This window comes from Lepisma saccharinum, chromosome 11 (genome assembly GCF_977018435.1).
Source record: "Lepisma saccharinum chromosome 11, izLepSacc3.1, whole genome shotgun sequence".
Lineage (NCBI taxonomy): Eukaryota > Metazoa > Arthropoda > Insecta > Zygentoma > Lepismatidae > Lepisma > Lepisma saccharinum.
This window is the reverse complement of record NC_139239.1, coordinates 77,779,308-77,851,396: the sequence shown is the minus strand read 5'-3', so window position 1 is coordinate 77,851,396 and position 72,089 is coordinate 77,779,308. Positions and strand designations below refer to the sequence as shown.

The following is a 72,089-nucleotide window of genomic DNA, read 5'->3' as shown; positions in this document are numbered from 1 at the left end:
AATCTACTGAGAAGTTGACTGATATGAAAGAAGAAATTCTAGCTGCTACACCTAGCATGTATCGTAGAAAAGCCGAACTGTTGTATGAACGTCTTTTACATAATAGTAATATTGATTGGGATAAATATGGGGCAGTTTTTATTAACAATAACAAAATTGAAGGCTCAAATATTGTCGATCTAGTATCGGATATAATTCGACCACGAAAAACAAGCAATCCTGTTGGGTGGCAACTATTCAATAGAGCTCTGGCGTTATCTAATATTCCTCAAGAATATATAGGTAACCCCCGGAGACAGGAGTTTATTCAACAGATTGTTTTTGGCAACCCCGGACGCCATGTTCCGCTGTCCGGAGCTAACCAAGAAGAGGCACAAGAATTAACAGAAGCAGAAGAAGAAGAAGAAGAAGAAAAGGAACCAATTTCTTTTGTATCATCATTTCCAGGGCACAAACGTAAACGTACTGTTCCAGCTTGGTCAAGATACAAACCATGAGCGAAAAAATATTAGAGAATATCTGGTACAATCCATCTCATCCAGCATCCTATTCTACAGCTTCAACACTATGGAAAGCTGTAAAGAAATCCATACCATTGTCAACAATCAAACATTGGTTGACAAAGCAAACTGCATACACTTTGCATAGACCTGTAAAGCGTCGATTTCCGAGAAACTTTTATTTTGTGCATAATATCGATGACCAATGGCAGGCTGACTTGAATGACATGCAGAGTTTGCGGAATCACAACAAAGGGTACATATATATACTCACAGTTATCGATATTTTTAGCAGGCATGCTTGGGCTGTCCCTGTAAAAAATAAAACTGGTGTATGTATAAAAAAGGCTTTCCAGCAAATTTTCAAACAAAGCAAAAGAAAACCTTTGAAATTACAAACTGACAAAGGCCGTGAGTTTACCAACAGTATTGTGCAGGAATATCTCAAAAAACAAAATGTAATTTATTTTACAACAAAGAATCCTGATATTAAAGCTAGTATTGTTGAAAGATTCAACAGAACTTTAAAGGAACGCATGTGGAAGTATTTTACTAAGCAAAGAACCAGCTGTTATGTTAATGTACTCCCAAAGCTTTTGAAAGCTTATAATCATAAAATTCACTCGAGTATTAAAATGGCACCAGCAGATGTTACTCCTGAGAAGGTTTTGAAAGTATGGCACAATATGTATGACAAAAAACTCAAATCTGATTCATCTCCACTATTGTCATTGAAGATGCCATTCAAAATAGGAGATACAGTGAGAATAACAAAAACCAAAAAACGCTTTGACAAAGGTTACATGGAAAATTGGACAAGAGCAATATTTGTGGTGGAACGTATTTTGAAAAGAAATCCTCAAGTGTATGAATTAAAAGATCTACAAGGACATAAAATCGATGGAACATTTTATACGGAAGAGTTGCAATTGGTCCGCTTACCGGATATGCATGAAATTGATAAAATCCTTGCGACCAAAGGTAAAGGAGCCAGTAAAAAGTTGTTAGTTCATTGGAAAGGTTACTCCAGATTATTTGACTGTTGGATTAGCGCATCGTTTTTGGAGTCAAAAAAAGAGAGAGAGAGGCATACATTTTTGTAGGTATTCTCATCAGTGGTACAAATAACCTTCATAACACATCATGAGAAAAGCAAACGCTTTCTACCTTACTTTGCCTAGTAACAGTTCCATGAAATATTTCCCAAGTAATACTCTAACTAATTACACCACAAAGCTTCAGAACCGTGTGGAGTTGGACACCAACAAATGGGAGATGGCATTGGTAGAAGTGCATTATCCTTATTCAATACTAAACATTACCAGATTTAACAACTATATTCAATATAAATCTATGGATGATGTCAAATGGAACGAACTTCGAATATCCGAAGGCTATTACGCATCTATAAACAGCATTGTTGCAGAAATCAATAAATATTCTGAAACATTAAATTTTAGTCTCCGAAATCATCCTGCGTACAAACATGTGACTGTTGATATATCTACCAAGCAGAGAAACATAAATGTACGATTGTCACCTCAACTGGCACGGATATTAGGTTTTAAACCGACCGATGATCTATCAGAAGTAAAAATTGGACGCTCGCCTCCAAATGTTGTGAGAGAAATTCCTCCCCAGATGTATATTTACACAGATATTGCGGAATCACATATGGTGGGAGATGCTGTCGCCCCTCTATTACGTATTATAAACATTAATCCTATGGAACATACTTTTGGAAGTGATGGTGTGCAAATTTTCGATTCACCACATTACATCCCAGTGCAGAAACATAATTTCGAACAAATAGAAATTGACTTAAGGGATAGCACTGGTGCACACATCCCATTCTCCTTCGGACTAGTGTGTTTGAAACTTCATTTTAGACGTTGTGGTGAAAAGCTCTGATTATGAATGACCCATATTTTCAATACTACCATCAACAAGCTGGATCTGGTGTAGGTAACATATATTACGGTGCTGCCTATCAAAAAGGACATGGCATTGGAAGTTTTCTTGGAGGACTTTTTCGGTCAGCTTTGCCTCTTATCAAAAAAGGAGCGAAAGCTGTAGGGAAAGAAATGTTAAAAACAAGGGTAAATGTGTTAGGTGATGTTGTAGACAAAACACCCCTAAAACAGTCACTACAATCCAGAATTACGGATGCCAGATCAAATCTTAAAAGAAAAGCTGAAACAAAGCTCAAGGAAATGATTGGTTCAGGTTATCAGGGGCATAAACATTTCAAAAGGAATCACTCTGCTTCGGGACAGCGAACTGGAAGGATCGCTCAGAGAAAGAAGAGATCCAGTGCCAATACAAACACCAAGAAAACAACCAAACGCAACCGTAAGAAAATTCAAATAACATCAGATATTTTTGATTAGATATGGCGCTAATTAGGGAGAAATCATGTGAGTGTTTTAAAAGTGAATTGGATATTTTCTCGGTAAAACCTACTCAGACAAGCATCTTAGAACACCACACCATCGGATACAAACCTGTTAGTTCTCTGGCAGATAATGCCCCCACCGAATTTGTAATACCTGGACATGGTGATGATTATATGGATTTAGCACACACAATGTTGAATATAGATGCCAGAATTGTAAAAGCGAATGGTCAGTTATTGTTACCCACAGATAAAACAATTGGACCTGTCAATTATTTTCTCAATGCAATGTTCAGCGAAGTACAAATCTACTTAAATAACAAACTCATCTCGTTTCCATCTCACATGCACCCATACAGGTCTTATTTTGAAAAAGCACTGAACTATGACATATCTGCAAAATCATCTCATCTCCAAAGTGCATTGTGGTACAAGGATACAGCAGGCGCTTTTGATAACGTTTCGGAAGACAACAAAGGCTTTACAAAACGTAACCAACTAACAAAACAGAGTAAAACATTTGATATGTTTGGTTACTTGCATTCTGATATTTTCAATCAAGAGAAATTTTTGATCAATGGAGTGGAAATGTGAATAAAACTGATTCCTTCGAAAAACACTTTCTGCTTGATGGGATTAGATGACAGTGAAGGCAAAGTGGAAATTCTGGATGCTACACTATATGTGAGAAAAGTATCGGTCAGTTCATCCATCAAACTTAGTCACAATCGCATATTGCAAGAACATACAGCAAAATACCCTCTAACAAGAGTACAACTTAAAGCTGTAACTATTCCAAAAGATATTGTTTCAAAAACAATTGACAATGTGATACTTGGACGTCTTCCGAAACGATTAGTTGTGGGGTTTGTTACCAACGATGCATTCAACGGCACACTGTCTACAAACCCATTCAATTTTCAACATTTCAATTACAACTTCTTTACTTTATATGTTGATGGAGTCCAAATTCCCGGCAAACCACTTCAACCAGACTTTGAAAACAACAAGTACATAACAGCATATCACACATTATTCTCTGGAACAGGGATACACTATATGGATGAAGGAAACAATATATCGCGTGAGGAATACCCCCAGGGATACGCATTACTTGTTTTCGATATAACACCAGACGCAGCTGCAAGTGCCATATCCCACTGCAGTCTTCAACGGCAAGGGGCTGTTAGCTTGGAAGTCCACTTCAAATCGGCTTTGGAATCTACTGTGACTTGTGTTATCTACTCTGAATTTGACGCTCTCATGGAAATTAATAATCAAAGAGATATTCATCTGGATTAATTGTATAACAAGGTGAGTTGCACAATATTACTATTTAGTGTCCAGCAATGCTGTCGACTTTAAATTTGCTTCACGGGTTAATATCAAATAGAGCCTTTGACAATCATCATGTTGGGGTTTTTGCAGCTAATGAATTACCTGTACATGTGGAACTACCAGCAGCGTTGATTGTAAATACAGATCCCAAAGATAGCCCCGGGAAGCACTGGGTAGCAATTTACATAGACAGTAACTCCCGGGGGGAATTTTTTGATAGTTACGGAAAACCTCCACATGTGCATAACCATTTGCGATTTTTGGAAAATAACTCTAAATTCTATACGTACAACACTCATCAGATACAAAGTTACGGGTCTGTGTACTGTGGGCATTACTGTTTTCTGTATTTATTCCATAGAGCCTCTGGTAAACCCATGCATAAATTTCAAATTTTATTCCCAGTACCGATAAAAAACGACAATATTATAACAACTTATTTGCTGACTCGTAAATTAAATTTATAATACTCGGTACGTATACTAGAAAATATTGACAGTAAATACTGTTTGAAATTTTATACAAGTTACATATAGTCCTAATAGTATATTAATAATTTTGTAGCGTTACAGTTTACAACAGCTTACTTATAATATTTATCTTGTTTTGTGTCTTTACAGAACAATGACGCAATATCCAGAGATGGGATCTTTCAATGCTAGATTGTCCTCTTTCAGAAACTGGCAATCAAAAGAATTCCCGTTTGTAGAAGCTCTGTCCGAAGCAGGATTATTTTACATTCAAAAAGAGGATAAAACAGTATGCTTCAAATGTGGTGGAGGATTATACCGATGGAAATACAGAAACAATCCAATACTAGAACATCGTCGATATTTTCCATTTTGCCCCCTGTCTATAAACCTAATTTCAGATCGACAATGCGGTTGATGCTTTAATTAAATTAATTAATATTTGTTATCCAATATTTCCTCAATATGACGTTTATGATATTCTGCTGATTTTTCTCTCACCATTGATCTTTGTAATGCCCCGCCCCCCTCCACCTTTTTTGTCCAGCACATGCTTGGTTTGCTACGCGCGCATGCGTCTCAAAAACACACCCACGCATTTCTTGAAATGTATACCTGCACGCTGCGACATGCAGTATCTCGCAGTTCTTAGTCATGGAATCCTCTATTTCGATGCCGCTGAAAAAAAGATTTCAACCGTACACTAATTTCAAGGGGGTTCTTCAGAAAGAGAGCGATCAGCATTTACCTGAAGAACAAAAACAAGTAACTAGTCTTATACGCCAGTCGATATTATTTGATCACGTCTACTATTTGAATGCTTCGAAAACAAAAGTTATCTCAATCGGACTTTCCTCTCATCTGGATTTCCAACCTGTGGTCAGGCTACACAGAAGCGGGGCGGCCGGTGTTGAACTACAGTTGCAGGAGTGGCACGCTCTTCAGGAATTGTTTCCAGTAATCGACAATTACATCGCTATTCCAGGTGAGCAGCCTCGTGTTTCCTACCCACTAAGTGAGCAACATGAATTGCTGATAACCACACTGTAAATCGCCGTCAGATCATTATAAGGAAGAAACCAGCTTACGGTTCCCTGGAGATAGTGTTCATCGCAGAAAGTTCGTGGCGGAACTTTATGAAGATATTTGTGTGCATCGAGCATGCGAAAGTTATGTGTGAAACAGTGTCGCCGTATCTGAAATCATATTTTGGAAACTGTGTGGAATCTTGTATTCTCGACCTTCGCGAACAATGTTTCGGTTGCACAGATATTTCCCCTGTCCATGCATGTAATAAGGAGACGTTTGTGCTTTCCCATCTACATGGATGTACAAAACCTGAGCCTTTGTCTATACAAAACATCGACGGAAAAAGACTTTCCAAAGAAGTGTTTGTTTTTTGCGAGAACATGCTTGTGGAAAAAATAGTGAAACATTTTAATTCAGTGGTTGCAGCAGAAAATGGATATGATAGTGACACAATTCCTTATGTGGGTGAGTGAACAAACTTGAAGAATAAAAACTTGTTAAATAACATGCTGATAAACTGGTGACACAATATAAACATTTTACATATGTATGTGTGTGTGTGTGTGTGTGTGTGTGCGGCTCTTTTGAATTTTGTAAATATTGGTAATAAACAGGGATAAAATATATGTCTTGGCTTTTTTTCACTTATCACCCCTTTAAAAATCCTCATGGTTTATATTTTTACTGGTAACAATCGTTAATAACAACATTAATAATTAACTATATAATGAAAAAGTGTGTATTGTGGACTTGTCGAAGATAAAGCATGAGAGCTTTTCTTCACACTGGTAAAACTCGGTGTTAATAACAACATTAATAATTAACTATATAATGAAAAAGTGTGTATTGTGGATTTGTCGGAGATAAAGCATGAGAGTTTTTCTTCACACTGGTAAGAATCTGTGTTAATAACAACATTAATAATTAACTATACAATAAAAAAAATGTGTATTGTGGACTTGTCGGAGATAAAGCATGAGAGCTTTTCTGCACAGCGCTGGACACGCAAAGGCAAGTATCTTTATTTTCATTCTATTTCTAACAATGATTCGCTATTTTTTCTTGTCACTATAAAAAACTAATTCAATTTTTCTTTTATCACATCTGTCGCCATTTTGCTTGTTTTTGTTTAATTCCTCTTTATGCATTGAGGTTAATCGAAACATAACTTTAGACTTTTACATGGAATTGAAACATAGAATCTTGCCTCCTTTGATTGAATCGAACCTGTGACTCCTCTTTGATCACAAAACAATAGTGACGGCCATCTTGGTTATTTTACCTACTCTTTATGCATTTAAGCTAATCGGTACTGGGGCCCCACACGGCAAAACAACAGATTCTAATTTATCTTTATACATTAGCGGTAAAGTCTTTGCGTTGTAATCAAAAGGCATTTTGTTTTGATTTTCAATATCTGTTCCTGCCTAAATACTAATGCGGACTCAACACACTTCTTTTTTTTTTTTAAAAAAAAAAAACAACATCATTATCAGCCAATTTGACATTGTGAATCGAACCCGGGACCTTTTCATTACAGCATAAACATCCTATTTCCAATTAGTTCATTTTCTCTTTGTGCACAAAAAGGTAATCGGAACTTTTAAACAAATACAATTGAATATCCAATTTTCACCATTGGGAATCGAACCCTCAACCACTTGGTTGAAACATCTCGCGGAATAAAAAACACCCACCGCGCCCGCGCCGCGCCGCGCCGCGCCGCGCCGCCGCCGCCGCTAAACACAAAACGCGGCCGCCATATTGATTTTATTCAAATACTATTTATGCACAGATGGACTAATCGGGACCTATAATGGCGGGACAAAACAATTGGCCTCATTTAACTACCTAGAGAATCGAACCCGCGACCTCTTCATTACCAGGCGACAACATTAACCACTACCCCCAAGGCCGCCATATTGATTTTATTCAATCACTATTTATGCACAGATGGACTAATCGCGACCTATAATGGCGGGACTAAACAATTGGTCTAATTTAACTACCTAGAGAATCGAACCCGCGACCTCTTCATTGCCAGGTGACAACATTAACCACTAACCCAACTCGATTTTCGAACTCAACCATTTTGTTGCCTTTATTTACACACTGGCTAATCGAGACCATTCAATATTGACATCGTCGCCTTGTAATCAAAGGGTCCCAGGTTCGATACTCGGTGGAGGCACATAGTGGTCCGAATCACCACTTTTCAACTGTAGCTCCAATCCTGATTAGTTTTACCGTGCATAAAACGGACTTAAAAAACTAACTCAATCTATCAATCAATCAATATTGACTCTACCAGGAATCGAACCCCCGACGCCTCTTGTTTTACAGAGCAATAACCTTAGCCGCTAAGCTTTCGAGGTAAAGCACCTTCGGCGCCATCTTTAAATCATTTCTTCATGTCTTTGAATCATACGCAATGGTTGCGCGCGCATTTCCTCCACACACACACAAATATCCGCACGTGTTAGGTTAGCATACATCAAGAAACAACGTGACAAATCCATTGACCCCCTCCCCCCACCGCTTCCGATGCCTTCAACGTGATCAGACACGTTCTGCTGACTCAACAATAAAATCGCTCGTACCCCGCTACACCGGATGTAACATAACACCAGGCGCATCAAATTTTTGCTGACGCGTAGGAACATAGTGCTGTCATTCTACTCTTACCTTTTGAATTTTGAGTTCTTCCATTTCTACTTTGTCATCTGTTCAGTGCGTCACAGACAACTACTGAGACAAAATTCGATATGACCACGTCCACTTGAATTCTATTTTCTTTCTACCATTTTTCGTATCGTTTGTTTACTTCCTGTTAAGTTACAGAATCTGTTTGTTCGTTTTGTTTTACGGTACATAATGTGGCTGATTGTAGCTATGTCATTTTTCACAGAATATGTGTGTGCCTGGCAACCCTGGAACGCATCGCTTCACTACGGGATATGACGTCACAAATGCAATCAAATGTTGTGTGTGGTTGCCAGCAGTCAGGCGGCAAAACGGGCTTTTTTAAACGTCTGTAGTGCCGAAATGATGCACCAACGAGAAAAATTTTACTGAGAAAAGTTGTTTGTTTTGATGTCCTCTATACGAATCTGTGGTCCGTGGGCGCCATTAAAATGACACTCTGTATATGCCTCATAATTTGACCCATAATTTTATGTCTTGAGAAAACTCCTTGCGATCTGCACATTTTAGATAACATACAGGTTGATCATAAAATCTTTGATTCCTCGAGTAGTTTTCTATAGAGAGTGGGGAACTATGTGACTGTCTTCTACATTCACAAATAACTTATATTTACTTTATTTCTATTGTGTACAAGTTTATAAAATTAACAGGGAACTATTGAGATTAAGAACGCTGTATCAATGTCGATATTTGTTTTAAGTGGTTGATTTCGATTCGTTTTTGTTATATGTAGGAAGACTGACTTAAAATGTCTTGTGTCAAAAATCGAAAATGAGTTTATATCAATTGTTTTAAAGTTAAATAATATTTTGAAAGTTGAGTTGTGTTGTTTAATTCTTGCAATGTAAGTATAATAACATTATGAAAACCAGTTCACTTGCAATTTAATTTTAAAATTGTGTTAAAGTCTGCTCATCCTTGGTGTACAATATATATTTAGTGTGAAGTATCGTTGCATAATCTAACTTGGGACTTACGTTTGAGGCGGAAGAGAATCGAAAAGTTGTTCATTCTCATTGAAATAACATCCAGAACTATTTTGCTAAATAACTGACACGTTTGAGAAATTAAAAAAACTACTGTTTTTTCGTTGTTCCTTACGTCGTAGGAGATTATCAAAAATATCCTTAACTTGTAAATTTTTAATTTTTAATAGCCTGAAAATTTGCGGGGCAATTTACCCCCTAACTCCTTGCCCTCGCCAAGTTACACCTGTGACTCTCAAATCTAAAACAAGCAACTTCACAGCGCAAGAGGGCTGGTGATCTCAAACAAGTTGGAAAAAGTTCAGCTGAAGAAAACATGCTTCAGACACATCTGTCAGTGGCCACGACCATTCTCTCCCTCACTGCCCCCTTCTCTTCCGTCCCTTCCCTTCTCTACCTACCAGATCGTAAAAGTGGCGGGGTTAAGTTACGGAGAGGGTATGGCTCATCGTACCATATTCGAACACCATCTTGGACACGCACCAAATTTCATCTTCTGACCAGTGACGTGCGGTGACGTCGACACTTGGGGTAGCAATGAGTGGCGTGCCCAACAGGTCATAACCCACCCCCCCTTTTAGTGCCCAGTATTCCTAAAAGAAGAACGTCAAATACAGGAAAAATTGCAAAGTTAGGAATGACTACAAAAAATTGTACACATAACTTCCACCCACTTTCGAAAATCAAAAACGATTTGATTTGACTACTGAGCCAGAGATGCCGGGTTTGAATCTCGGCTTGGCAAAGGGTGATCTTTGTGTGTCCCCTGCCCTTCATCAGTTTTATCATATCGTCTTCGCGATTAGTCAAATATGGCGGAAAGCGAAGTAAAATAAACCAAATCAAACAACCAATCAATGAATGATTTGATTTGATTCGCTTTTTATACATTTGATTAATCTCGAAGATGATACGACAAAATTAATGAAGGGACAAACACAAAGAACACCCATGTCCAGGTAGGGGTTCGAACTAGGAACTCCTGGTGTTGTAGCGAGCTGTGGTAACCACTCCCCCACGGTTGGTTGATCTGATGGTTGATTTGACGTTTTAAGTGCACTTTATATACAGAAAGGCTAATCGGGACTAGACCTATAGTTTAATGTGGGATCCGAACCACCATATTCCTCCATCGGGTACAGATCCGGGACCACTTCCACTCCCCCACGGAGGTCGGCCGACAACAAACATGTGAGGAAGGCGCTAACCATTCGGATACGTGGGTATCGGTAAAGCAAACTGCATTTCTCCTGAGTAGTAATTTTCAATTGAATTTTTTTTAAATACGATCTTTATATATGATTAACGTTTTTTCAAATTTTGCATTGCTTGATTTCCCTAATTTCCCCATCTCACGATCTCGTTACTGAAGGATCTGGGCTCGAGCCCCTGGCCTTTGCATGAGTGTTTCTTTGCAACCACTCTTCACCCGTTTAATTTAATCAACGTTCATCGTCATGGCAGAAATTAGGTAAAGCGATGGAAGAGAGAAGAAAATACAAATAATTTCCTCCCAGTGCATCTGAAGGGCACTGTGAAATCACGAGCCTAGAATTCTCTGTTTATGATTGTCCCTCACGACTTTCCAACTCTTAGCTACTTATTCCGATTAAATCTATACAGCTAGAAAAAGCGATGGGTAACAAAACACAACTTTAAACAAACCATTTTTCTACTTTCTTCAATGATATTCATTTGGCTTTTTGAGTTCTGGGATACATTTTTCATTTCTAATTTTCTCATTATTCACTGCAGGCAGAGTACAACACATAAGAACAAGAATGCACGCTCGTCACGAATCCCAGCCTGAATTGTTCTTTGCGAGGTCCCTTCATCAATTTCATTATATCATCACTCATCCTCATTTTCGCGATAACCAAACGTGGCAGAAAAGCGAAGTAAAATAAACCAAACCAACAACAAGAATTAGAACGCGCGTTCACTTGCCCAAATAAATACATCCGTATTTATGATTGTTTAGCTTATCCATTTTTTTATTGGAGGCCAAGAGATTAGTATATTTAAACAAAACACTACTAAAACGAGAGCAAGAGAGAGCGTGAGCAAATATTTGTTATTTAATCATTATATATTCCATATTTAAAAAAAAAGAATACAATTTTTGTCTGCACATAAGATGTTCCAATTGCATAAATAATAAAAGTACATCCCATATTATACATACATATTGTACAACGTGTGAAAAGTAGTGTAAATACAGAGGACAGAAGTACTGCAGAAAATTTCCCCCCGAGTTCTTTAGAGGATTTACAAAGGAAGCGAAGGGAATCCAATCCCCTATCTGTCCAATAGGAGATAAACTGAGGGACCTGAAAGCACGGGCTTTCAACCATTGGAGCGGGGGCGAGGGGGCAAGGAAGGTAGAGGCAGAAATCTTCCCTTTCCCTTCGAAAACCCGTTTTTACCTGGAACTGTGAGGCGGAGAAAGAGCGAGCTAGGCCGCTGAACGGACCGAGGGACGAGAAGCGCGTGAAAAAAAGTGTCGCATATGAACTGTGGCTTCAACAAAACAATAAATATTGTGATTTGAAAATAATTAGAGATTTGAGATTGATTGATCTATCTCTGCTAGACTAGCTACTCCTCAGTGCACGTCACTGCTTCTGACGTAAGCGCGGAATGCTTTCGTGGTTAGGAGGCTTGTTAGTTTAAATCTCTCGGCATAAGTACATTCTAACAACGCAAACATTTAACCTGACCTGGCCTCAGAAGACGAAATACGGAGGTAGACCAAGAAGGGTGTTGAATTTGGTGCGATAAGTGAGACCAGTTGCAGAAAGTCTGCAGCGAAGATGGGATGCGTCGGATAGGGACAGAGAAAAATTCGTAGACAGCGATGCAAACGCCTCCCTCGCACTTCTTCGTACTATTGTTAGGAGAGGAACTAACGACACTCTCGAAATCACGATTCCTTTCAACATCCATCCGAAGCTTAAGGAATGAGGTTGTGCTGATGCAGAGTGTTTGTCAATTGCTTTGTTGGTGCAATAACATGGTAATGGTCAATTTAACTGACAATATTGACTCATCAAACTCTACACAATATTTATTGAATGAGAGGTATTTCAGAGTTTGACCTTGGCAAAAATGTTTTATGGTACTGTACGTACAACTCTACAATAAATATTGAAATAATATTGTTCCAACAGATGAAATATATTAAAAGCTTATACTTACAAATGCTTCAATTTGCTTCCAAGTAATAGTGCAAAAATCACTCTCAATACAATACTGTTATGCATACATGTATAAATGACTTCATATTACTTCTAAAATCTTTGCTATTATCAATTCATTAGATACTAATACTATAATATTTACTGACATTTCTCAATTATAAACACAAATGAAATTGTTGGACACAATCACTGTACACTGTGAACTGCAGCTAATACTATATCAATTTACACAAACTTACAAAACTCATAAGAAAAAACACTACGAACAATTAATATAAAAAACGGAATATTATGAAATGCAGGACATTTCATCTAACAAAACAGAAAAAGTTCTATTTTTCCTATGCAGTCAATAGGCTAGTGTGCCAAGTAATGGATCCTCAAGAAAGTTGAATCAAGGGAGCTTCATTCAATTGTTCGTACGCTAGTGGCTGAGGAGGATAACCAGTCACAGTGTTCTTCAGGGGCTGTAGAACAGATTGTTCCTGACGTTTGGTCTCCTCATGGATGTGTTGGAACAAGCTCATGATGCAAATCCATAAATACAGCTTCAAACCTAAAAGGAAATTTACATTAATACACAAACACTATTTATTAACAAATTATGTATAATATGTGTAATATTAACAATAGCATTATTTATGCTAGGCCTACTTCACTATCTGAAGAATTACTACCATACAAATACATGTCCAAGGTAAGATTAAGGATTGGAACGTGGAATGTCAGAACCCTGTTACAGTGTGGAAAGCTAGAAAACTTAAAAGCAGAAATGAGAAGAAACAAAGTAGATGTTATGGGAATATCAGAAGTGAGGTGGGAACAAAATGGTGAAATAGTTAGTGATGAGTTCAAGATGTTTTATTCTGGAGGTGATCAACATGGAAACCGTGGTGTGGGAATAGTGCTAGGACCACGTGTGAGACATAAAGTTATAGCAGTGCGTTATGTGGATGACAGAATTATAATGGTGAAACTTCAAGGAAAGAAGAAAGACTTAGCGTTAATTCAAGTGTATATGCCACATAGTGGGTTGTCAGAAGAACAAGTGGAGGAAAACTATGAGAAGATAGAAGACTTGATGGAAAAAGAGAGAGAGGGATCATGCATTATCGTAATGGGTGATTGGAATGCTGTAGTAGGAGAAAGGCAGGATGGAAGTACAGTAGGAAGATATGGATTAGGTGAGAGAAATGAGAGAGGGGAAAGCCTTGTAAATTTCTGTAAAAAAAACTCCGTAATTGTTGTAAACACTCTGTTCCAGCAACATAAGAGAAGTAGATACACCTGGATATGTCCAGGAGATTGCAAAAGATACCAGATAGATTAGATACTGGTACAAGAAAGATTTCGAAATTGTTTGAAAAATGCGAAGACATTGCCAGGAGCTGACATTAATTCAGACCACATTTTGCTAATAGGAGAAATCAATCTTAGATTGAAGAAGATAACACAAAATCAGGTGAGCAAGAAACCCCACTTAGAGAAGCTAAGGGAAGAAGAAGAAAGACAAAAATTTGCAGAAAATTTCCAAGGAAAATATACTAATTGCAAAGCTAGTTGTAACAATAAGGATGAGATGTGGGATGGAATAAGAAGCTGCTTACAGAGGGCAGTGGATGAAACAATAGGCTACAGGGAAAGGAAAAGTGCAAAGAAACCATGGATTACTGGAAAAATGGAGGAACGGAGAAAATGGAAGAATGTAAATACAGAAGAGGGAAGAAATAATTACAGGATACCGAATAACCAGCTAAGAAGAGAAACTGACAGAGCAAAAGAACAATGGATGAAACAAAAATGTGAAGAAATTGAAGAACTTGAAAAAAGAGGAAGGTATGACTTGATGTATCGTGAAGTAAACTGCTTGGGCTTCGAAAAGAAGAAATGGAATACAATGTGGATGATAGAGGACGAGGGAGGATGTGAAATCACAGACAAAAAAGGAATATCGAATGTGTGGGGAAAGTACGTTGCAGAGCTCTACCAGAAAGAGAATCGCCCAGACAGTCTGAATGTAGAAAATGAATAGACGTGCCTGATGATGAGAAAGGATACTATATCCTGAATGAAGAATTTGAGCAAGCACTCAAAGAAATGAGAAATGGGGAAGCAACGGACACTGATGAAATCTCTGTTGAACTTATAAAATGTCTGGGAGATGGAAAAGGAGAAATACAGCACTTATGCAATGAAATCTATGAGAAAGGGGATTGGCCACAAGATTTCACGGAGACTGTTTTGGTATCTGCAGAAGAAAAGCAATGCCAGAAAATGTTCTGAGTACAGGACGATCAGCTTGATATCTCACTCGGAAAAAATTCTTCTAAGAATTCTGAATAGACGCCTATACTCGAAGGTCAGTGCCAAGTTAGAGGAAGAAGAATTTGGTTTCAGGAAAAGAAGAGATACAAGGGATGCAATTGGTTTACTGAGGACCATCGGGGAAAGATATTTAGAGAAAGGAATGGAGGTGTTTGTAGTATTTGTAGACCTGGAGAAAGCCTTTGATAGAGTGAATTGGGTTAAACTTTCAGAAATTCTGAAGAAAATTGGTGTAGATTGGAAAGAGAGAAAACTTCTAAGCAACTTATACATGAATCAACGAGTTAAAGTGAGAACAGGAGACGAAATGACAGAAGGCTGTGAAATTGGAGGAGGAGTACGACAAGGATGCTGCCTATCGCCTACTTTGTTTAATATCTATTTAGAAGATATAGTGAAAAATTGTTTCCAGGGCACAGGAGGAGTCAAATTGGGAGGAAGAAGAATAAACTGCATAAGATTTGCTGATGACATGGCATTATTCGCTGAGGATGAAATAACCATAAATAGTATATTAGAAGAGTTAAACAGCAGCTGTGAGCAGTATGGGATGAAGATTAATGTAAACAAGACAAAGGCAATGGTTATAGGACGGAAACCAAGGAATATTAATGTGAGATTAAACAGTAAAACAATCCAGCAAGTGGATAGCTTCAAGTACCTCGGATGCACTATAAACAGTGACATGAGCTGCAAACAAGAAGTGAAAATGAGAATCGCAATAGCAAAAGAAGCTTTCAATAGAAGAAAAAATGTTTTTTGTGGACCCATGGACATAGGTCTAAGCAAGAGATTAGTGAAATGTTTTGTTTGGAGTGTAGCACTGTATGGTGCAGAAACCTGGATGTTGAGAAGAAATGAAGAGAAACGACTTGAAGCTTTTGAAATGTGGACATGGCGAAAAATGGAGCGTGTAAAATGGACGGACAAGGTAAGAAACGAAGCCGTACTGAAAAGAGTTGGTGAAAAGAGATCTATACTGGAGACCATCAAGAAGAGAAAATGAAACTGGTTAGGACACTGTCCAAGAAGGAACTGCCTGCTAAGGGATGCCTTGGAGGGAATGGTTGAAGGAGGAAAAGTCCTTGGAAGAAAGAGATATCAGCTTATGGATGATATTAAATTAACTGGGTCGTATGCTATTACGAAGCGTAAGGCAGAGAATAGAGAAAGCTGGAGATTGCAGTGAAAAACCTGCCAATTAGGCAGAAAACAATGAATGAATGAATGTACGTAGCTTTAGACTTTAGTCTACTTAAATGCATAGCACTTGTGTCTTTAGTTTTATCTAACATGGTTTCATAGAGTAACAAAATTAATAGAGCATCTACGTCACCAAGTTTGACTTTGTTATACTACAAAGGCTTCCTGAAAGTAATGCCTTCTCCTTATTAAGTTATGAGAAATTCACTGATTTTAATAAAACTGCATTCATCGTACTATATGTTACCAATGTGCATATATATATATATTTCATATTCGCGAATACTCAACATGGTTGACAAAGGAAAGCAAAAAGCTTGATATAATTTCTGAAAATAGAGGAATTTCATGTTCCAAAGGTCCGCAGAAGACTACTGGCTGTGTACGGACCAAAGTAACGGAAACTGGTTGTCCGAACATTGGTCCAAGTGTACTAAAAGTAGTTGGCCAAATGTAAAAACATTCCTTTGGGCAACAGTGATTTTGGCCTGATTTCTACATACGGCCAACAGGTGGATTTTATGTTGGGTTAACGAACTGAAACCTAAAGAAGAGATAGTGTTGTCATATATACATAATTTATTATGAAGCCAAATATAAACCTTGGTACGTATAAATTATTTCTGTAAAAAAAAATAATTCCACAACACTTTCTCGTACATTTGGTATCACTTTTTTCATGGTACTGTACCTTCACGTGGGTAGCACAAAACATTTTCTAGAAATATTACTTAGTTTTACATTTTTCATGGACTTTAGTCTGCACTTTTTTTTACTTTTTACAGCTGCTAAACAATGCATATTAAAAAGTAGCAGAATGTAGTATCGGTACAACATATCATAGCCTTCTCGATAGCCTTACCATAAACTTATGCTTAGTTCTTTAAAAATCGTATAAGATAGATCTATATAGTTGAGAAAGTAGTACTTAGCAAGTAGGAAGCAATGTTATTTGTCACACACTAGAAACTTCGTGAGCAAGACGCTCAGCTTCCAGGTTATTAGTGGGTCCTAAAGATGACTCATCCTCATATCAACTTTCAATGTTGCCAACTCTCGTCTGGTAGGAATAAAATACAATTTGTCAACTGATCCCTATGGATAACTCACTCTGGTCTCCTACCAATAAGAAAGCCCTTGTATTGTTGCAGCTAAGCAGACAAACCATAAGCAATTCACAATAGATAAAAATATGTCATCAATGGCGGATGGCAAACAACTGGTGAGCGACTCCAAGTTACGAATAACTTCTATCTTCATTAAAGAAATATTATATTTTCATTATGTGCTGTGACTGCCATGTTTGGAAAGAAACACTACAACACGCTAGAATTTACAACATATTCTTGATCCTGGTCTTAACAGAAGAAAGTAGTTTTAGAAACTTACTTTGACTCACTTTTCCATGTTTGGGGAAACGTTGGCCACAGCAGTTGGCACAACGTAAGACCAACTTCAATTTGCCAACGAATATGAACCCAATTATTCTAAAAACTGTAGTTGGCCCAACGGTTCTGGTTAATGGTGAATATACACCCTGCAACAATCGACACTTTCGAGAGGTGAAGTTTTTTGTTGTCGGATAAGCTACGGAGTGGGATACCCGCAGCTACAGTGACCCATGTGATGTGAACAGAAAACAAGTGAATGATTTCATTACAGCTGATCATCGTATGACCTTCAAGGAGTTGTGTGATGCATTAATTATGGTCATAATGGTATGACAGCATTAATTTGTGTTCTCATTGGATTGGATTGATTTGGTGTTTTAAGTCCACTTTATGCACAGTAAGGCTAATCGGGATTGGACCTACAGTTTAAAGTGGGATCCGAACCACTTGTACCTCCACCGGGTATCGAACCCGGTACCCCTTGATTACAAGGCGACGACGCTACCACTGCGCCATCGGGGAGGCCAATTTGTGTTCTCAGCTACATAAAAATTGCTCAAACTGGATCCCAAGACACCTAACCCACGAAGAATATGAGCAAATGTCGGAGGTGATCAAGAACCTCCTGGTCTGTTATGAGATGGAGGAAGGTTAGGTGTTTTTTTGTAATGATGTAGCGAGGGTGAATGACCCAGAAAGAAACCACGCATTAACCGAATGGCATCGCGCTTTTTCACCTCAACAGAAAAAGTTGAAAGCAACTCGATCCTCATGAAAAGTGATGGTAACAGACGTGATGTCATTGTGACAGATTTCCTTGAACAGGGTGCAACAACATATAGTGCTCGTCCTTTGCAGACAATGAAGAAGCTAAAGGAAGCTATCAGAAAGCAAAAAATGCATTCAATTTGATACTGCACGTCCAGACATCTCAATGGAGACTCCAGAAACTATTGCCAAAATCGGGTGGTCTGTGATGTCCCAATCGCCCTACAGTCTGATATAGCTCCCTCAGATCTTGTCCTGTATGTCCTTTTGAAACACATTGTTCGCGGAGAATATTTTGAAAATGTTGAAAATATTACAGGCTAAGAAGTAGCGTGTGAAACAACAGGTACAGATATCCAAAATGGGCTTCATCAATGTGTTCAAAGATGGTGGAAATGTATACAAAATGATGGGAAATACTAGGATTATTCACATCACCTGTACGAATTTTAACACCATTTTTGCTGCTGCAATTAAAAATTTTATAAAAAAGAAGGCATTACTTTCAGGATTCCCTTTGAGCTACAAATCGAATGCAAAATAAAATGAAGTGTCTATAATCACCAGTATGCAACTTGACATACCAAGACATTAAAAGAGTGTCTTCTTTTCTTAGATTCTGGCATGGGCACCAATAATTATGGGAGCAAGACCATTTGCTTAACCTCAATGAATCATTTGGATTATCTTATTCCAACAGATGCATATTTTTGCCTAAATCTGAATAAAACTAAAATGCTAAGATTTCGAAGCTCCATGCATTTAACACATTTTTCTTTTACCATCTTCTTCTTATTTTATACAGTAAATTGAGCATAATGGTGCAGGTATCAGGTAAAGTAATTAACATATTGAAGAATTGAACATCTTTAGGAAAGTTACATTTTCATTCTTACCATTGGAGTAAATTAAAAAATTACTTACAAAGAAAAATTAGGGGTGGAACACCAAATCCTGGCTCTACACATAAAAAGACTACAACAACAGTAGCTGCAGAAAGAATGATGTCTATCGTATTCATTATCAGCCAAGGAAGAAGCATGAATCGATTTCCCTGGAAATACAATGAAATTGTTATCACTACATTTCATACATCACATACATACATACATAAGAGGGTTATCCAGAAAAAAGGAACGTTCTGCTGTAAAACACAAACGACAAATGATGTGTGCAAGAAAATTATGCTACAGAAACTACATGGCTTGGTCTACTTTACCACAAATTCGCCACACCAATTCAAACACTTATCATAGCGTGATACCTGTTTGTTGATATTTCATTGTATTGTATTGTATTGTCATTGTATTGTATTGTATTGTTATTTTTGTAACAATACACCGTGTTTAAAAAAGAATGATCCGATTGTAAAACGTTATAATGATGGATCGATGGACATCCCGTGAATGAAAGTTGTGTTGCTCGAATGGGCGTAGCCTACGATTTTAGGGAATCGCCGCTAGATGCCACTCGCATGTTGAACCTGTCCATAACTTCAATCTGTTTCAAGATGGCAACTGCTCAACAAATGGATTTTTGGTTCTGCAGTTTAGCAAGACTGAGTCAGTGATTACAGTCCAGAGTGCTTTTCGTCAGCGTTTTGGGATTGATCCGTCTTTGCCGAAGAACATTCATCGTTGGTATCGTCAGTTTGAAGAAACAGGATGTTTGTGCAAGGGTAAAAGTCCAGGTCGACCTCGCACTTCTGATGAAAGTGTGCAAAGAATTCAGCAAGCGTTTGAGCGAAGTCCACGAAAGTCTACTCGCCGTGCCAGCAGAGACCTTGCGATTTCTCAAACGACTGTCTGGCGTGTGTTAAAACAACGTTTGGTCTTTAAACTATACCGATTACAACTAGTGCAAGCTCTTCATGTTCGTGATAAAAAGAAACGTGCAGAGTTTAGCAACGCTCTCTTAGTGGACATGGAAGACGACACATTTTTACCGCTGCTGATTTTTAGTGATGAAGCTATATTTCATAAACGGTAAAGTTAACCGTCATAACGTGCGGATATGGGGGCTCCAGAATCCTCACGCAATCGTAGAGCATGAGCGAGATTCACCAAAAGTAAACGTTGTTTGCGCAATTTCTCACACCAAGATTTACGGCCCATTCTTTTTTTAGGAAAACACAGTGACGGGAGTGAGCTATCTTGAAATGCTGCAGACCTGGCTTTTTCCACAACTTCATGAGGACTCTGATGATGTCTTATTTCAACAGGACGGAGCCCCACCACACTGGCACAACAACGTACGACAATTCCTCAATGACACACTGTCTCAACGCTGGATAGGGCGCACGGGACCCCGAGACAATGCCCTACACTCTTGGCCTCCAAGATCTCCAGACATGACCCATGCGACTTCTTCTTGTGGGGATACGTGAAGGAACGTGTTTTTGTTCCACCGTTAGGTCGTGACCTAGACGAACTCAAACACAGGATATCAGCAGCAGTGACTACAGTAGAAGAAGTTACCTTGCAAAAAGTGTGGGATGAATTTAGCTATTGACTTAATGTTGTCCGTGCGGCTGATGGAGGACACATAGAGTACTTGTAATAACATTGCTAAAACTTTATCATTTTGTGAGTATTTTGCACTTTGCTCCATTTTTGTAATTTGTTTTCATCACTAAATATAACGTTTTAAAATCGGGTCATTCTCTTTGAAACACCTTGTATTTTATTTTTTTAATATTAATTTACACGTGTCAAATCTAGATGTTCCTATGACAGGATTAATTGAATAAAATACCACACATCTTTTCCTCTTTCATTGTTTATCGCCAACTAGTCAGAGATCTAGAATGCATATTGGGACCTGGTTAAAGGTAGAAATGATTACTCCTAAATGTAGGAGGAGGCAGCAAGCGGACCGACTAATGTTTAGCGATACTCCAACTTCAGAGAAACACATATTTGTACATATTCAGCAGTCACGCCTTGTAAGCAATGACTTTTGCACAATTACGTGCATTTTCAGTTGACAAATATTCGCAAATAATTGTGCTCATAAAAGTTAAACAGTAAACAATCATTTCGAAAGAAAAGAGTAGGATTGCATCACTATTTTTGAATGGGAAGAGAAACACTAGTGGACATCCAACTATGCATGAACATTTATTACCTTAATTGATCCTGTTATTAGAAGACCAGCTGAAATTAGATAAATCATGGAGAACATCAGCCCAGCGACACTTGTATACTTGATAACTAAAAGAAGAGAAACACATCATGATGTAAAGTTGCTTTAAGGATACTATTAACTCTAACTCTCTAACTAACTAACTCTCTAGCCTTCTTAAACCCGAAGGTTCATGGCTGCAGCAACACAGGCCTTCCATCTTTCCCTATCTTGAGCAAGATTTATATACTCTTTTCCATCCCTGCCGATTTCCCTTAGGTCCATCTCAACGTTGTCCCTCCATCTTCGTATTGGCCTTCCTACAGGTCTCTTACCATCAGGTTTCCCAACAAGAATCCTGTATACTCCTCTTTCCTCTCCCATTCGTGCCACATGGCCTGCCCACCTAAGTCTTCTTGATTTAATTATTCTAATAATATCTGGACATAAATACAAATTATGTAGTTCTAAATTATGTAACCTTCTCCACTCGCCTGTCTCCTCATCCCTTTTAGGTCCAAAGATTTTCCTAAGGATCTTATTTTCAAATACTCTCAATTTATGTTCCTCTTTCAATGTAAGGGACCAAGTTTCACATCCATATGATACTACAGGCAAAATTACTGTTTTGTATATTTTAACTTTTAGTTTCTTAGATATTAAACGAGAAGACAAAAGTTTAAGAAGAGAGAAGTAACATGCATTTCCTGAATTAAGCCTACTTTTTATTTCCTCTTTAATATAATTTTCATTTGTTAATATTACTCCTAAGTATTTGAATTTGGAAACTGGTTCAAACGAGTTGTTATCAATAATTAGATTTTGATTATTACCCAACACTTGGTTTCGGCCTGTAAGCATATATTTAGTTTTCTCTTTGTTAACTTCCAAACCTATCTCTTTAGCAGTTTTGAAAAATATTTTAGCATTATTCTTAATTGTATTCACATCATCCCCCAGTAGCCTAAGTCTACATCATCTGCATATGCTAACAACTGAGTCACACCATTTAATTTTAGTCCTTCTTTAGTTTCTTTTACCTTCCTAACAGCAAATTCTAAGGCAAAATTAAAGAGCAATGGAGATAATGCATCTCCTTGTTTTAACCCATCATGAATTGTAAATTTGTCAGACATGTTAATACCCACACGAATTTTACTTTCTGTTTCACTGGTGCATACTTTTATCATACTAACAAGCTTCTTAGGTATTCCAAACTCTACTAATATATTATATAATTTATCTCTTTTGACCGAATCATATGCTTTTTTGAAATCAATGAATAGTTGATGGACATTTTGATTATATTCCCACTTTTTTTCAAGTGTCTGTCTGATGTGAAAAATTTGATCTGTAGTTGATCTGTTACGTTTAAATCCACATTGATAATCACCTATAATTTCATTAGCGTATGGGGTTAGTCTTGTTAAAAGAATGTTAGATAATATTTTATATGTTGTTGAGAGTAGAGAAATTCCACGGTAATTATTGCAGTTCATTTTATCACCTTTTTTAAACACAGGAACAATTATGGATTCTTTCCACTGTTGAGGGATTTCTTCTTTATTCCATATTAAACAAATTAATTTATGAATTTGACATATTAATGAATTTCCACCATATTTAATTAACTCAGCTGGTATTAAATCAATGCCAGGTGCTTTGTTATTCTTTAGCCTTTTAATAGCATCTTTAACTTCAGTCAAGTAAGGTTCTGGAACTAAAGGTTCTGCTGTGTGTACTTCATTCACTTTTGATTTATCTCCTACATGGACATTTAAAAGGTCATTAAAGTAGTTCTTCCATCTATTTAGAATATCCCTTGGGTCAGCAAGAAAATCACCGTCTTTATCTTTTATCAAGTTTACTTTAGGTTGCCACCCCTTTCTAAACTCATTTACACCTTTATATAAATCTCTGATATTTTTATTTTTGCTGTTTGTTTCAATTTCGTTAATTTTGCTTTTCAAGTAATCTCTCTTTTTACTTCTAAACGTTCGGTTCACTTCTCGCTTTATTCTATTATAATTGTTTAGATTTGTATCATCAGAGTTATTTAACCACCTAAGTCTAGCCTGATTTCTTATTTCTATTAGATTATGACATTCATTATCAAACCATGGCTTACTTTTTCTCGGTTTATGGTATCCTATACTTTATTTAGCTGCTGATTCTATTGCATTACGTATGTGCTCCCAATTCTTATTTACGTCTGTTTCATTTATATTTTCATCATCATTTAAATCCTGCAAAATATCAAATCTATTTGACAGTTTAATTTGGTAATCTTTCTTAATTCTTTCATCAGTAAACTTTCCTGTATCAAATTTTATAACTTTTAGATTTTGTTGCTTATGATTTATCACTGAGAGTCTTTCTCTTAATTTAGCAATTACTAAATAATGGTCACTGGCACAGTCAGCACCTCTATGTGTACGAACGTCAATTATATTATTATGCCTTCTCTCATCAATGAGAATATGATCTATCTGATTATGAGTTTTACCATCTGGAGAAGACCAGGTATGTTTATGGATATCCTTATGTTTCAAAGTGGTACTTTTCACAATTAAATTCTTTGAGGTTGCAAAAGTAATCAATCTTATACCATTATCATTACTTAATTCATGAAGACTTTCTTTACCAATCATGGGTTTAAATGTCTCTTCTTTGCCAATCTGTGCATTACAGTCACCTAACAGAATTTTCATATCATACTGAGAAAATTTATCAAAGACCTGTTCTAACTCTGTATAAAAATCATGTTTAGTATTATCATCTTTACCTTCCGTTGTTGCATGTATGTTTATTAAAATAATTTTACACCACCTACCCTGTAAAACTGCATATGATATCCTCTCATTAATAAATTCTACTGTTTTAAGAGCCGAGATAATTCTATTATTTATGAAAAAGCCTGTTCCAAAATTATGATTTTCAGTACCACCATAGAAAAAAGTATAATTTTTAGTTTTACAATTCCCTTCTCCTGGCCACCTAACTTCCTGGACAGCTACTACATCTAATTTATACTTAACTATCTCATTAACTGTACACTGAAATGCCCCAGGCCGGTAAAGGCTCAGAACATTCCAGGTGCCTAATTTAATATCCTTATTCCTAACGTAGATCTTATCCTTAGTCCAGGGACCTCCCAAAGTAGTCCCCACCCGGAGATCCGAACGGGGGACTATTTTACCTCCGGAATATTTTACCTTGGGAACATCCATGGCCTTATATTGCTGATTCTTGACATGGCTTTTTACAGTGCAGAGTTGTCAGCTCTACGCCTAACCCCCAATGTGAATGGAGGAACTACTACACAATATAAACACAAACACCTTACAACTACTACACAATATAAACACAAACAAACTACACACCACAACTACTACACAAGACAAACACAAACAAATTAGACAACACAATACTATTAACTCTCTCGTTACAAATCATTGCCCTCAGTTTTGCATAAAGATCAAGAAGGAAAAGGCCATTGATAAACTTTGTCCTCAGAAGATTTTACAGATTTTCTAGATTAAGCAATAATTTCAAATACTTCCTTCTATCTTGTTTCATAACAAGTGACTTTCTTAGTGGGTGGGTAAATATTCCATAATCTTCGTGGCAATTAAAATTATACTGATACATTTTCATGTTGTATGTGTAAATATGTTAAACTATCCATAAATGTTTTGACATGCTTCGCATACATCTTCTCTAAGTATTTTTAATATCATTCAAGAAAATGTATTGAAATCTTAAAAGCATGTTAAAGAATGAGTACAGTGTGTACATTAGGTAGTTGTAATTTTCTTAACGTCTAGTACTCAAAGAGAATAGTTAAATTTCTTCCATAGATTGTGTGCAGCATTGGCTGGATACAAAAGTAGGTAGCTGTTGTTACAGTAAAATTACACCCATTATTACAATGATTGAAAATTCAAGGCATAAAAATTACATGGAAATATGCCTTCCATCATTATGTACAAACTACACTACATCATAAATATCAATAAATTACAAACATTAAGATAAAAGACAGGAAAACTCAAAATATGGCTCGATTTTAAATGTTGTGAGGAGATGACACCAAATATCTATAATTTCATATATGTAAAAACTATTTCCTTCAAATAGAAGATAAACAATTATTGAGTCTGTTACTTTATAAAAATATTAATTGCTCCCGCTAGGACTGGTAGTAATAGTACTACAGTATCAGTAAGAATTAAATACATGGGAAAATATATTTCAATATTTCCATACACTAATCTTTTCTTTATGTTCTACATCGTGTATTATTTATTGACCATAAACCATTCAAATGCAGCAAATGAATGCAAAATTTTCTAATAGTTACTTTTTCTGATGTATTCTCGATCCTTTTCATCTTCTGCATATCGTTTATCAAAGTCAGATGGATTAACCCGAGTTCCATCCACATAAGCTTCTGGTGTTGGCACAAACAAATGGGGGTCATCAATCATGATGCAGCACAATACTACACTCAGTAGACGAAGGAACTGTAAATTGATAAGATAATATTTTTTTAAAAATATTTACAATCATATATAATAAGGCTTTTAATTATTAGGAATCAATACAGCATGAATAATTTTTAGCTTCAGATTAATCTAAAGGATATAAGCATTCAAATAATTTCTTTCTTCAGTAGGCAATATGTAGGGTTTTCGGGAAAAAGCACATCAAGTCACGAACTGCGATTTTCTGATGTTTTTATTTGAGTAACACTGAATCAACGAAAGGAAATAATATAAGTATAAATTTATATTGGTATGTGTAAAGATTCTAAACAGTGATGTTCCAACATCCACAACATGTCTGTAATGCTTGCTGTAAAATTATTATTTTTTTTACTTGAGTGCTCTTGCCACGAACAGTCTAGGTATATAAATAAAGAAAAAGGAGTCACTGAAAAGTTTCGAGCTTCACCCTGAAATAGTAATTCGATGGGAATGAAATTTGTTATATATCATCTTTAATAGCTGATATGAATATACTATAAACAACATGTTCAATAGGTGACTTTTCTTGGTTTACAATTTATTGATTTTTTTCCAAGGTAAATAGGTTCTATTTTTTCTCTCTTTTTCTTTTTTTATAATTTAGGAAAGAGATATTATTCGAGAGAGTCATATCAGGTGATTCAAATATATTCTCAGTATTCTTGTCTCTTTTCTGTAATTGTCTTCTTTAGAAGAATTGTACTTCCGAGTGCTGCAGTCCCAGAATTTTCACAAGGTAACTTGAAACGTTAAATGGAGACCATGTTTTCCATTAACTTTGAAATGGGTCCCATTAAAAGTGTTGGTGAAAGCATTTTCTATCTTCTACAAAAATGTCATTCATGGTGAAATACTGATTATGATGCTAAATCCATAATTTTCATAAAAGAGGCATATTAGAATAGAGATTTCCTCCGAAATCCGGAGGCATTTTTAAAATAAAAATATATGAAACGCGCAGCATGTTATTATATTATATTCTTGTTAATATTTCTCATGTGTAAATTGCAAGTTTGTGTACTTTTAATAACTTTAATCATACTAGATAATTACACTAAAAATAAAAAACCGCAAAAATACCTAAATGAAAACTCTAAAATGAATAGAGAAAGCAATGATTGTTTCTTCTTCGTTCTCCCCATGCTTAAAATTCTAATACCAAAGACCTCAGTTCGGCAGTTTAACATTATAGCCATTACAGTCTCCTGCAAATTGTTGCGGAAAAGAGAAACAAGAACATTGTTGAAGTCCTTGCATGAGACTTTCATGTAAAGTCAATCTTCTACATAGTTTTTGATAACATAAGCCAGTTCTCAATAAACTCATTGGAGATATGGTCAAATTGTACAAGGGTCATTCAATCTCAAATCAGGCAAGAGTTTACCCTCGTAGTAACAGAATTTGACGATATTTGGTACACAGCTTTGCCTTGCTCCAAAACCAACACCTGTGAAAGGGTTTTTATGAGGGTTGTTCAAAGAGTCTTTTTTCAAAGAGTCATTTTTCACAAACATGGAAACGAATGAAGATACAGAAGCGTTCTTCAGCTTGTTGTAAAGAGAAAATACAGTACAGGGGTTCCCAAACTTATTTGTTTCGCTGTGCCCTTAGTGTTTGAAAATTATACCGCGGCGCCCAAGTCAGAATGCAGGCCTCTCTAACACTTGCATCACTCAGTGTGGTTAGGTTGCTTGCCTTAAGTGAAAAAATAAGCAGACATTTTAAATTCAGGAACATTTTATGTGTAAAAAGTACTAAGAAAGCACATGTTTGTAACAATCATATCATTTCAGTGGCGCCCCTGTAAGCCAGCCACAGCGTCCCAGGGCGCCGCGGCTCACACTTTGGGAACCACTGCAGTAGAATACTACGAGATGATCAGTAGTTGAAACTTAGTCCAATTTGAACACTCCGTTCAAATGTGTAAATTTCAAATTTGAACAGCACAACCCCCCCCCCCCCATTCGATTTTCTCATTTTTGGATATTTTCAGTCCCGATTAGCCTTTCTGTGCATAAAGTGGGCTTAAATCACCACCAACTCAATCATTTTTTGATATTTTTAACTACCATCATTCGACTTTCGACTGAAAAAGTCATATCCTTTTTTTTCCATATAAGAAAGAAAAATTAGATTAAAATTTGTCCTGCACCAGCAATGAACTGAGCCGCAGTGGGACTATGCTGAGACTTTTCATTTACTTCGCCATAAAGAATGTAAATACTTACTGTACAGGGACACGATGATATTCCACTTGGTTGTTGTCTTGTTTATAAGCTGTCATTTCAAATTTCTGCGTTTTGTTGCCATACTTTTAGCCACGCTCTTGGGAGACAAGATTAGGTATATTTAAATTCATTACTTAATGTGGTAAATAATAATATATTTTCTTAGTAATTCTTCTCTCTTTACCAATTGCAACATTATTTTTCTAAGAAGGATCATATTTCAGAAAATATTATAATATAATCCAGATTAAATTTACTCTTGATTATATTATAACTACAAATTTATCTTGGGTTCTGCTAGTGTGTATTTTTTTTGTTACGAACTGAACTCAATATAAAATGTATTCGATAATGCTCTTAGAAATTAACATTATTAATGTTTAAGAAGATTGTATATCTGTGTTACTTTCTCTAGCAAAGGATATTCTTTTCTTATACCAATAATCACGTCAAAGCACGTATACATATTAAAAAACAAAAAAAAAAAACACGTGAACAACAATGAAAATTACTTTATACGCCTTCAGCCCTGGTACTTCCCCATTATATAATTCAACCCTTAAAATTCATCTCCCAGAAAATGAATGCCATCACATTCTCAACTGATGCTACCGCCTTTACCTTCGTTGAAGTGGGGAAATTGGGGTATTTCCATTGGCTGCTTTGGTCTTTGCACCCAGGCTAAAATTAGTGGACTCATGTGATACACAGCCAGTGGCGTAAATAACACCCCCGCAACCACCGCTGTGCGGGGTACGCAGTAAGAATGATGAATTAAAAGTCTTTCTTTCGGCGTTAAAATATATTTTCAACCTAACATATTATATTTTTATCCCCCTTCAACTGCAAGGAGAAAATGTTAATCACTAGAAATAGAAAACTATAATGTGTTGCACGATAAAGCACCACCACACACGTCTCACACTGCCAGGGCTGCTGCAGATGAAAGGAAGTTCAGAATATTCTGCCACCTCCTGTATTCACCAGACCTGGCCCCCAGGGACTTTATCTGTTTCGACATTTGAAGTTTGAGTTAAAGGGGCAGCGGTTTGACGACGAAAAGAAGACCACGTGTGCTTTTTTGAGTCTCGGGATGAATCCCTCTACAACACTGGAATTATGAGCTTGCCATCCAAATGCGGAGAGTGTCTTAATAGAGGAGGAGACTACATTGAAAAATAAACTTTTTTATCACGTGCTACTTAATGTATTTTTTCTATATTCGGCTTGGTCACCCCTCGTATTTTTATATTTGTATGTAGCCTACTTAAAATAAATGTACGCGTGAATTAATATTTTAGAAAATAATGGTTTTGTTTTTTAAAAAAACGAGTAGGGTCGTACAACTGAAACTTGCGAGGGGTGCAGAGCGTGTTAGTTACGCTACTGTGCACAGACAACTGTATTTAACTGAAATATCTGTAAATTTTATTTGAGATTCCACTCTTTGTCGCTTTTGATCAACTTACACTTATGTGCAGATATAGAGTGATGAGACCTTACCCATGCCGAGGATGATATTGAGGATATGCTGATCGAATTCCTGAGATATCTTCAAAGCTTCAGCAATTGACCTGGTTACACAGCAATGATATTCCATTTAAATTTATCCACCATCTCATCCAATTTTGAGGTACAGGTCACCCAGTTAGAGGTTCATTTCCAAGCTTGTTTACACCACATTTAATTTAAATTGAGCCGTCCAGCACTTAACTATAACTTTAAAGCAACATCTGTCTTCTCGTGTCTCATTGTTGGTCATGCAGTTCTTTCTAATTTGATAAACACATTGTACTTGGCTCTATTCAATTATGTGCAAAACAAAGGAGATTCAACTGGTGGACATGTGATTATATGGTATATTCATATGAAGGATTAATAACGAGATAATGCAAAGTTTCACCCCTCTCCCATCTCTCCTTCATGGTCAAGAACAAAACTTTTAGTCACCCTTCGTAAACAAACTTAAAATCCTGAATTTTTTTGTTTTTAGCTATTATCATTTACAGTAATTGTGTATAACAGCAAGAAATTTGCAACCTGCGTCTCACAATATTTTGCTGACCTTTCCCGTCACAAATAAAATATTATGTATGTAATTATGGCGCTTCCATTTCTAAAATCAGACACAGAGTTGAGATGGGGAGGGATCACTTCACTTTCATCAATTTCTTTGATTATAATAATGTATATATTAGGGTGTGCAAAAAGCCAGTATGCATTAAATACAACAAATAAATTTTCAAATAGGAAAATAAACCTACCGTCAATTTTTTTAAAGTATGTACAAAATAATCCTTCATCATTGTCCATAAGAAGTGTTTAATCAAGAGTGGGCAATATTTTTGTCGTTTGATTTCTTTAGCATTGACCATTAAACTGACTCAATTCACTTACTTATGTGTCAGATTTAAAAGTTAACATTCTGTTTAGGCTACTAACCAAATTAATTATGAAATAATACTTGCAACGTCCTGCTAGAGAAAAGTGCCTACTACACCTACACGAGCACGTCAGCTGGATGCAAGTATACTAACTTGGTTACGACCAATCAGTAGCACCATACGCTCTGCAAAGTTTTACCCATTATGCTAACCTTTTCTCCAGCGGTGGTATGAGATTCTATTTCACTCATGGTTCGGGAATAAGTACACTGTCCAACGTTAGAGAAAGTTTAATGAATGTAGCTGGATACACTTATGCAACTATAAACGTTGTAAGTTTAGCACACGCCCGTGTAGGATATTATACTCACTTGGCGAATATATTGCCACACAATGGGGGGAGAATGGCTTCTGCAAACTGCCGTAAACTGGGAACAGATACACTGCTGCTGCTGCTGCCCTCTGGGGTCGTATCCTTAGCTCCAACAAACTTCAGGAAGTGCAGTCCTTTACTAGCGCCGACTTCTGTAACTGCAGGGAACTGTTGGCTTTCGGGGAACAAAGGGGCATTTATTAGGGTCACCCTCACGATAACCGTAGTATTTCCCCTGACCTGTAATTTTACCTTCTGAGCGGTTGCCTGGAAACACAACGCCACACTACCCTGGCGGGGTGCCGCAGGTTGATAGGGGGAGGAAACCTCTCGCAACAAGCGGAGCGGGTCCTCTCACCCTAAAATGGAGTTGTTCTCTTTCGCCAATAAGCGGAGTGGGTTCTCTTGCCAAAGGCAGAGTTCAACCTCTCTCGCTGGAAAGCGGAGTGCGACTTCTCTAGGGAGCTTTGTCTCTCGCTAGAGCGGAGTGCACCTTTCTTCCTTCCTTAAGAAGCTTGGCCTCTCGCAAGAGCGGAGTGCTCCTTTCTTCCGGGTCAGTTGGTAAGAGAGATCTTATCGTGAGCCGACCTGAAAGCCAACTGAAGAAAATCTGCTCCGCGGCTGGTTATATGGCCTCGGTTCAGGTAGCGCCTCTAGCGCCGTTCACGCGAACTACGTGGAACCGTGCTAGAGCAGGCAAGGCCATCTCTACGGCAGACGATTGAACTACGTGCTCAAGGTACAAACGATAAATACATATAATATTAAACGTGTGCTAAACGTTAATATACAATTATCAGATAAATAATACATATTCTTTGCGACAACGCAGGGCCTTATTAACAGAATAATAATAAATTACTACTGATGAACACAATTATCAAGCAGGTATTAACACATGTAACATTGAACAAATAAATAAAATAACTTTGAACATAATAACATGGTTACATATACACTGAGTAAGTAAACATTAGCGTTACTAATGAGAATGATCTCTCAGGATCATTACATACTTCATTTTATAACTATTGCATATGAAGCACATGCATTATTTTTACACAGCATAATGCATTTTATAATATCCAATAGTGCCAGATACCAACGTCAAAGTTTTGACCCAGGATAAATTCTATTCTCGACCTAGTCATATTTATTACTGGTGAGCTGCACTATGATCAAGATGATGGATGAAGCTATATTGTGGTTTTAAAATGGCTACAACTGCACTAAACTATTGAGGCTTTTTTCTTTATTATGCAAACTACGTAGTGTTATCTACTTTTAACGACACAGATTTTTTAAACCTCTTAGGCTATCTTGACCAGAATGTGTTAGTGATTAGAGTATGTGTATTTTTTAATATCAAGAAATATTTCATCTCTTGGAATGAGGACTATTTTATTCTCACCATTAACACCATAAAAAATTTCACAAAATTATTTATGTGAAAGATAATTTGAAGTGTGGGATTGCGTTTAATTTTTTTTTTCCCGAACACTTTAGTAACTAATTAACTAACAGCCAAAATAGGAACGGAATGAAACATTTTACTTGAATAAATTCTTCTCTGAAATATGTGGAAAATAAACTTAAAATAAAATTAAACGCAATCCCACACTTCAAATTATGTTCACTCGCTGGAAAGAAAAACAAAAGTCATTTATTTAGAACTGTAGCCGCAAGCTTTCAGAGAGAGAAATTTTTAAAAAAAACTGTTGACTGTAATATTACGTCACCATTCATGTCATGTTACAGAAACACACTGGTAGCGGAAAATAGAAATCACTTGACACAGCACCATTCACCTCTCGCTCAGCCGCTATCAGTATGTCAAGGTATCTCGAACTATCAACAAAAAACGCCCAACCGGACATGCCTACATTGGGCATCCAAAGCAATCCTCCGGCCAGCTGAGGGGGATGGAAGTTCGACAGATACCCTTTTAAAAAACAGACGCCTTATTATTCTTCAGTGGAAGACATGTTCGGAGGCGCGTTCGTGAAATTAAAAGTACAAATAATAATAATTTAGTAATATTACCAATGCTACACGTAAATTGTTTTAATATGCAAAAAGCAACATCACTCACACCATGGACTGTCGGACTCTACACCAGGACTACTGACGAAATTCTAGAATTTTTTTTTCGGAAAATTATTCCCGGAAGAGTGGCACGTTACCGGCTATACCCGGAAAAACCTATCCTAAGCATTTCCCAACTCCCGAGAGCACTATAAATGGGGTTAACAACCTGCTTCAGGAGAAGAAGCCAACGAGAACGCCAAGGATGGAGATCGGGTCGCGAGAGCGCGACAGTGACCGGACGTGGAATATCGTCTACAGGGCCAGAAGCCGTGGGGCCCAAGCTAGAGCCTGTCATGAGGCCAGCCTCAGGCCAGCCAGCGGGACCAGCGTCCAGACGATCCGGAGATAAGTATCTGCCCCTTTATGGTGCTCTTCCTTCTGCCCCTAACTTCTCCCTCTTAATAATCTATTGGAGTGATAACCAAATAAACTCAGTCACTTAGCTATTCAATTTGTATTTATTTAATTTAACTGCTCTACCTCTGACTCGTTTCCCGTTGGTCTACGGGTCCTACTCTCAATCACAGAGGGTGAAATCTGGTACGACTAATTTTTCAACGCCCCCAATTGTGTCTCCAGGGACCAGCCCTGAGACAGGAACCTTAACTCGTAACGTTACTTTTAACGACACAGAATTTTTAAACCTCTTAGGCTATCTTGACCAGAATGTGTTAGTGATTAGAGCATGTGCATTTTTTAATATCAAGAAATATTTCATCACTTGGAATGAGGACTATTTTATTCTCAAAAATTAACACCATAAATAATTTCACAATAAGTATTTATGTGAACAAATAAAACTAAGTCACCGTGAATAACATAATGCTAATCACTACGAACACAAAAAGATAAAATAACGAGACAAATTAAAAATGCAAAAACAAGAATTTGGAATTAGTGCACCCGACTATTTTCGTAACTACATTAGTAGCTATTAATTAAATATCAATACAAAACATTATATTTTTAAAGCAGCCCTATTATTTCATGGAAAGTCATTGTGAAATACTTACAGCTTCAATCCAACCCAAAATTACTCCTCCAGTCCTCAAATTGAAGCAGAAACAGAACTGCCTTAAGCATGCCATTTTCACTGTCTGAAATAAAACAGAAATGTAAGTGTTAAGTGTACTTCAGATATAACCAGTGCCGGACCTACAAATCTTGCCCCCCTCCCCCCCGCAAAATACACCTCTACCTACCTACCTTTACACACACACACACACACACACACACACACCCATACACTATATAATGCATAGGCGTGCGCAGACCCTCTGATTAGGGGGGGCAAAAGCCTTGATGAAAGTTCAGTCGGAAGGGAAAAACCTCATTTTATCTCACTGTTTAATTTCATTGCATTGGTTTGATTGATTGATTGATTTAGTTTATTTTACTTCGCGTTTTGTGCCTCTTGGCTAACTTGCGAAGATGGGGATGAGTGATGAAATGATGAAATTGGTGAATGGACATTCACAAACAACCAAGCCCGAGCGGGATGCGAACCCGGGGCCCTTGGCGTCGCAGCGCGATGTGCTAACCACTCGGCCACAGGGTCCGGCTCATTGCATTGGTGGGTGTATATGTACTATATACCTATAATGCAGCACCATAGAGGCACCATAAATTAAATGTGCCGCGCTCCTTTTCCTCCAACAATTGTGTTCATGCATTTAAGACAAAACAGTTTTAGCAACAAGAGTCTGAAGTACTAAGTAGTAATAAGTTCTCTGTCTGGCAATTTACAATGTATTACAGAAAACAAGAAAATTGCGAGCTAAGCGAGCAAGAAATTTTTTATATCCAATTTTTTGTACACTGAAAACAATATTGATTTAATATGGTGCAAAAAATTTCAGGGGCGCCATGGCATTCTGTTTTACATTTTTTTTTCATTTAGATCATTCGGCACCCAGGGCCAACTCCCGCCGCCTCCTAGCTATGGCTCTGAACTTGACAAGACTAAGAACACAAATATTGCGAGCGAAGCTAGCAAGAACATTTTAAGAAATGTATTTTTATTTGTATAAAATTAGAGGGGGTAAATTGCCCCTTTGTGCCCCCTGCAGGTGCTCCTGGCCGCCTGGAAGAAATAATGCAAGAAAGGCGTGAAAACTAATTCCATCTTCAGTAATCCTCTTGTCCTGTTACTCTTAGATTCTACTAGTCTTGCATTCTCTTACCTCAATGTTTGCCCCTCTAGAATTGATTTCCGTCCAAGGTTGGGGAGGGTCAATGCACATTGACTCTCCCCTATGGTTGCCCCACTGCACCCCCTTCCCTCGTAGTTGCTTTGAACTTTAATCGCTTGAAAATACTTGCTTATCCTTAAGGGTATAATATCGTTTAATAACGGCGATAATATTCCTCTACACTAAATTTATAGATGAAAATATAATAATGTACGGACATGGACGTCTGGAAGGGGGAGGGAGCAAGGATGGTCACACCACACCCTTAGAAATAGAATGTCATCGAAAAAGTATATATTTAACATGTATAAATTGATTTCAGTAATAGTAATTTAAAGTAATGCAATAATTTCACATTCAAGTGGTGTTTTTTTGAAGGAGCAACACTATTATCGGGGTAATATACCTCATGAAAAAATACCTTGCTTGTCCCTCCGTGGAAAAAATCTGCAGACGTCCATGATTAGGGGGGCAATTGCCCCCCTTGCCCCCCGTGCGCACGCCTATGATATAATGTGTATATGTGTGTGTGTGATTCTTGATCTCATGTTGACAAAGTCACATACAAGGGCCTACAGGAAGATTCAAGATTAGAGTTAGGCTGGGTACAAATGGTCATGATAGAAACAGGTTAGGCTTAGGGGGGACCACATTGGTGTGTTCCAAGCGACATCCATATTGCTGACCGCCATAATGAATTCAACTCAATTTTTTTTAAATGGGAAGGGGGTGTGATGTATATATGACACTGTTTTCTCACACCTTGGAAAATGAAACATTTGTTACAATCATGCAGTCATAACTTTTTCCTGATTAAAGATAGGTTGGAGAAACCCTCACCACTGCATTTCTCGTGAAATTCTAGCTTAACTGTAATGCGAGAAACCCGGAATTTTTTCAGCTTTGTCCCGGCATAAAGCTACTGTAGGGCCCACCCAGCCTCAAATGCAATGGTACCCGGGGAAGAGTAAAGGCGGCCGCAGCGTGGTGCTGATCACATTACCTCCAAGATGGCAGACATCGAAAATATGTGGTGTCCTACCTCCACATACCCTAAATGTGTCTTCATGGCATGATGCTATATGCACAGGGAACTTTAACTTTACCTGTGTATATTGTATTCGTTTCTGTACCAATGAGTAATATGTTTATTTTTTACATATACACATATACGAATCCTCTTCTATGTTAATGGCTGAGGGCTCCCTAAAAGCTTACTTGTCCACCCGCCCTCCCCAAAAACGCACTTTGGAGTTTTGCGGTTTGTAGATCCGGCACTGGATATAACTAAGGTAAAATCCCCGCTCTCTTTTTTTTCTTTTTTGCTATAAAGAAATATATGGGAACTGTGAAGGTAGGGTCGAACACATTCACGATCTCGGTACATGTGCAAGTGAAGTAATCCAGAAGAATATATTTACAAAATGGAACACAGGATTGGACTGATAATTTTTTTATTATTATTCTTCATTAATGCAACCTTAAATAAATACGAAACAATCATTTACCCCCAGTAAATAAGTACCTGCGAGTTATGGTGGCTGGAGCATGGTGATAATCACATCACCTAAAAAAAGGCATGGTGAAATAAACACAGGGTGACTTAGTTTTAATGAGACGAAACAATTCCTTAGAGTAAAAAATTAATAATATCATGCATTTTGATAAAAATAAGCAAAGTGTATTCTTGAACCTTGAGGGTAAATGTAAAGGAATTTATAGCTCATTGAGTGGAAATTCTAGCTCCAGTTTGTTCCTGGCTTCTGATAGTTTTGACCACTGACGTCATCACACTCTGGGCTCCAGGATCGTCCTTGGCATCTGCTGGCAGCAATAATCAAGATTCAGTTGAGTACTGGTCCCACGTCCCAGACAGCATCAATCTCCGAGATCCATTTGAATGACTAATGACGCCTGAACTTCCGACTTCGAGCCTCACCTATCGAGATCCAGTTGTCTTGGCCTCGGAGATTGGCATAGAACATAGTTCGTGGCCCAGACTTAACATGAAAGTCTACACCATAGTCATCTAAGTCGCCAGGTGTCCCGGCTTCGAATCCTGGTCTAGACATGGATGTTTGTGAGTGTCATTTACAAACAATTGTTTTTTTAGCAATAAAATAATAATGAACACAATATTTTGAAAATGTTCTTCGTAACAGGTGCAATTTCTTTAGTGGTGCTAGAGTCCTCCTTTACAGCAAATAAGGTCCAAGGTAGACTCTTAAGATCTATGTTTTAGCGAATTACAAAGAAACAATCTACCATACGTAAGCAATATGTTAAGATGATATTATTGTTATTTTATTAATTAATTTTTCTTTCATATCAATGGTGTTGTTGAATTTTCTTTAAAGTTTTCGTGTGTAAAATCTATCGTACTTGAAACTACAGGGAAAGTTGTGAACCTCAATTGGGACCCCCTTATTCGATTCTGCAAGGGCGGGGGGGTAGTGCTTCTGATGGTGTGTATTAGCGTTATTCGAATATTAACATTATCGGCCTGTAATCAAGAGGTCTCGGCTTTAGTTTTCAGTGGTGACAAATCTCAATGTTAGATAGATTCCTCTTCATTCAATTCTTTGGTAGTTTTGAAATTTGTATTTGGAATATTATTGATTGAATTTATTTTACGCTGTTCGGACATATTTTGTTCGTTTGGACTTAACAATGCCATCCATATTCATCATACGTAAACATGGCTTTTGGGGAAGGGCTAAATCCGCCAATGACCGTAGTGTATTTAGGTATGGAAAATACAAAAATAACATCAGTTGTGGCAGTGTAAGTATTCTGACAAAATCACCAGATGGATGTGCCAAATAGGTGTTTTCCTTGTTTGCGCTTCAGTACACTTATCAATGACGATAAGAAAATTTGTTAAATGGAAGATAGGATGCTTCCCAAACATTCTTCTCCCTTTGATACTATTTGCGCAGCAAGTTTTCGTTACTTTCCTCTATCTTAACAGTCGTACTGTCTATGTATTAATGAATGAGGTAAAAATAAAAAAAAAGTTCCGAGAAAAAAGCTAGGATCCAGCTGCAATTAGTAATGCAATAGGAATTTGTAAAACGTTAATTACTGAAAAACCTTAATTTTGTCTCTTATCTTTCGAATATTTTCCTTGAATATTCTATGGACGGAAATTATATCAATGAGGTCTTCCTTTGTTTATACTGCCGACTTCAGAAGAAAGTAAGAAAGAAATGTTTATTTCGAATTACAACAAATATCAATCTGTAGATTACAAAGGAGATCTTGAATACTTCCGTTTCTTCAAATCGTAGCGTTCCACCATGAACGCGGGGATCTTAAATAGGGATGTAACTTGCCCCTCCCGATTATTACTATTGATGGTAGAGACAGCCCTGAACGGGCCAGGTACAAATATCTAACTTAACATTAATATAGACTCATACTGAACTGAGCAATGCGAATGGCAGATAAAGGGTGTAGGATAGCTTACCATGTTCGGTTTAGAAAACAGACCAATAGCTCCTGCTTCTCCGATGATTCCAAGTAAAAAGCTCTCGTGTCGCTCTCATGCGCACTTATTTAAACCCTCACTTGGTCTTTCGTCACCTCTAGCCAAAGGCCAGTGTTCTTACCATTTCCTGTAAAAGGCTTATCCTACACATTTCTGAGCAGGTGCTGGCAAGGTCTGCCAGGATCAATATTTCTGAAATCGAACGGATATGCCACGAAATTATGAACTTCTTTTTTCTTCTTGCCATATTCTAAAAAGTGACCATTATTGTGAGACATTTCAGTTAACGATAGAACTTTGATGTAATAAATATTCATCTTACAAAATCATTTTATTGTCTATGTAACGAATGATTGATTGATTGATTGCTTTATTTTACTTCTCTTTTTGTGCCACTTTTGGCTAATTTGCGAAGGTGGGGATGAGCAATGATATGATGAAATTAATGAATGGACACTCACAAACATCCATGCCCACGCTGGGATTCGAACCCGAGACCTCTGGCGTCGTAGCGCGATATGCTAATCATTCCGCCACGGCAAAAGAATGAAAGAATTATTTGATTAAATTAATGAGTATTATGTCGAATCCGGAATTATTCAATTATGTTGGTTACCATGAAGGCGGTGGTATTACATTATTTTAAATGACATTTGTGCTCAAATATTTAAGTTAACCGATACTGTTGTCGTGAGCAGTGTCATAACAAACATTCGTATCTAATGAGAGTTGGAACTCACGATCGTATTTTATATTAATGTTCTGAAGTTTAGTGTCGCTACTTTTTAATGTTAATGATTCAAGGAAGATGAAGGATTAGGTGAACTGATGAAGTGATAAACACGAAGAATCAGCTATGCCCTCGTCAGGATTCGAGAACAACTCTTTTCGTGGAGGAGCGTTTTTATCAAGCAGGTTATGCCAAATTTACAATTATGATCCCCTTCCTAAAGCACAAACTTAAATTCATAGGGTTACTCACATTTTATTGTCAAGTACCATATATACTCTATATTGTTAGTCCAAAAATAATCTTGCTAATGAATAATTATACTAAAAGGTCGAAACAAATACCTCTGAATGTTTCTTTGAAGAAAGAGTTGCAAAATTCACTTGCAGCTACTCTCCAGAGTCTAATCCGTGTGCAGAGTTGGGTGGAGAAAAGTGGACTCGCGAATTAGTTCGCCTGTAGAAATTATCAGCATCCCTTATCACTTTCTAAACAAGCGATTAAAATTCAACATTTCAAATCTTGTTATAGTGGGTCCACAGGGAAGAAAAGGGCCTGCGCAGAACCGCGTGTCCTGCACATCTTACTAAGCTAAGTGATCTTACACACGATTTAAATTTGGGAAAGAAAGAAGCAGAGATTCTTGGTTCAAGGCTTCAGCAGTGGAAACTCCTTGCCAAAGTCACAAAAATTTCCATTTATCGAAACCGTCAAGAACAGTTTTCCAAGTATTTCACAATGATAGAAAATATGTGCTTCTGTGTAGACATTGTTTCCTTAATGGATGAGTTCGGTGTTCGACATTCAGTACCCGATTGGAGACTGTTCATCGACTCCTCAAAGTTAAGTATGAAAACTGTATTGCTGCATACTGGCAATGTTTTGCCATCAATTCCTTTATTCCCTGCTGTAAATACGAAGGAAACATGCGAAACAATGTCTGCTTTGTTAGCAGCTGTAAATTATAATAAATGAGAATGGGAGATCTGTGCTGATCTCAAGGTTATTGCCTTGCTCACAGGATTACAGGAAGGTTTTTACGAAACATTGCTGCTTTTTGTGCCTGTGGGACAGTCGCGACACAAGTCGTCATTTTGTTGTTAAATATTGGGGAATGAGGGATGAATACCAAATTGGAGGGGAAAAAATGTGAAATATATGGCACTTGTTGATCCAAAGAAGATTCTTCTCCCACCACTACATATTAAATTAGGACACCATTAAGCCTTGTTTCCATTATTATGAAAAAATATAAATATGCTGACCAAGGCAGTAATTTATTTTATTAAAAACATAAACTAAACGTAACGTTTCAACCTTCTAGCAAGGTCTTCATCAGACTCTGTATCAAGTACAAAAGTAACAAGATACCAAAAACAGGGCATTATATACACAAAACATTACTCCCTCCAGACTAATAGAAAGTTGTTTTGGAACTTTCTCGCAGGTGGCTTTCACTATACTTTCACCTAAAAGGCGAAAAATATATACTTTCATATAGAATGTGGATTGGGCTTTATATATCACGCTCTTTTTCCTTCATTTTCTTCCTTCTCCTCTCCTCTTTTTCTCTTGTCCTTTCCACTCTTTCTAACACTTTCTTCCATTCTTTGTTTAACTTCAGTCCCCCCTTCCAGTTCATTGTGTCTTCTTCACCTTTCTTCTCTATTTCCTTGGCTTCCTTCCATTTTCTCACTAGCATTTAAATATCACACGAGAGAAACAGGACATGACATAGAGTGGGATGAGGCTAAGCAGATAGGAAGGGAGAAGAGAATCATTGATTTTGACCGCATACACCATGGCTTTGAGGTGGCCCCATAGGTAAAAGTTCAGGGGAGTGAGATCGGGGGAACTTGTAGGCCACTCCACTGGACCTCGACGGCCAATCCAGCGCTGTGGAAACTGTTCGTTGAGTAATCCACGTACCTGCAGACCGTAGTGAGGTGGTGTCCCGTCGTGCTGAAACCATAAGGGGAAGTCACCATCCTCCGTCGCTACGGATGGGAACACCAGCTCCTCCAACATCTCTTTGTAGCTGTCGGCATTCAAATTGTTGTGGGTGAACACAGGACCAATGACCCGTGTTCCCCAGATCCCGCACCACACCATGACTTTGGTATGTCCAACCATCTTGGATGGATCAGTCCAATGTGGGTTACTGTCTGACCAATAACCCAGGTTTTGCTTGTTAACCTCCCCGTTAACGTAAAAGTTAGCTTCGTCCGTAAAGAGCACATTCTGGGCGAACTGTGGGTTATCTGCAAGCTGTGCTGTTGCCCATTCCGCAAACTGAAGCAGGCGGTCAGGATCGTCTTCAGAAAGGTGGTGTAATAACTGCAGCTTGAATGGATGAAAATGATGTGTCTTCAAGATCCGGCGTATGGAGCATCTGCCAACACCAGTCACATGAGACATGCTACGCACACTCCTTGTGGGACTGAGGGCGAAGCTACCTAACACGGCGATGGTTGTCGCCTCATCTGTTGATGAACGTGGCCTCCCAGACCGTGGCGTATCTTTCACACTGGCAGTGAACCGGGACAGCAGTGATGCAACTGTGGCGTCGGAAATTGGATGTCGGTCTGGATGGCGAGCGTTGAAATCGGCTGCAATGGTGCGAGAACTTCTTTCCCCTGATATTAGGATGATCTCAACCCGTTCAGCGTCGCTTAGTTTCATGTTGTCCTGTCAACCTGCAACGAAGAGAAAACCTTTGTAACTCCTACACGAATAAAGATACGTCAAAATGGACAACAACATTTAATTCCTGACAAAATTCTAGCCTAAAATTATGTTTCACACGACCCCCTTCCCATTTAAAAAAAATGACGTTGAATCCAAGATGGCGGACTTTAAAATGGCGGCCCTCAAGATCAACCTCATCATAAAGTTTTCCCTCACCCCCAACACGCATATCCAACACTCACTGACACCTACCCCCACAGTGGCTTCTTTTATTTAGGTGTATTGCGACTTTTGACCCACCCTGTAGACTTACAGAAACTCAAATTCAAGATACTCAAACGACCAGCATAGGGTTGACGGCGCTTGGTGCTGTGAGAGAGCCCCCTTTGCCAAATCAAAATTAGGAAACAAAAGCTCATCTTCAGGTGTTCCCCACTTTTTCGCCCTTAGATGCTGTTCTGCATCGTGACCGTACGGTCTAAGGCTTCATGCTTTGGGCTCCAGCTGCGGGACGCGCGCAGGTTCGAGTCTCCTGGGAGAAGCGTAACAACTTTTCTCCTGATATTTCGGCCAGTAAAACACGCGGGCCGCATGTGGGCCCCAGCATCCGTTAATGCGGCCCGCCTTAGCCCCACTTAACACTTCATGCTTGAAATTATCTATAGATTTGTAGTTATCCCGTTTTCTCGTGATGCAAGACCAGACTCATCCAAACTTCAACACATTGACCAATTTTCCCTACACAGGTATACATTCTATTATAGACTAGGTGTTGTGTCAACTAAGCAAGCTGATTGACAGGTTACTTCTGAAGTACGAAAATATCTTGCTAGCTGGGGGTGGTCAGCGTGCATACTTTCTGTCGCCTATGAGTCTGTTTCTTGATTTTCAAGGATTTTCCTGGAAGAAAAGTCAATTTCTGTAAAAGTTTCAGAGAACCATATCGCTGCCCAAACTTCGTGGGAGTAACAAAAGGACTATAGAAGAGGCATGTAGATTTTTCAAGTGAAATGCTTACTTTTGTTGTGAAGTGAATACTGAAAAGCGTAGAAATTTTGTACCCTGATAAAGTAAATTCATTCAGAAGTATTTCCTTATCACGAAATAAATTTGCCATAATCTGTGGCGGAGTGGTTAGCACAACCCGTTGCGACACCAGAGGTTGCGGGTTCGAATCCTGGCCTGAGCATGGGTTTTCTTAGTATGTGTCCCTTCATCAATTTCATCATATCATTACTCATCCTCATCGTCGCCATTAGCCAAACGTGTCAGAAAAGCAATGCTAATAAAAAAAATCAGAAATACAGTTGAGGAGAGGATTTATGACTGAGTCAACGAACAATTGAAAGCGAACATTTTTCGTGTTGTTGCCTTTTCGCTCACAATATGCGAAATTACGGACGTCTGTGAGCTAGCTCGGTTAGCTCCCTTCATTGCTGATATTTTGAAGGAAGTGGAGGCCATTTTGCAAAGTTACAGTTTTCCCTTATATTAAAACTTTTTAATAAAGTTATGATTTGTCCTTCCCAACTTCTCAGGAATACCAGAAATGACAGGAATATTTGTCCACAGTAAAACTACTACGTGATGAAGTTGGAAACAGGTTTCAAGACTTCAGAGGGTGCGAAGGGCAATAATGTTGTTCTGCTCTGCTCCCTTTTCTTTTGATGCTGCGTGTGCAAGTCTTGACTTCGAATGGAACTTATTTAATTGCAGTGCAACTCGTATTGAAAAATAAATATCGCGAGGTGGGCTATCCTTGATTTTTCTTATATCTCCCATAGCAGTATCCTCGAATAAGCTATTTTGCTGTAGAAATTTTATTAATTTTGGTTGCACTTGCCTTGGTGAAAAGTTGTTTTCCATAATGAAGATTAATGAAACAGCCGAATGATCAAGAATGACTGACAAAACATTTGTTGTCTGCATTAAGAGTTTCATGCTAACAAAAAACTTATTGCAGACTTTCGAGAAGCTTGTTAAAAAAAACAGTGACATCTGTGCGAAACGAAACTATAATTGCACACAAACTGTTACAATTGTAACCAATTTATACTCGAAACTAACATGTAAAATACTATAACCATGAAAAAATATGGGGGAGGTCTATATAATTTACATATCGATGCTGCAATAATAATCACTGGAATCCCCCCCCCCCCCATTGGGTCGAACCATTTAGTTCTGGATTTTAAGGTGTTGTGGTTCTAGATGTGTGGCCCGGATAGTTTTGACATTATCGTTATGCGGCCCTACTCACGAATTGAGTTTGACATTGCTGGTCTATAGGACCTGTTGAGGAGATATGTGTGTGTGTGGGGGGGGGGGGATGAGTGTGTGTGTGTGTCATAGAACATCACTACTTCCAAACAAACTTGATGTGGCTCTTACAGAAACATCTGTTTTTGGAGTGGAACGATCACGAAAATGTTTACACTGGTCTCCCCGATAGTGCAGTGGTAGCGTCGTCGCCTTGTAATCAAGGGGTTCCTGGTTCGATACCCGGTGGAGGCACATAGTGGTTCGGATTCGGATTTAAACTGTAGGTCCAGTCCCGCTTAGCCTTACTGTGCATAAAGTGGACTTGAAACACTAAATCAATCAACCAACAAAAAGGTTTACTGTTTCTTTGCAAATCTTCAATTAATGTAAAATTTAGTATAAAAACATAATTTTTGCTGACTTTCTAACTTGAGATTTAAAGACAAATTATTATTTAGAATTCTTCATTAACAATAACAAAAGTGATATAAAACATTGGATAAAATTCTTGCCTTCGCTGAGAATCAAATTAGAGATGTACAGGTTAGGAAAGTGGATGGAGAATTTCCTGGAGTCTTCCCCTTCAATGTGAACGGTGCCTCCTACATTCTACATTCCATTCAAAATGTCTTCTTAGTTTCAGATATATTTTGCATCCCCTATAGCATAATGGTAAAGGTGACACTTGTAATTTAAAATGTACCGAGTTTGGTATCCGGTGGACGCCTAATAGTTAGTTCAATCCCACTATAAATATAGATCCAGTCCCGATTAGTCTATCTGTATATAAAGTAGACTTAAAATAGAAACTCAAGATACTCAAACGATTATCATAGGGTTGGCGGCGGTTCTTGCAGTGAGAGAGCCCCCTGTGCTCAATCAAAATTATGAAACATAAACTTTTCAGTCAGTAAAACCATCGTGGTACGAACATTAAAATTTTTGTTTCAATTACATATTCGACGTCGATCTTGTTCACCAGATTACCAATTGTGATAACTTTTATCTTCTTTAAAAACTACCCAAGGAAGCAAGTTGAAAACGTGAATTGGACAAGGTTTATTCTCTAGAACTGATTTTTAAACGCCAATCACAATAAGTGATCAGCACTTATGTATATTTTCTCCCGCAGGCACGTGACCGGGGTGAGGCTGAAGACCGTTCCGAAATCGTACAAATATGTAAATAAAATAGGGTATAGCGGTGATTAATTTTACTTACATTAAACATCTTGTACAATAACTTGTAATATACTGAGAAATTCATCTTCAGGGGTTCTATTACCCACTTTTTTGCTCTTAGATGGCAGCTGCTGATAAGGGATGAGCCTTCCCCCCGAAATAAAATTCTGGCTACGGGCCTGCTGTTCTCCATCGTGACTGTATGGTCCGATGCATCATGCTTTGAGCTCCGTCTACGGGACGCGCGCAGGTTCGAGTCTCTTAGGGGAAACGTTTCAACTTTTCTCCTGCGGCCTGTGTATAGGACCGGTTGCCACCCACCATCGTGAGGAGATTGGGAAGCTATGAATGAGTCACGGACACTAAGACCACTTTGTTATGTAAACGTGTCTTTCAAGATGTTGTGTACACTAACGAACTCTAGGGTTAAATATAAGAAGTAGAGATGACGTCAGGCGTGATCTGATTGGTGCTGCACAAGACGAGCTCGAGTGTTCAAGAGCTACCAGGAAGGCTGAAGCACTCGAGTTCTGGGTAGCACGCCGATCTGATACACTGCACGTACACTAGCGTTATTCATGTAAGGTAGAGTTCGTTAAGTCTAATTGGTATTTGGTATGTGTCTTTAATTTAACTTAGATGAAATAATGGAACGATAGAATGGTTCCAAAAGATTTTGTTAACCTTATTATATTTTTCAATTTGGTTTCAATACGTGCAATAAAACTCATGTTAATATATAACTTTATCTGGTTTCTTTGAAACATGCTGGTTTTAATTGTAACATCTGTATTTTTCAATGAACATTCTCGAGACGCATAGGACTATCTATAGCATGCTCCACTGCGCGGTCACATCAGCCTCGTTTCCTCACGGGCGTTTGGTTCTCGAAGGAACCGAGGGTGGTGATAAGAGAGAGCGTGGTTGATCGTGTGTTTTCAGAGGCATGTTCATTTGACCTTACATACCAGCTGTCGGTTTGCTCGGCTCGTTACATTGAAAAATACCAGTATTCAATCTGTTCATCGCAAAGAAAAGGAAAATTTAATTGGTTATGGAACAGAAGGGGGGAGATATGAACATTAGAATTTAGTATTAACGTAAGTAGGGATAAAAAGACAGTTCTGGGTCAGAAAATGATGCATTTTTTGCAACCTTAACGGAAAATATCGTAAGGCAAACGCGAAAGTGATGCGCTCGCAGTGTTGCCAGCCCACCCCAAGAAAATTTCACCATGTGATCTTTTACAGGCGAAGCTAACCTACAAATAGGAGTTGGCAACACTGACTACTAGGGATAAAAAGACAGTTCTGGGTCAGAAAGTGATGCGTTTCTTGCAACCTTAACGGAAAACATCATAAGGCAAACGCGAAAGTGATGCGCTCGTGTACTTTTCTTAGTCTAACTTAACCTAAAGCAAAAAGCTGGCAACCATGCTTTAGGCTTGCCTTATGTAGTTAGAGTGCATAAAGCAATGTTGCCAACCTACTGGGCTCTTGCCATAGCCTTTTACGATGGGGGTTTCTGTAAAAAAAAAATTGGGAGTTGGCCCACCCACTTAGGACCACCAACATTTTGGTACATCGAGAAGGGTGGCATCTGGCAATATCTTTTACTATTTTTTTTATTTATCTCTAACCGTTCTCGAGATATGGTCCACTGACGAAATTTGCTCTATCTCTTACCGTTTTCGAGATATTTAGCATTTTAAGTTTCTTTATTGAAAATTTTCGGAGGAGGACAGTGGGCGCCATCTGTTAATAAACAAGGGAACTATCTCGAGCTGGGTGGCGCTGTCAGCACCATCTATGAGGAAACAAAAAACTAGGTGTTTTGGTGGGTATAAAAGGACAAATAGGATCTTGCCTGGTATGTTGATTGTGTGTTAGGGAATATTGTAAGTAGTGTAATTGGCTATACTACTGGCACGAGAAATGATGAACCCCCCTCAGGCAGATTTGGCTACACTTAAAACTTGCTCAACATGCCCATATGAGCTTTTTGCTCAAGTGTGGTACTCCGTCTAATCCAAGATTTTTGTAAAAATGCCCTCGGGAAGTTTCTGTGAAATGATGAGCCCCCTCAGATTGATTTGTCCACACTTACAAAAGGCACTTCTGTCAGATTGTTGTCCATAAATTTGTTAAAAATATGCCCCTCTTGATATTTTTTTTGCCCACACCTAAAACTAAGCCAAGATACACACACACACACACACACACACACACATACGTGTAAACGTGGTCTTATAAGGCCCGAGTGAGTGTACATATGTTGTTGGAACCACTATAATTTGATAAATTAGCATAATCAAATTCATTTTAAAATGTCGAGACCATGCATGTGATTACAAATACCACCGTGGTTTTTGCAAATTATCATTTATGCAGTTTTCCTGACGAAAAAATGGTTACTATTCTTGTTGGAACCTGGTACCAATATCACCTGTCTAATTTACGTGTTGTAATTTTAATACAATTGCATCCGTTGTGGGTACCAATCAATATTGCAAAACCCGTCCAACCAATCAGAATTCTTGTAGGTCACATGATTTCTTCCTGTGTGTAAGCAGCTACGTGCCATACCGAATTGGGCAATAGTTGTGAAACGCGCTTTACGGCGTCAATTGAGAGCGCGTAGCTTGCATGTATCTGTCTCGTCGGCGCAGAGCATTCGGAAGGGGAGGGGGGAAAAAAAGAAGAGTTCCTCTCGCGGCGGAGTAAGGAAGGGATTAACTGCGGCGCAGTCAGTGGCGTACTTAAGGAGTTTTTGCCCCACTGTGGAATTGAGAAAGTAATTACATTTACCCTAATCGCTGAATCTAATTTTTACTTTGCATACTTTTTTGTGTTGTTTGAAGATTTCAGAAATCAAAGCAGGCTTGTGCGGCCTATCATGGCAACTGTGTGAAACGAAGCTCTTTATTGGAACGCTACCAAGCGAAACGCAATATGTAACAAGCGACAAGAGATACGTACCGCTTGGAATTGAACCCTCAGTAATCAATTCGACCTTTCGCATTGATGCGACAGGGCAAGCTGCACATGTCGCTTGCGGGTCGATGCATTAGGTTTTTCGAGCATGAGCGGTGAATTTCTTGCTTTAGATTGAAGTCGCCAGTGTTCGTGGGTGTCCGGAAGGGGGGCAAGGGGGGGCCGTGCCCCCCCTGGAAAAGTCAAACAAATAATATATTTCACACATATAATTTCATTTCAGCCACAATAATAAGTGTTTTTTAATGCACGAACATGATAAATTCAAATGGAAACAATGTTTTTTGAGGGAACGTTGAGGAAAATGTGGCTTATTTGCCCCCCTGGAAAAATACCATCCTTGCCCCTCCCTGGAAAAAAAAAACTGCTGACGTCCATGCCAGTGTTGCCTGTCGGTTGTCGCCTGCCACTTGTCGCTTCGATCTGAAGTCTCCTTGAAGGGGTCAGGGGAAGAATTCTGACGCAGGCGACAAGCGACAGTGTGCTTCCACATCGATAAGAGACACGGGTCCCTTTTGGCTTGTAGACTAAAACATTCACCGCCCGTGCACGACAACAAGTGGAGGCGTCACGATGCACAACATTGATAAAAAAGCGACATGCAATATTTGCAGCTTACAGTGCTGTATCAGTTCGAAACGTAGCATTGATTACCGAGGCTTGTCGCTTGTCGCGTTACGCTTCGGTATGGAATCTGCTTAAACGGCAGGAGACTGGCGACATGGAGATTTTATACCAAAGCAACAAGCGAGATTAGAAAATTCAATATAAGGCAAAACATTCACCGCGCATACGAGAACAAAAGTACGAAGCGACATGATGCACAGTATTAACAAAACTGGCAAATCAAAGCGACACGCAAGCTACAAGCGACACCTGCATCTTGTCGTGTCGCTTCTGTTCGAAAGGTTCAATTCATTACTGCTGGTTCACTTCCAAGGGACAGGTGTTGGTTGTCGCTTTCGTGTGAAATCTCCCTTACAAAGCAAAAAAGCTGCAAACGACAGACGACAAGTGACAGGCGACAAGCGACACGGAGAATTCACACAGAAGCTACAAGCGGAAAGCGATACTAGCACAGTTAGTTTAAATTCAAACATTCACCGCGCATGAGCTAACAAGAGCACGGTATTGAGAAAATTGCCTAATCAGAGTGACACATGCAACTTGTCCTGTCGCTTTCTGAATGCTGGTTTGCAAGTTAAGCGTGTCACGTGCCGCTCGCCTCTGAAAGCTACACCAAGCCATTGTTTTATTCAATTCTCCTCAGGGAAGGAAGAGAATGCTTATACAAATACAGTCTCCGCAGATCATTTGCGAAGCCACTCATTATATTTGAAACTCTACTTTATGTGCACACTCAGCGTGCACTATAATCAACTGAAGCGGCCCTAACAAATTATTCGCTGGAACTAGGATCTCACTTTCCTCATCGTTGTGAAGGGTCACTCGCAATAGAATTGTTACGATTTTGTCTCTCTGCGTGAGAACAGAATTTGGAGACTATAGTCGACAAAAAATTACTTCTGTTGGAGTTATTAAGTTTGTGGAGGAGAGTGGTGCTTCAGATGGCTGTTCCATGTAGACTGTACATTTGAACAAAACGAGCAAAGGAAAAAGTCACTTATTTCATTTCTTTGTAAAATGAATTAAGTGTTAATTTACCAGAAGTCCAGTACAGTAAAACTATCCAAGTATATAATGGTGTGAGTCTTAATCGACATTTTAATTAAACCTTTCTTCACAAACTGATTCAAAATTGAATAGGGCAGTGATTCCCAAAGTGTGCTCCGCGGCGCCCAGGGGTGCGATATTTTCACTGAAATGTCACTTACTTGTTAGTCTACAGATGGTTTTAGATATGATTGTTCCAAACATTAGCTTATTTAGTCCTTTTTACATAAACAATGTTTCTGAATTTGAAATATGTGCTTATTTTTTAACTTAAGCAACCTAACAACACTAACTTAGCGTTGCAAGTTTTAGATAGGCATATGCCTACATTCTGACTTGGGCGCCGCGGAAAAATTTTAAAATTACAAAGTTTGGGATCCTCTGAGATAGGGCATAATTGTAATACTCGTAATGAATGATTGACGTATAAACTTGATGTGAAGCGTACAGAAATATTTGTTTCGCGAATGGAGCGAACAATAAAACGTTTTATAAATCTCATTCCTTGCAACCACCCAATCACAGTAACTGTTGATCACCTGACCTCTACTTCCACGTCACCCATGAAGTTTGCTGGTGTATCTTTGCGTCCTAGCACAAGCATTTCGTTTTCGCGCCTTTTTTACCGGACGCCCGGTCCTTTCTTACTTCGGTAGTTCTTCTCGCAGTCAAGTAGGAGGGGTACGAGTTCCACCTAAGGCCTCCCCGATGGCCATGTCGACCTCCGTGGCGGACTGGTTAGCACGGCGCGCTACGACGCCAGGGGTTCCGGGTTCGAGTCCCGGGTAAGGCACGGGTATTTGTGTTTGTCCAAATGAGAAAAACTTAAAATTGAGAATAACCGAGAAATGAAAATCTTGAGAATATACTGAAAAACGTTGGATACTTCTGGTTAGGGGTATTCCTTAAAAAATGACGTAAAGGTTGCTTCGTCGCCTTGTAATCAAGGGGTCCCGGGTTCGATACTCGGTGGAGGAATTTCGTGGTTTGGATTCCACTTTAAACTGTAGGTCCAGTCCCGATTATCCTTACTGCGAATAAAGCGGACTTAAAGCACCAACTCAAACAAACTAGTTCCACTTGCACCAAAAGCAAGCATACAGTCAAGAAGTTTAAATATCGTATGTCTTCATGTCGTTACCCAGTCTCAAACGCAGGATAAAAAAAACACGATTAAGAAAAAGAAATGAACCAATGTTCTCGAGGCCGAGTTGGGAGAAGTATATTATGGTAAATAATCATATTGTAGTCACGCACACTTCTGTGTTGTAGCAACACTATTGACTTTCAATGGAATCATTACTACCCAGAAGTGTCCGTGACTGTACAACCCTAAACTGATGTTGCGTCACATTTTGTTGGTATGTCGACTAAGAAACTCTCATAACATGTCGCAATAAAACAAGTGGCTTCACCAAACTGAGGTGGAGGCGAACAAACCATTATTCTGCACTGTTATCTCAAGAGTCCGATATTAGCAAGAGAGGGAGACATTTCTTAGTCACAAGAAATGTTTTCAATTCACTACTTATAAAAAGTATATGGTGTCGTCTTGGCAGAACGAACTGACCTGACTACAAAAGCACAAGAAGCTAACTGTCTCGATTATTGCGATCATACGGTCTAGTTTTATTATTGTGTGTAGTTTTACCAACTAACCTTGTAAGAAACAGTTTGGTTCGACGTATACACGGAACATTTCCAACCAATGGCAGCACAAAACATGTCGCTACTAATACACAGCGACGAAGTGCAATAAGCCTACGATCACAAAATGAACAATCTCTATTTTATGGTGGTATTTTAAGACTTTGGATTTCAATGTCATTGGAAAGGTGTAGAGTGCTTAACACAAAAAATACTAATAAATAATATGAATGTGAAACATGCAAGGGTAAAGTAAAGTGCATTACAGCGTTGCATGGATGTAGTTGTAAGAAGCCACATATTATATCTCACTTAATGTCCCACTATTTTGGAACATTTCTTGATTTAAGGCAGTTATTTGGAAAATATTGTCCGTCGACGAAGCTGCTATGCCTGCAGTCATCTGTAGAAGACAGAAAATCTCAGTCCGGATACGAGTGCATCAGCTCAATCTATGGCGTAAACTCGTTCCGACTTTTGTAATTGTTAATCGGCCCAGATTTGAAAGCACCACTGATGCAAGGCCTGTTGTTGAGTGAGCGTGTCATCCGTTTCTTTTCCTACCTACTAATTTATGATGGCGGGCCATCAGCAAAAGTGCATAATTTTAAAGAGTGGGAAGTTGCATGAACGTTTACTATACAGGGTGTCGCAAAACTCTTTCAACAACGCTTGGGAGCTGGTAGATATCATAAAAACAAGTAACTTTTCCCTATAATGTTTACCTCGAAAGCGCTTATCCTGTACGTATGCAACCCAACACAGCAAACGCTTGCTCTGACATAACTAGCAGGGGCGTGGCAGGGTTGCCACTAGCGTTCCTCGTTAAGAGATTGATTGATTGATTGATTTAGTTTATTTTACTTCGCGTTTTGTGCCTCTTGGCTAATTTGCGAAGATGGGGATGAGTGATGAAATGATGAATTTGATGAATGGACATTCACAAACAACCAAGCCCGACCGGGATTCGAACCCGGGACCCTTGGCATCGCAGCGCGATCTGCTAACCACTCGGCCACAGGGTCGGGCCCTCGTTAAGAGAGACGACTTAAAAACAACAACTTGGGAGTCTTGCTTGAGCAAAATCCAAATCATTAATGATACTTGCGATGTTGTAAGAAGGATTCACAGTATTTATAAACTGACCAAAACAAATAATGGCCAGACTGAAATTCAAGATTACTCATTCTAAAATATCCCCATAATTGATTGATTGATTTGGTTTATTTTAATTCCATTTTCTGCCACCTTTGGCTAATCGCGAAGATGAGGATGATATGAAATAACAAATGACACCAATGTCTAGACCAGGATTTAAACCCGAGACACCTGGCGCCGTAGCTAGCTGTGCTAACCACATCACCACGGAGTGTTACGTACATCATGCAATATCAACAATTGCAAGGGACACGTGTTATAGGGGAAATCCACGAACGAACAAATGTATAGGGGTTAGAGCTGGCGCTCTCCCATTGTGGAAAGACCACAAGGTGAATGCAACGCGGTCCTGAAAACTCGCCCTTCTGGCGTATGACGTCATCTGAGATACACAGGTGGGAAAGAAGTAAAGTTTGTTTAACAAAACAACAGTATTTCATGAACTTTAGAATATTTTGAGGGAATATTTAAGAAAGTATACATCTTCTGAAGTAAAAAATACACAAACTAAAATATTTTTTGTATAGTATGATTTCTATCAGTTAGTCGTTAAACTTCCACCTTGCAGTGAAAAGTATTCTTTAATAATTAGGCTATCTGATTTCCATCAACCTAGCGTGCAGCATTCTTCTGTGCTTTTTATTGGGTCATATGTACAGGTAGATAGCTCGGTGGTCGAGCATGTTGAGTGGTATACTGGTAACCTACGTAGCGAGGGATCCGGGTTCGATTCCCTGTGGCTGGTGTAAGGTGTGACTTTCGTGAAGGGTAGAAATTCCACGTGCCAAAGGCCTGGGCCGCATTCTGCAGAATTACGAGGATCTGGAGCCCAGACACACAGGCAGCATAATCCTTTGCTTTGTGTTGACATGTTTGCCCTGCGGACCACAGCAGTTCTAGTATTTGTCTCGATTGTAATCACTGGCGTAGGCAGAAGAGGGGGAGGCTTGAAGGGACTAGAACCACTCCGAAATTTTGAGAAAAATCAACATTTTCAAATAAAGCAGTGAGAACTCGGTTGGAAACCCAAGTGAGTTCTAAATGCAATGGCCAATGTGCTGACGTGTCCATAATTTAAATAAATCAATCAAGTATGTTCAAGTTCTGGCCTGGGTATGAGTGTACCTTTGTAACTGTAACTCATAATTCACCTTTGTCGTCACCAATAGTGGCTGAAAACATATGTAAATTAAAGAATACAAACACGCTGTTGCAATTCTGACCACCTCTCTTACATTGAAGCAATTTTTTAATCTTTTCTCCAGGCCAGTGCTGTTATGTACTACCTGGTTAGTAGAGGTAGAATGAGAATGAAATACCGGCAGTTTCATTTTTAGTGTTTAGAAGAAAGTTACAAAATTCAGAACTAAATTATAATATTTAGAACTAATTTGTAATATTTGAAACTATATCAACTCTTTTGGTTTATGAATAATTTGTGTCTTATAAATATATGAATATTAATTTATGAATAATGAATAAAATACGCAAATAAAAAGGTTGATTTAGTTCTAAATATTATAATTTAGTTCTAAATATTGTAACTTAGTTCTAAACACTAAGAAAAAATCTGTCGGTACCTCACTCTACGTCTTCTCTGGTTTTCTGGGGTAACACATAGAAACACATACATAAGGAGGGAGGAAAACCCGTTTGTGCCTTATTTACTAAAGTTGCCTCTACGTTCAATAGGCTCCAGGTTTAACCCCCCACCTCAAATGAAACCACAGGCATGCTGCTGTACCACTTTTTTCAAATTCGTAAGGCAAAAGTATTAGGAATTATCACTGCTTTCTGTAGCTTCAAATTATTTGGGGGGTGGAATCAAATTATTAAATTGGAATGCACTAGAGGGGTTGAAAGTGAAAAATAATTTTGCATGTGAAACAGTGTGAGTTGCGCAAGAAATTACAAGATATATAGCCTAGTCATTAATAATGTAAAACATTTTAAACGCTGATTTATAAAATTAGCAGGTAGATCTGCACATAAACATTTTTAATATATCAAATAAGCAATATTTGATCAAAATAAGAGTTATGAGACTGGAAACGGAATGAAGAAACAATCATTGAATTCAATATTTTGGAAAATTTTACCTTCTGTCTTTTAAACGTTCTACGAAATTTTCTTTCGTAGTAGCAATTTTCTTCTGAGTACAGGTTATCATGAGCAAGATATTTTGAATGAACTAACAATAACATCCAAAAAGTTTAAAATATAAAATACTTTCTCCTCAGTCGATTTTATTATTGAGACAACTATTATTTTCCGAGGTAAAATTAGTTTAAGTTTTCCATGAACTTTAAATTTTCAATCGAATTTTTCCAGTTTCTGAAATCTCTAACACCATATTTGAGGCTGGTTTAGGACTCCTATTTACATACTCCCACACAGAGTGAGAGAGGGAGCTGATATGCACTGCATGGTGCCTTCAGGTCGGCAGTTACGGCGAGATTTTCAACATATCAAGCAACAACTGTCACCATTGAATCTAGACTTGCAACTAATTATTTTGCTCACACTTTTTCATTTGTTTTCTTGTTTAATGAAATCAATAAATACTGTTCAATATTTGCTTATGCATAGCAAGCGAAAGTTCATGTCATCTTACACAATGTTATGATTCTTAATTTAGAGCCAATATATTTTCCTAAGTTTCTATATTCTTTCCGTAAAGTGAAACGGAAGTTTTCAGTACAGAAAGAAATATATTGTGCGTCGTTGCCTTGTAAATTAGGGGTCCCAGGTTCGACGGGTTCGATACCAGGTGGAGGCACATAGTTGTTGGGATACCACTTTGAACTGTAGGTCGAGTCTCGATTGGCTTTACTGTGCATAAAACAGACTTTAAAACACCAAATCAATCAATATACTGTAAAATCAATAAATGTAAATCATATTCTTAGTTCTTAAATTCTTATTTACATTATATTGCTCGAACAAATTAACATTGCTCAAACAATTACATTACATTTACATGTAAATGTAACGTAATCGTCTATTTCGGGTGTTATTGTCGATTTGTAGTACCTGAAAAGTTTCAAAAGATGAACAGAATAGTGTGTTAACTAACTGCTACGATCCTAGCTGTAGTTCAATACCAATTCAGGATAACAAAACTGTTGGAAAACAAACTTTGTATCGAAACTTTCCAGGATTTATCCATGCTCTTAAGCCGCGTTTACACCGGGGTTGCTCACACATGTTACCAGCAAATGTCGTTAATATTTCGAAGAACGCTTGTGAATTTCTTATCAACATCTCATGTTTTCAACAGATTTCCCGTGTTGGAAACAGAAATGTTGTTATCCACTCGAAGTCGCTACAGATCAAAGGGCACTTCCCCTACAATTAGCTCCTGTCCGCAGTGAAGGTCTCACCCAGAATCTTCGGTCTTATCTGTTTCGACAAAATGACACATGCTGCCGCAGAGAGTACAACGTCCTCCACGGTCGGCATCTGGCAGCCAAAATGTTAACAAAAGTTATTAACAAAAGTAAAGTGAAAGTAGTGTTATGGCTACCAACATTTTGACAACATCTGTTGTTAACCGTGTTGGTAACAAAGAGTTCATAACGTTTGCAGGGAACATTCGGTGTAAATGCGGCCTTATCCATCCCGTCCCCCTTACTCCGTAACGGTTGCCATGTGTCAGGCACTCTTTATTCCTCGAACTCCTACGCATGCAGGATCTTCTGTGGCTAAAATTTATACACGCACGTTGCATAACTGCACTATCGTGGTTTTTGAGAAAGGATTGTTGTAGAAAGGACGTTAAAATTCCCGTGATGAGAGTATTGATCGAGGCAGAAACTGTAGTTGAACCTGATACGCTTTGTTATGGTTAGGCCTAGTGGCCGTAGCGGTTAAAAAGTTGGGTGATTTGTTAATTACAAAGAAAAAATGTTTTTCCTACTTTTGTAAAGCGCCGAGATCATGCTTTTTTACTAGAAAATGTCTGTGTTCCTTGTAACTATTCTTTTCTATTCAAACTTACGTAGTTGTGGAGCAAAAAACTGTGCATGATGACTAATTGCGACTTAAATATAGGGAGAAATGCAGAGCTCATCCTCATATTCGCGATTAGTCAAAAGTGACAGAAAAGAAAAGTGAACTACACCAAAAAATCAATAATGTCCAATTACCATCCTTTTCTTCGTTATTTAGTTAACGATACGATACGCAGTCTCAAGGTCATGTTTAATGATGCCGGGGAAAAGATATTCAGCTTCTGAAATGTCACTTAAACACGTGGGTGATAGAATTCAAAACTATACGCTCCCCTATCCCTTCCCCTCACACACATATGCAAGCGCAGACTAATTTATTTGGGAGTGTTAAGGGGTGTTTCAGTAGCCTATCTGGACAATGTTACCTTAATTGTCATACGTTCATTTCCCCCTTTCACAGAAACCATTTTACCTTGTGGTTTATGGGTATGCATAATCACCTTAGCACAGGTTATTATTGCTATTATTGTGACGGTATTTATACTATTTATATGTGCCGCCACTGAAAATCGAGTCCGAGACATCTTGATTACGGTGACTGCTATATCAGTTTTGCAACCCCCCCCCCCACCCCTCGCTGAGGAACTCATTAATGAGGCTATATATAAAACCAGTAGCGTAATTTCTCGTGCAGTTTGTAGTACGCTAAATATTTACACATAAAGAAATCTAATTAGAATTCAGTAACACAATTGTTATGCAAGAAAAGCTGCATGCTATGTCGAATAAATTGAATAAGAAGAATATACAGTCGAAATTATCTTGTACTTCGCCAAAATGTATGTCTTGGAGTCTGACCCTGAACTGTATTTATCAGACTAACGAGTGTCTGGTGCCTTGGTTGTGTCGTCCATATAGGTTTGTGATTGTCACTTCATCAATCTGATCGTATTACCATTCACCCTCATCTTCGCAATTATCGGCAATGAATATTTGAAAGAAGCGCTGATCCAGAAACTGTCTGTTTTCATTTCTTCAGCTTTGGTTTCAAGTTTGGTCCTGAAAATTGGTTAACTCGGATTTGCGACCAGCCAAAGGGATGGCCTTTTTCCTCTGGCCCATTTCTTTCAAGAACTTTAATAAATAGTCGGGCTGTTTGCTTTGCTTTATATCCAGTGTAAGCTTTATATCCAGTGTAAACTTACTTTTCTCGGGGGCCACATATCTTCGCTTACCTAGGAACCTTTGAATCCTTTATTAAATCTGTTTACAATTTTAAATCTCCTCTCCTTGCCTTCTTTCGTTTATATTTGAATTAAACGTTTAAAATAGTTTGAGACCCTCAACATTGACCCATGTACGCAATTGGATCTCCGACGCTGTTTTTTCTTGCTTGTGGGCTAGGGGACGTCAAGGAAGGGGAGGGAGTGGGTGACGCCGTTTTTGGCTGATTCCAGGGTTGTCGCTTGAAAGTACGGAAAGGGGGGAGACTATGCCATTCCTGTTTTCTCTGTGTTGGTACTATTTGAGGGCAATTGACCCTAAAGGGAATGATTGTCTACAGTCGGATTAAACATTATGGAAACTCGAGTTTGAGCTCCAATCAAAACATTAACCAGTAGAGCTACGTATTTAAATTTCGTCACGATTGGACCACAAGTTTTTTTAATTACAGAATCTCAAAGAGAGTGTAGTTTGGAAAACACCAAAAAAGCGGCATTTTATTTGGTTCTCACGAGGATAAGAAATTGAAGGCATAATTGAAAAAAATAGTTATTATAGCTTAATTCACAATTCAATAACTTAACTGGCTAATTTTTAATTCGAGAGCAAACTCGAGTAGCCATAATTTTGAATTGGACGGTAGTTCGGCGGAATCTTTCTTTATTGTTTCATTTATGACGCAGTGTTTGTGCAAGAGATCGTGATGATTAGATATAATGAGATATCGCTGTTCGGGAACAGCACATGTTAACGGCTTGTAAAGCAATCGCCTGTTCTCTGTTCCCTTAGCACATTTTAAGTCTTAGCGCCTTTCAACTCATTCAGCAAAGTGTCATGATGTTTTAACTTGATATATAAATAGCAGATATTAACATACTAATTTGTTTAATAATTTAAATGAATAATAGAAATATGGGTACACATAACACGTACGCAAAATTAAAAAGTATTTAACAAATTGTGTTTCAAATCGGAGAAACTTGAATTCAATTTATCATCATAATTATTTTCTTTCTTTCACTTTCCGATCTCGGAATGTAGTCTTGAGGCTTAGGCCCCCTTCTTTCGCAGTGCGGTGTGTGCGAAGTCACCTATACCACTAACACTGCGTATATTTTTCGGGCGAAGAGAGACAGCATAGAATTGTTGCAGTAATCAGGTCATCTTATCATATTATGCCCTATAACTCCACAGTCCACACTCCCGTGATATTCATTCATGGCGCAATGCACAGGGAACAGCTGTACCTTTACTGCATAGACAGGTCCCTAGCTTCCCCCTTCCCTGCATTGAGGGAGCTGCTGCTATGCCACTGGTCACCTCTGAAACCTACTTTGTTCTTTTTTATGTCTTATATTTTGTTCAGTTATAAGCCCACGAAATGATTCCCTGTTCAAAAGGGACGTGGGGGGGGGGGGGGGGAAGTTATGGACTGTTAGGTTAATTTGTGCAGTTATGGACAGTACGAAGCTTTGTCGTTGGCCAGGCCACTGTTTTTTAGAAGTCATTTGTATTTGATATTTATTATTTATTTTACGTCTCTTTTCTTCAATTTTTGGCAATTCACGACGATGAATCTTGATTATGTTAAATGGACGAAGAGAGACTCGCAAAACAGCCTCGTCCAGGCTGACGGGACTCGACTTGAGTGTACGATCACCCAACGCACTCAACAACAGAGTCGAACTTTTATAAATGGGGGAATTCATCTTTTCGCACCATATTTCTCAGGAAATTACGTTACGACTATGCGTCAATCAGTGAGTGAAAATATGAATATATGTTAATAATAAGTTCAGATAGGATTATTTGTGTGTAAAATATTTGTGTTGACGTAAGAAAGTGAAGAGAAAAAGCTGCATAGTTTGATCGGGTGAACAGGCTCTTTCGTTGCAGCTGTAAGGGATTAAGGGATTAGCGAGCTACCGATAAGTAGGTCAGTGGTATAGGCAACGCGTTTTCGGAACATCTCTGAGGTGTTCTTATGCGCAAGTTGAAAGCGAGTCGCACAGAAACCGAATCAGCTGGTGAGGGAGTTGCAACGCGCGACTGTTGGCGCGTGTTTACAATTCTCAAGCAGCGTTGCAAGTGAACAAAAAAACAGTGGGTAACAATGACTCAATGCAGAATTGTAGAACAACAAAAGCTCACTAGCGAAAACAATACAATAAGCTTACCTTATGTGTTGTAAATACTGCAAATACGATCAAATGAAGAAACCAATGATTTATTCCAGGTCTTCTATGCCGTCAAGTTCAGAACCTGAATCGGACATTTCGCAACAAGAATCTTCTGCACTCGACAATGAATCGTCCGCACTGCTGCTACTGTCGCCAACCCTGAAAGCCAGACGCTCTATTTCTGGTTCCAGCAAACCCTCCGTCCGAATGTATTGTTCCTCAGTTTTTCTAACATTGCTGCAACATGACTCCCATTCCTCCTCTCCAATCACCGAAAACGCTTCCTTACAAAGTTCCCACACATCATTTAATTTGAAAGTCACATTGCGATTTGCAACCCATTGTTTAGAAATGCCCCAAATTTTCTCTATAGCATTTAAATCGGGATGATATGCAGGCAAGCGAAGGACTGTGTGGCCATGTTCATTCATCAGTTCATCTAAAATGTAGGATTTCATCTTCGGTTTGTGCAGTTTTATAAGGCTGTATAGTTCAGGCTTGAACATATCGTCCGTAAATGGTATATTGTTTTTTAATAGCCACTCTTGCATTTCCTTTTTCTTGGTGTTAGACGAAGGGCATCTTTCTTTCTGAATATTGTGGTAGGATGCGTTGTCGATTACGAAGACGGAATTTGAGGGTAAATTTGGAATGACCATTTCTCTTATCCACCGCATGTAATTGCTGGAATTCATCTCCGAGTGGTAGTCTCCAGTTTTCAGATTGGATTTAAATATCAGAAGGGCGTTAGGGATGAACCCCTTGTCGCTGCCTGCATGGACAATAATGAGACGTTGCCCTTTGGATATTGGAGATTTCAGGCCCTCGAGACTATCGTCGCACCATGTCCCGACGATATCTACTGATGGCCCGTAAATAAGCAATCCTTGCATTCCGAATGTCATTCCTCTCAATAAGCACACGTCTATTAGTTTCCACTTTCTTCCACCAAAACCCAAGTTTTTTGAAGATCTTCAATAAACTGGTTGCCTGCCCTTTATATCCGATGGTTTTCCTTAATTTTGCAAGCACAGATTTTACTGTTGGGACTTGCCTGCGTTACGTATCCCTCATTTTCATTTTCGAGTTACGTTGAGCTAAGCAGCCTGACAGGAAGTATAGGAAAGTGTTAACTTCAGCACCAGCTCAGCGAAAAGCATTCGCCAATATTTGCAAAGGAAAATTGATGAGAGAGAAAAGGGGGAGGAGTTTTGATGAGGAGGAAGGCAAGTTGGATCTGGCTTGGGAGAGACAGGGGAGTTGGTCTTGGGGTTTGAAGAGAACAGGAGAGTGGTTCAGGAGTAAGAAGAAGGGAGTTTTGAGTATTGGAGAGAGGAGAGTGAGTTTGATTTTGAAGGAGATTGAGGCTGGATGCGGACTTTCAGAAACTTGTTTGGAAGTGGAGTGCAGCGAAGCTGAGTGAGAATTTGAGAGGCGAACTTCAGCAAGCAAGTGACAGTTACTATAGAAACTCTTCGGTCCACGATTCTAAAGAGAGACAGGTAATATGCTTTTCTAATGCCATCCTTTGCCAATGCAGACTTAAGGTCATAGTAACCCGAATCATGAGAATTGCCATTTTATAAAGGGTTTTATATATTTAAGTTTATTCTGGTACCTCCTGCAGTATGCAGATGCAGCCAAGCGAGAGCTTACGAGCTACCGCTAACCCCCAATAGAATAATATATTTAATCTAAAAGGCTCCAGGTCTGATCCCCGAACCTTTCGAGGTTCACACACTCAGTAAAAGTGTGTCACAATACGCCTGTCTACGGTGTAAAATTCATTAATTGTTCTCCGAACAACGCACATGTCAAAATCATCTATATCTGTACACGGCCGCGGACGATTTTTATTTCTACGGGGCGTACTGTATGATGACGATGATCCAGCACGAACCGCCGAACTTTCCTTCTTAATTGATTTTACCGTACTTAAAGATACACCTGTCGCAGCACAAACACGGTCAATGACTTTTTTAAGAGGCAACTTTAAATCATTTTGGTCAGCCTCTTCTTGCATGAATTGCAAACTTCACGCGTTTGTCCCCTAAGCGTTCTACGATAAACTTTGGAATGAACAGGAGGCATATTTTATGTGAGGAACACACTACGAAATCGCACTTCCATACACTCAGCAGCACGCTCAAGTCTAGCACCAGATCCTCGCACCTCGGTATCACTTTCACGAATGATTTCTGAGCATGTCGTTCTGCGCAACCTGCTACGCCGTCAGAAGGAAGAAGACCATTTTAGGCTCGCTGACTAGCGAAGCGACAGAACTCAGAGATGTTCCGAAAACGCGTTGCCTCTACAAACATTGTTCGAACGTCGATCTCTCCTTCTCAGGACGAAGCAGCTGAAATAGGCTGGAATAAAATACTTGAGTGATGCGGCAATGAACTTTCTTATGAGGGAGCAATAGAATGTAGTTGTTTTTTTTTTTTATGTGGTACCATATAGGCAAAATTAGAATAAAAAAATTGACATGTTGTATCATAATGTGGAGGAAAGTAAACGAACCATGAAAGAAATGAGCGTCCGGCTGGAAGATAAATTGGATAAGTTAGAAATTAAAGTATATTAATTGAAAGAGTAATGTAGTTTAATGTAGAAAGATAGGTCCAATGTTCCATTTGTAACATTTTGACTATCTACTCCGTCCGCAGTCAACCACCGGTCACAGGTCTTCTTGTACTGCATTTGACATGTTTAACTCAATGTAGTTCGGCGAAAAGAAAAAAAGAAGCAAGCACTTCTTATCGCTATCTTGCAGGAGGGCGAGGGACAGAGCAGAAACGTTTTTAATCAGCTTCTTACAGAAGGCCTGATTTTCCTGCATTTACTTGGGCCTCTCCGATGGCGCAATGGTAGCGTGGTCGCCTTGTAATCAAGGGGCCCCGAGTTCGATACCGGATGGAGACACAGTATTTCGGGTTTAAACTTTGGGTCCAGTCCCGATTTGCTTTACTGTGCATAAAGTGGACTTAAAACACCAAATCAATCAATCCTGCATTTACTTGAAAGGCAAAAACGTATCAGCAGCAAAGGAAGTGAATTATCCGATGTATGATTAGACGTCGAACTCCACCTAAAAGAAGTAGATATAATGATTTTGATTTTGATGTTAGAGCTTGAGCAAGATGAGAAATTCACTGGCGCTGTTGCAAAATTGTCAACTGTAAGGGAGTTGCCAGAGCCTGCTTGACGCAATGAGCTCTTTACCATGTAATCCTGCCTCTGCGTTGCCAAAATGTTCAGCATTTTTCAACGGATGGTCGTCACCTTTATTCAGTACTAAACAGTATAATCATGAAGCTTACGCATCGAAAGTAGAGATGTGATATTTATCGTTGTTGAAGCCTTTGTCGACGAAACATTGATGGAAACTGGCGACGTCTCGATACTCGGGTGAAGGCTGTACGGAAGGGAGGAAAAAAACAATTGACTGTCAGTAACAGGCATATTTTGGATCCATCGCAAAACATTACTTAATGTGCCTTCAATGTAAAACACACGTAATTGTGAACTGAAATGCAAAACTTTTACTGCTACTAAGTTTCTTCACTGTATGTATGTTGTTTGTGTGTGATTTGATTTTGTTATTTTGCATCGCTTTGCTATCACTTTTGGCTAATCGCAACGATGAAGATGAGTGATGATATGATGAAATTACGAAATTGATGCAGGAACACTCACAAAGAAAACATATGTCGTTACCATTGGCGTCGTAAACTCTCCTAACCACTCCGTACGGAGGTCGGCATATCTGTGGATATTTTTTACGTAAGTTTTAAGTCCACTTTTATGCACAGATAGGTTAAACGGGACTGGACCTACAATTTTAAAATAAAATCCGAACCACTGTGTCCCTTTACCGGATATCGAACATGGTATGTATATACCTATAGAGAGGAAAGTAGAATTGTAAAGGTAGAGTTTTGCAAAATAATGTGCAGATGAAACTTTCCATAAGTCACTTACGACAGATGTTTAAATATACAATTCAGCTGGAAATGGTGGACCAATAACTGGTTCATAATATTTCTACATTTGCGCACTTTTAATTTCAATTTGTCAAGTTTTGGGCTGGGTATGCAGTTCTGGTTTTGTTGTATCCACGGGATTTTCGTCCTTTGCTCCGCCTGTCTGTCACAATTACAAGTATTATACATTCATTGGACAAACCATTCGTTATATTAATACTATGCACGTTCTCTCCAATAACCAAGTACGAAAGTTAACTTTTGCATTTCAAACCCCCTCAACCTTTGGCTCAGGGCGGTTAACAATTTAAAATAAGACATTCTTACTTTTGTTTGTTTGCTTGTCCTTGTAAATACAAGATTTAAAAAAAATATTTGTAAAATAATAATAAATTTAAAAAAAACTGGGAACGAAATGTTCGATCACAGGCCAGTTTCATAAGTAAAGCGTCAAAGAAAGGCAAACGCTGTCTGGTAGCTATTGTCTTTGTTTTGATTCATAGTTCTTTACTTTGCTATCTCATTGTTGTTAACTTTAGCGAAAGGGAAAACTATTTCACTTTGCAAAAGAGCAATTCATAAATAATCTCTAATAATAATCGTCATGTTATATCGCATGACTAATTATTTTGTTAGATCTTGCTTGTAGCCTGGAGCGAAAATTAGATACCGGTCAAAATAATTCTTACGCACTACTCTGGCAGCCCGATGAGTGGTTGATTGATTGATTGATTTAGTTTATTTTACTTCGCGTTTTGTGCCTCTTGGCTAATTTGCGAAGATGGGGATGAGTGATGAAATGATGAAATTGATGAATGGACATTCACAAACAACCAAGCCCGACCAGGATTCGAACCCGGGACCCTTGGCGTCGCAGCGCGATATGCTAACCACTCGGCCACAGGGTCGGGCCCCGATGAGTGGAAGAAGGGGAATGACTTGACGATTACTGCAGCAGATAACACTCACTTGTGCAAGCAGTAGAAGAACTCTGCCGTTGAAACCATTTGTACAGTCACTGGCACTTCTGGGTTGTAATTATCCAACTGAAAGTCAATGAAATCGTTACAACCCAGAACTGTTAGTGACTTGTCATGATGCAACAAAAGACAAGTACAAAGGCATGCTTTTCTAGGATTCGAACCCTGAAACGTTACCCTTGCGTTCTACACGTAAACAAAGACGGACTAGAAGTAAAATCTAGATCTAGCATTTTTGTTTTTCAGACTGTCCAGTATTTGACGAAGAGAAACATTCCTGTTTTAATTTTTTATTGAAGTTTGTTATGAGGAGAGCGTATAAGCAGCAGATCTTTGGCTGCGAGTAATGCTAATTCCGTGTTAAAGAAAGGAATATGCTAGTATTAAATTCTGTGAAGTTAGGTATTTTTTTCGTGTTAGTGTAGTATTTTTTTTGTCCCTAAGTAACTTGGAGTTATGAATTATAATTTGGCTGTTATATCTGTAGGGCCTCCCCGATGGTGTAGGAGGAACGTCCTTGCCTTGTAATCAAGTGTCCTGTGTTCGATGGAGACACATTGTGTTATGATTTAACTTTAAATTGTAGGTTCACAATGACTAGCCTATTTATATATAAAGTGGGTTTGAAATAAAGCTCAAGTCAATTTAACTCACCTGATTCATCTAACCTATTAAGCACAAAACATTAACAACATTTAGGACAGCTGTATTATTCGTAAATTCTCGTAACTTCTTCTTCTCTTAAATTTTACAATTATTTTACACTTCTTCTTACAATCCAGTAATATAGTATTTTTCCCAGTGCTGACATTTTTCTGTACATATATTAATAGTGGACTAAGAACGGTGCCACTATATAATCAAGCTTTGTAAGCAAGTGGTCTCAGGTTGGATGTCAGGTGGAGGCACATAGTCCGGATCCCATCCAGTCCCGATTAGTTTATCTGTTTAAAAAGCGGACTTGCAACAAATCTTTAGCTCTTTACCTGAGCAGTAAGTTGTTGATCTGAAATAATTCTACACACGTTTATGTAATGTATTTATTTGTATTAACATCATTAGAATTAAATGCAAAATTAACATTAAAAGTTTTCCTTCTAAATGCTTTGAATTCAAAGCTTTATTCTTCCATAGCATTTGAGCTTCAGAGGGAAGCAGGCGTGAGAAGAACGCTTGGCACCTCGAAGTCTGGACAAGACTCCCCGAAGATTAGGGATGAACAAGCGAAAATAACTAACAATTATACCAACACAAAATTAGATTTATTCAATTACTTTAATTTTGTTACTTCCAGTTTCCAAATGCAGCAGTAGGCAAGTTGTCCATCATTGTGAATATTATGCACATTGTTGTATGCAACAAAAAACGAGGATTGAAAGAAAAGCTCTAAGAAAACCGAACACAATATCAGAATGTCAAATAACAGGCACACAGTAGTGATAAGAGAGATGGGAGAAGATAATGTAATGCAACGTGCACACGTCGCGAAAATTGGCTGCTAAGGCCTAAGAGCCTTAAACTTGCCCTCCTAACCTAACAACGTAGGCAGTATTAGAATTATAATTGTGAAAAATATATACCTGCTAGTTACTTAGGAGTGTTAAGTTTGATGCAGTAAGCAAATTTTATCATCACTTGATCCCGAGCGGCGTTCACCGACAAGAAAACATAGACCAGATCTATTTAGTGCCCACATCAGTGAATTTCGAGTTCAAATTTTGTCATTGTTGACGTGCATTTTGTCTATTTCGTATTTTTTTTAAAAAAAAACCGACACTGTATAAAATCTCAGGAGCTTAGAGACCACCGTCGCGGGGGCGGCTGCTATGCCACTGTCATAAAGGAAAGAAATCGCTATCTTCAACTCAAGGTTTTTTCCTTCCCCAAAGTTTCCTGGTGGGGACCATTACCAAAGGTACATTCATTGTTCTCTCTGTTGTCTTGTATATAGGAAAATGTATTATACGCATATACGAGTATCAATGCTAATATCCCTGCGTAAGTATTTGTATGTTGTTTCTTTATATTTTTACTTTGAATGCACACATTTAAACAGAAAGTTCGGCAAAAGAAAACGAGTTTTGGGCGCGGCCTTGCCAGATGGAGCTGGAATACTGTGACCAAGGATTATAGAGTATTATAGAAAGAGCATTCCGATACACAGCGGTCTCTCATTGGCCAGGAGCAGCTACAAGCTCTGACGTGAACAAGAGGCGTGCGAGTCTTAATCGTACATATCTTGGTTCTATCAACCATTTACACTAGGGTATTAAGCAAAAAGCAAGGAATAAGACCTAGGCAATAATATGAAGAAGTTTACGGCACGTAATAACAATAAATTGCGTTATACAAATCAAGCAAAAATAATCATGACTATCATCAAGTATCAAATATCAAAAAGTAATCACGCTACATTGAAATCTAAAGTTGCTTGTGGGAAAATAAATGCAATTTTACGTATGAAATATTTCGCTACGCCACCAACACTTATTATCCTTCATACCTTCAAATTTCCACAGATGTTCGTTATTTATAATGGCGTGTTCATAATAATTTATATATGTCTAGTATATGTAGGATGCAGCTGTTGATATTTGACGTCGCTTTCTACGTCTTTATGGTAACCGCAACATTAAAAATGAATGATGAAATGATAAATTTGATGGGACCGTAGGCAAGATGAGTGTGGACACTATGTTCAAATCAACATTTCCCACGTAATTCACTGTCCACAAACTATGGGAAAACTGTAGAAATATTCTACCTGAAGTGATTTGTGTTTAGAAAACCGTATCTCAGATATATTTTATTTTTGAAAAATTGAAATATGTCTTCTAGACATTGTAAAAGGATAGAATCTAATGTCGTGGGAAAACGTAATCCATCAATAAAAGATTAACTTCCTCCTCCCTTTGTGGATGAATTACAAAGAAACTCGTGCCAGCTCGATGGCCAATGTTGTCAAGTGCGTTAAGTGTTTGATTTTGGATCCCGTCATTAAAGTTCCCGAGTTCGAGTCACTCGTGGGCATGGATATTCTTTGTGACTGCCCTTTCATCAATTTCATGTGATCATCACTCATCGCCGCGATTAACCAAAAGTGGTTAATCGCTTGTCGCCTGTTACGTGTCGTTTGTTGCTTCAGTGTGAAATTTCCCTTACAAAGCGAGAAGCTGGACAGGCGACAAGCGATATGGAGAATTCACACAGAAGCTGTAAGCGACAAGCGACACCATGGACGGTATTGAGAAAACGGGCCAGTTTGAGCGACACACAAGCTTCAAGCGGCACGTGCGGTTTGTTCTGTCGCTTCTGTTGGAAAGGTTCACTTGATTACTGGGGGTTCGTTTCCAAGCGACTCGTGTCGCTTGTCGTCTGTCGTTTGTCACAAGGTGTGAAATCTCTCTAAAACTAAACATTCACTGCGAACAACGGACTGAGACAACAGGATTATAAAAGCCCAATTCGAGCAATACGCGAACGACAAGCGACACAGGCAGCTTCTCTTATCGCGTGTTTCTTTCCTCTCGAAGCTACATTAAGCTATTATTGTATTGTCTTCACCTAAGGAAAGGAAGAAAATGCTTACGCAAAGGCAGTATCCGCAGAACTTTTGCAAAGCCACTCACTACATATTTTCTGTGCACACTCAGTGTGCACTATAATCTACTGAAGCGACCCTAAAAAAATATTGCTGAAACTAAGTTTTCACCTTTTTCAACGTTCTGAAATGTCAGTCACAATACAGCTTTTAAGATCCTTGCGCCCTGGGCGTGATCAGATTTAGGATACCCTTCAGTCAACTACAATAGATTGATTGATTGATTTGCTTTATTTTACTTCGCTTTTTGTACCACTTTTGGCTACTTTGCGAAGATGGAGATGAGTGATGACATGATGAAATTAATGAATGGACATTCACAAACATCATGCCCAGGCCGGGATTAGAACCCAAGACCCCCGGCGTCGTAGCGCGATGTGATTGATTGATTGATTTAGTTTATTTTACTACGCGTTTTGTGCCTCTTGGCTAATTTGAAAAAATGGAGATGAGTGACGATATGATGAAATTGATGAATGGACATTCACAAACAACCAAGCCCGAGTGGGATTCCAACCCTGGACCCTTGGCATTGCAGCGCGATGTGATAACCACTTCCCCACTTAACTAAAATTTTACCTCTGTTGGAATTATTTGCTTGGGGGAGGAGGAGGTCGCATCACGTGGCTTTTGCGAATATACTATATTTCAACAAAGAGAGCGAAGGAAAAAGTCACTTATTTCATTCCTTTTTAAAATGACGATAGTGTTAATTTTAGAAGGCCGCGGTGGCTCAGTCGGTAACGCGTCTGACTACCATGCTCAAGATCCCGGGTTCGATCCCCGGCCGGTTCAAATCCGGGAAATTTTCTAACGTTGGAAGCGGCCCTGGCGCACACCCAGCGTCGAATGACAGGGGACAGGGGCATGATGCTGATCACATCACCCGCACTCACGACCGGATCAAGAAAGTGTGGGGCGTTACCCCCACACCCCCTATACGCCTTCATGGCGTGGTGCTAAGCACAGGGGAGCACTTTACCTTTTGATAGTGTTAATTTCTCAGAGATCCAGTACAGTAAATTTACAAGAATAAAATCGTGTCTCTTAATGGAAATTTCAATAGAATCTTTCATCTCAAACAAATTCAATATTAATTGAATAGTGCATAATTTAATAAATATCTATTGAAAGTAGAGAGTATAAACTTGATGTGAAGTTTACAGAAATGTTTGTTTCGCGAGTGGAGCGAAAAAGAAAACGTTTTCTAAATCTCATCCTTTGTAACCACCCAATCACGATAACTGTTGGTCACCTGACCTCTACTTCCACGTCATCCAAGAAATCTGCTGGTGCTTCTTTGCGTCCAAGTTCATAGACAATTAGCCTTTCGTTTTTGCGCCTTTTTTTTACCGGACTCCCCTCCTTTCTTATTTCGGGATTTGTCCCTGCAGTGAAGCACGAGAAATACGAGTTCCACCTGCGCCAAAAGCAAGCATACAGTCACGTTTAAATATCGTGTGTGGATGTCGATACCCTGTTTCAAACGGGGGATACAATAAAGAACCCTTATTACCACCTTGTTGCCTCGAAACACTTCATCCTTGCGATAGGCAACCGCAGGGAGCAGGCAAGGTTGAATGAATGAATGATTTGATTTATTTTACTTCGCTTCTTGTGCCACTTCTGGCTAATTTGCGAAGATGGGGATGAGTGATGATATGATGAAATTGATGAATGAACACTCACAAATATCCATGCCCAGGCCAGGATTCGAACCCGGGAACCCTGGCATTGTAGCGCGATGTGCTAACCACTCCGCCACGGGGCCGCGCAGGCAAGGTTGAGACCAACCTCTTCTCAGCCTTTCATATACAAGATTATGAAACTTCGAGTGACGTTATGAGGTAGTGACATTGCACCAATGTTGTTTCTGTGTCCTCTGCGTCTCTGTGTTGATTCAGTGACATTTTTCTTTGGAATCTCTGCCCGTCAGCATCTCATTGTAAAATACGAGTGTATTTGTTCTGACAGACAGTTGTTACTCGTGTACAGTAAAATATATCAAATATTCCTTTATTCTTCCTAGCTTACTAGAAACATACTTTGTACATTTTTCAAACTTTACAAAATATTTCCTCTTTAATATGCTGTTGCAACTTACATTTGAAACTTCTTTCGTGTAATATTAATTTTGTTGCAGCCCACCTCCCCCGTGGCGGAGTGGTTAGAACATCGCGCTACGACGGCAGGGGACCCGGGCTTGAATCCCGGCCTGGGTATGGATATTTGTGAATGTCCGTTCAATCCTCCGTACTTTCACGTGTCGCCAAAGTAGAAAAACGCAAATACAATCTATACTTGGACTCCCTTTTCGGTTGCCGTGTTCTTGTGGATCCCTCGCTGTTCTTTTGTTTTCAATCCAGCGCGTCGTTAGGTAGTAATATACAGGTGGTCCATTATACTTGTTTCGGCGATTTGAAGTGTGACGTCAGCAGGAGTAGGTTATTACGTACTTTTGAATATCAAATTCAATTAACGGTTTCACCTTATTAATGTTGTGTTATATATTTAATATTATTTTCTAATTATTTTTTTTTATTTTCTACCTATTAAAAAGAAATTGTATCGATAATGATGCATGATTTTTATATGAAGTTCACTCACAAATGAACCAACATGTCCTGATCAAGACTCGAACCTTTAAACTACAATTTTGCCCGACCCTGTGGCCGAGTGGTTAGCACATCGCGCTGTGACGCCAAGGGTCCCGGGTTCGAATCCCGGTCGGGCTTGGTTGTTTGTGAATGTCCATCATCAATTTCATCACTCATCCCCATCTTCGTAAATTAGCCAAGAGGCACAAAACGCGAAGTAATATAAACTAAATCAATCAATCAATTTAAATTACAATTTCGAAATCGCGAGTCGACCACTCAACCAACCGAAGCGACTGCCAGAGGCAGTGGCGGCGATTGGATTCCAAAATTTGGGGACAAGGTGTAAAAAGTGGGGGTGGGGGCAAGGACAATTTACTTTCCCTTGGTACATAAGATTTAGCATAGTGCGGGGACAAAAGTTGGAAAAAGTGGGTGGGGGCAACTACACCCCTCGACCCCCTAATCGACGCCACTGGTCAGAGGCTTTTTCGAGTCCCTTACCTCTACCTCATAG

The 72,089-nt window shown here is 38.7% G+C and overlaps 2 protein-coding genes across 2 annotated transcripts; both read right to left on the bottom strand.

Moving 5' to 3' along the window:
• Positions 1-12,632: 12,632 nt before the first annotated feature.
• Positions 12,633-39,897, bottom strand: LOC145995326 (uncharacterized). Its single transcript, XM_083131934.1, has 6 exons — positions 39,793-39,897; positions 34,050-34,133; positions 25,798-25,960; positions 21,438-21,523; positions 19,236-19,365; positions 12,633-13,180 (listed from the first exon to the last, which is right to left on the bottom strand). The coding sequence occupies exons 2-6, from the start codon at positions 34,122-34,124 to the stop codon at positions 13,005-13,007; spliced, it is 630 nt and encodes a 209-aa protein (XP_082988060.1). The 5' UTR covers positions 34,125-34,133; positions 39,793-39,897; the 3' UTR covers positions 12,633-13,004.
• A 20,558-nt stretch (positions 39,898-60,455) lies between these two features.
• LOC145995089 (uncharacterized) lies at positions 60,456-61,313 on the bottom strand. The gene has a single exon (XM_083131624.1). It carries the CDS (start codon positions 61,311-61,313, stop codon positions 60,456-60,458), a length of 858 nt encoding a protein of 285 aa, XP_082987750.1.
• Positions 61,314-72,089: the final 10,776 nt, after the last annotated feature.

Excerpts from the sequence above, each read along its gene's own strand:
- LOC145995089 (XM_083131624.1), bottom strand. The coding sequence starts at position 61,313 with ATGACATTCGGAATGCAAGGATTGCTTATTTACGGGCCATCAGTAGAT.
- LOC145995326 (XM_083131934.1), bottom strand. The coding sequence starts at position 34,124 with ATGGCATGCTTAAGGCAGTTCTGTTTCTGCTTCAATTTGAGGACTGGA. Across the intron at positions 25,961-34,049 it reads TTTTGGGTTGGATTGAAGCT|TTCCTTCGTCTACTGAGTGT; the intron begins GTAAGTATTTCA and ends ATCAATTTACAG. Across the intron at positions 13,181-19,235 it reads TCCACCCCTAATTTTTCTTT|GTTTGAAGCTGTATTTATGG; the intron begins GTAAGTAATTTT and ends ATTTCCTTTTAG.